The following is a 72089-nucleotide window of genomic DNA, read 5'->3' as shown; positions in this document are numbered from 1 at the left end:
CTGTGGAAGGAGATAATGTCCCTGTAGTACACATGAAAAATATGTTAGGAAAGACAGTCTGGGTTACTCCTGCCTCAGGCAAAGGCAAGCCCATTCGCGGGATTGTTTTTGCTCAGGGACCTGGCAGCACCTGGTGGGTGATGCTTAAGGATGGAGAAGTCCAGTGTGTACCTCAACGGGATTTGAGTTTAGGTGAAAATATTCAATACTGAACTGCATGATGTGAATTGCCATACTAACAGTGTTTGATAAGTGTCTTTCAGATCAAGACAGTGATGATGAAACCAGAGCTAGCTTCTTCGAGTGGCACCTGACAACTTCTTTGAAGTTGATGTCTTTAACCCACAAACAGTGGTCATGAGATGCACTTGTACCATTTTTCCTGCCCTGGGAGACTGTTGTGACAAAATGAACTTAATGAACTTTTGAAAGGATGGTCCACTGATTAAGATGATTTACTCCTGTGTATATATATGTACATATGTGTGTGTGTGTATATATATATATATAGTAGTGATTAATTAGATTGTATTGATAAGGTTTAAGTATTCAGTGAATGACATATTATAAGGGGTGGAATGTCCTGGTTTTGTTAAAAAACAAGTGTCTCTTTTAGTGAATTTTGCCTGTCAGCTAAAGCCTTCATATTAGCTGCATTTTCCTGGAGAACCAGATACATGTTTTGGTAAACATAGCAATGGAATGAAAACTTATTGATAAGCATGAGTGGACATCTCGCGAGAGGGGAAATGAGAAACTGGTGACCAAGAAACTGACCAGCTGTGTATAACATTCAATTCATGTGAATACTTCATATAAAAGTGGGAGATCACGAGGATCTCGTCCCTTTTTTTTTTCGTCCCTTCTGCTTATGTCCGACATTAGGAGAGGATCTTGCTAGTTGTCCCTGCAAACTCAGGCCTAGTGAGAGACTGAATCCAGCTCCGGTTCGCTGCAGAGTCCAATCCAGGACTTCGGGTGCTGGCTCTGCAGTTGCTGAGACTTTCAAGATTGGTTTTGTATATTTTGTATTATTTTCTCTATTCTTATTAGTAGCATTAGTAAAACATTTTTAATTTTGTCCAGCTCTCTTCTCTCTGTCCTTCTTTTCCTTCCGATTGCCTGTCCTTAGTGGGAAGGGGGGAGAGGGAGGAGCAAAAGGGGGAAGGAGGGGGAGAGGAGGTTAACAATACGTCTGCCAGGGTTTTGTTGTCACCCTGCAATCTAAACCCTCGACAGCGTGATACCTAGTCTGTTTTGTGTGTTACAGCAACTGGATATAGAATTTTATAGGTGTGGCTCCTGGGGAGAAAAGAGGAAGAGGAGGGATGCAGACAATTTAGCAGATAAGAGGAGCACTTTTTGCTTTTGTTGCTGAATAGTTGGTGGATCATTTGAAAAAGCATATTTCTTAGCATGATTATCACTAAGTGCCCTGGATCTGCTTAAATATACAAGAGCATATAGCTTGATTACATTCAGATCCATTGGGTGCTGGTGAGTGATTCAGAATGCATGCTCTTGTACTTATGAGATGGGTGGTGTGGGGTGGAAATGACCATTGTGATTAAGTGGAAGATGTGAAGCAAGATCTTACCATCCTCCTTGGGCTGCAGAGCATGTTGTAGAGAAGTTGATCAGTTCACTGTTGTGTCTCATCTAGGTCATTGTTGCCAACATGGTTAGCTGAAGTAGGTAAAAGCATATAGTTAATCTCCCCCAACACTGTTCCAGTGCTAGGTTCTTCATGAAGCTACACCAAACTGGAGTTTGGCCTGCAGTCTTTCCTCACTCTTCCCTTCCCTCTCTTTGCTTCCTGGGTGTTTACCACCTATGTCCTTTTTAAATCCATCAATAAAATGACTTTAGGTAAATAAAATGGAATTATTACTTTGTCAGAGTGTGTACTGTTCTTGTGGTGTAGTAAAATTGTGGAAGTTGTAGTGAAGGCTAAACCAACATGTAGTGAAATAAACTTTTTTTTGAAACAACAACAACAACAACAAAAAAAAATCAATCCTGCAGACTCTTAAAATCACCATCCCTGGTGACAACAGGACAGAAATTCTGGACAAAAGAACATTAAGTATTCTAAACTTAAGTCTCATTAAATGCTACCGTATCTGTATACTTAAGCTTTCTGGTAAGGTGGGGAGATATAGCCATGAAATATTTGGCAAATCTTGCAAATGTCACATCAAACTTATTGTAAAATTCTGCGATGTTGCTAAGAATGTTATATGGGCTTAAAGGGGGGGAAGTGTGCTAAACTTACCTCTGGCAGCGGGTATCACATAGATACAGTGTGCACACACCCCTGTAATCAGAAGCAGAACTGAATGATTAGTTGACCAAAAATTTTATTCAGGTTTGGGGTTTTTTGGTGACTTCTTGGAGCAGAGGGTTGTCAACTGGATCTGGTCATCAGCTGCCAGTTGGGATTCAGGCCAAATGGAGTACAAGCAGCAAGATGACCTGCTCACAATAAGTAGAACAAAGAGCTCTTGATCCTTATGTGGATGTCTTAATCTATTTTATACTGCAGTTTGCCATCAGTGAAATGGGGTAATTGCATTCTGCTGCCCTCAAGGGTGCTGTGAGGGTAGATACTTCACACGTTAGAGAGTGTTCAGATGCAGTGTCCAAGAGAGCTGTAAAAACACTGGGAAAGAGAACAGTTTTCAACGCAAATAGGCAAGTCTGAAGTAGAGACATGAATGTGCTAGTCAGAGAGCTTTGAAATTCTCTTCTAACCCTACACCCTGATTGAGTGCACAACTAACAGTAAGATACATCTAGCACAAAATCAGGGTTTGCTGAAATTATTTTGAGCTGGCTTTGTACTGGCTACTAGAGATGACACTGGCACTTTCCTACCATCAAAACCATTACAGTTGTAAGTACTGACTGTCAGTACCTGAGCTCCCCTGGATTCTGCTACCACACACAACTATTTCCTATTAGTGCCTTGAAGCCGCAGCATGGGTCTTCAGTAGAAATGAATCTTACGCATTGTGTGGTTGAGGCAGATCCTTGGCTGTGTTGGCCTAGGTAGGGGATGCAGTATGGGCTCCTTCAAGTCTTTGTTTCCAAAAGAAAGTGTCAGAAGATGACTAGATATTGAGATACTGTAATGATGTGAAAACATTCTGATTTTCTTGTTGTAACAGACAATTTTAGAAGTTTTAGGGCAAAGAAGTTCTCCCAGATGTAGTGACCTTTAGGGAAGCTCAAAAAAGGTAACATCTTCTGTGAATGGATTTCAGGTGACTGGAAGAATAGATTTCAGGACATGGGAAGAAGCTTTCTCATTGATTTCAGGGAATGTTGCAGTGTGCAAGTGAAAGAAGAGTGCTGCCAGCTTTGCACAGAAAGTGCTGAGTGCTTTTCTGACAGAATTTTGCAACTGCTGCTGTTTTCTTATCTCTAAACCTTGGCTCTATTGGCAGACTCACTGGGGAATACTTCTCATATTAGGTCAAGGTGAAATCAAAATAAGAAATCTTTGCTGTCCCTATTGTGAGACATTCAACCTGCTGCTATTTTTCCTTTTGGCAGAAGCTTGGAACCCTTTGTATCTAACAAATGCAAATGATGTTGCTAATTTAATTAAGCAAGCCACATGAAATTAGGAAAATTAAAGTATGTGGTCAAGAGCGGTTTTTTATTTATTGGAGTTACATCAATTGCTAATTGAAAAGCTTACACAATTGCTTTTGGTTGTGGTTTAACCTCAGTAGACAGCTTTGCCCCACACAGCCACTCACTCACTCTTCGCCTCCAGCGGGATGGAAGAGATTTTCAGCGGGGTAAAAGTGCAAAAACTCATGGGTTGAGATAGAGACAGTTTAATAGGTGAAGCAAATAAGAAATTCCTTTGCTACTTCCCATCAGCTGTCAGATGTTTAGTTATTTTCAGGAAAGCAGGGCTTCACCATGGTTGCTTAGGAAGACAAACACCATAAGGCTGAACGTCCCTCCTTCTTCTCTTGGTCATTTGGGGACAGCCGTCCCAGCTGTGCACTCCCAACCTACTCACTGGTGGGTCAGTGTGAGGAGCAGAAAAAGCTTTGGTGCTGTGTCAGCTCTGCTCAGCAGTAACTTAAGCATCTCAATGGTATCAACATGGTTTTTTCATCACAAATCCAAAACAAGCTACTATGATGAAAATTAACTTTATCCCAGCCAAAACCAGTACCACAGAAGAAGGAATATGACATCTGCAAATGTATTTGCATAAACCTATTTATGGCAGAATCTGAGTATTACTGAACTTCATATGATTATCCTTAGAGTATCTCTGTGACAGAGAAAATAACTCCATTTTACCATTGTAAACCTGAAGGAGGATGAGGACAAGGGTCAGAACCTTTCCAGTTTGATCACAGGGAAATGTGTTGCTTCAAGCTGACTCTGGTTCAAGTCATGACCAGAATACAGGGCTTTTGGACAGCTATCACATTTATTATGCAGGTCAATGTAAGGGCTAATGGAAAAAGTCAAATTGCAAAATCTTGTGACAAAGTGGAAAGTGTATTAACTCTGAATTTCAGGTGTTGGGAATGAGGCTCGTGATTTCTGCAGTACGGTTTGGGCTCTTTCGTTAGTCACTGGCTCCTACTGGCCAGCTGTGTCAAGGGCAAAGATGGGATCAGAAAACCAGAGATGCCTTTTCTCTCTCTTCAGCACTGATATTCTCCAGTTCATGCTACGTTTGTGTCAATTCTCAGTACTTCATAACTAAATGTCTTGTATTCCTCCATCTGTAATGCCACAGTTGTGCTACACATTAACCTGTCAAGTATCCTAGGCTGGAGTTTAACATGTGTTTACTTTGTAATTGGACCTGGGAGAGGATTGCTGATTTATCAGTCTAATATCTCACGACTTTAGAGTGCTGCTGTTTCCACATTAGAAAATAAGTTGTAATACAGTCTGAACAGCTATTTTCTGGCTGTTCTGATGCCTCAGTGCATTACAAATGCTTGCAATGACTGTGGTTGTGGTCAGGCCTTGCTTAGGCAACTGCAGAATCCAGGTTCACATTGTTAGGCCATTATTTGCCCTCACATGTTGATCTGTCATCATGACTATCTGCATTCCTATCTCCTCTGCTGCAACAGATATATAGCAAAAAGAAAGAAAGAAAAAGAAAGAAAAAGAAAGAAAGAAAGAAAGAAAGAAAGAAAGAAAGAAAGAAAGAAAGAAAGAAAGAAAGAAAGAAAGAAAGAAAGAAAGAAAGAAAGAAAGAAAGAAAGAAAGAAAGGAAAAATGTGCTCCAAATGTCCAAACTGTGTTTCTCTTTCAGTGCTTTTATTTGCCGGTGTCACTTCTTCCTCTTTTTCAAATCTTCATCAATACCTTCTCTAGTTGATAACACAACTTCTCAGGCCCTTTATTTTAAAGTAAAGCTATGTACATTTGTCCTGTATCCTCCTTACATGGGTTTGCGGTTTTTCCTTCTCCTACCTTGTATGCATGTGCTTTCTCTGCTTCTGTTTCTGAAACCATGTTTTAGTACCTGCTTGTCAACACTCCACAGGTGCTTTTGTTCCCGATTAAGCTAAGTATTGCCATTGCTTTCTTCATCCTCTAAGGACAAAGACAGGGTTAAAGTGAGAACTCAAAGGTTCTTTTCCCTGTATTATTTATGGTTGTATATAAATAATATTAGTTATACTGATGATTCTGTGAAAAATACATTCTCCCTCCTTTGAATTAATCAGCTAATGCAGAGCTGAAGGTTGTCCAGCAGACACACAAAAAGATGCACCATCCCTCTTGAAATTAAAGAGCTGTGGGGGTAGGTAAACTGAAATTTGTTAACAATAAGTAATCACTCTTATTTTAATATATCAACTGTGAAGCTGTCAATTTCTTTGGAAAACAGCCGAGGTAATTTCAAAGTTAGCAATTAATTTCTTTTGTATTAATTGATGAATTTGTGCCTATTAATTGCTAACAAGATAACATTTTTATTATTTGTTTTTGATCTTTGTGTTCAAAATTATTTAAATTCCCTATTGCAAGCTATGGAGCACCTGTGCTATCTGTTTGCATGCTTAGCTAGAAAAACTATGGTCTTGCTCTATGAAGGTACTCAAGCAGTGAACAAGTTGTATATGCAGTTACACTAAATACTGCTGCTAACCTGGGGCACTTAGCCTTTTGAGGGATCATACTGCTGAATTGCTGACATGGTTGCAATAGAAGTCTTGAAGGATGCAATTTTGAGTCATCGGTGTTCAAGACTGTACTTATAAAGATGGTATGTTTTTAATGGCTTTTGAGATTAATTTTTAGCCAGCCCATGGTTATTGGTTTCATCGTGGCCTGTTGTCATCAGTAGCAGCTTTCCCTTTCATGTGTGATGTAAGAAATACTGAAACTCTCTCAAAGGAAGTAAAAAGATTCCGTGAGACTCTTACAAGCTTTGAATCTAGCCCGGAGAGTGTCCAGAACAGAGCTATGTCTTTGACTTTCCTTGGCAGAGTTCTTGGTAGTCCCTGTGCAGTTGTCAACAATTAGAAGAATGAATCACATCAGCAATTACTAACCTAAGGATGCGTAAATCCTGTCAGCAAATACTAACCTAAGGATGCACAAGCAGTGAACCAGTACTGGGTCACTCTGCTCCTGAAACAAAGAGTGATTTGAGGAACTCATATCAGGAGCCCCTGTCCTTGCAGTTTGAACATCCTGAAACATCTGTAATTGGTTGAGTTTGTTTAACTTACATCTGAAGACTGTCAGAGTGTCCCTTAGATGAACTTTGCTCATTATGATACTGAAAACCACACCCACAGACTAAAAGACTCCTGCCCAGGTAAAGAACCTAACCCATGAACATGGGTAGTACAAGAAAATGATTGTATAACCCTGTGTAACTTCCTAACCAATCCTGGAAAGGGGGTGGAAAACTTGGGGAAATACTAAGCAAAATCTAAAGTATAAATGATGTAAGTATTGTGAGGAGGGTGTGCGAACTTTGTGGTCTTATCACCTAGCATTCCAGCATTGTGCAATCTTGTGATAAAATGATATTTCAACTCTGCATGTATATTTGGCTGCTTGCACACTGGATAAAGAACTCTGCTTTTGGGACAACTCCTGCTTGGAGTACAGTGGAAGACCTGAAGTCCTGTGAAGCTGTAGGGTGCTTCTCATTTTCTGAAGCAGGGAGATCAGTGAGGGAGTGAGGAACATGAGAAGGTTTGTTGGCATCACTTGGGAGCTGTGAAGAAAAAGGCCAGACTAATTTAGTAGTTTCTCTGTTCATAGCTGTTTGGATGGTGAAAATCAAGGAGGGGGACTGGAAAGACAATAGTACTGCAGTACAGTAGATAATGAAAGTTCACGCTGTTATTTTCTAAGAGGTAAGGCTTTTTAATGCAGTTGGCCTTGAATAATGCAAATGTTGGAAGGGGGAGATGGGAGATGAAGGTGTGCCTGAAAACCAGGGAGCCTGGAGGCTGCTCCTGAATTAGATCCAAGCACATAGCCCCCTCCTTCAGAAGCACTCCTAAAAGCATGAACCAACCTTTTTATACGGCTAACAGGACCCTTTAGCAGACCACATCGTCATGTCCCTGTTCACACACTGTGACGCTTCAATCCCTAAGCAATTAACTGAAGTATATGAAATTATTTTAATAAACTTTTTACCTCGTCTTACCAACAGAAGCAAATCTATGGGAAATAATGTGCAAAGTTATCTCTAGTGCAATTTTCTCCCTTAAAAAAAGAGAAGAGCCAGATGGGCCAGGGAATGGGCTGAGGACTTTACTGGGACTACTGAGGAACTGTAGAGCTTAGATAGTGCTGCTGTTATGGGTAATAATATAAAGCTCTAAGACAGACACACAAAAGTAGCAGAAGTGGTCCCTTAAGAGTATGCTGTTTAATCATCAGCTTCCTATCATCATCATCTCATCTTATGGCTCACCAGCAGTCTTGCCAAAGGCTCTATATATTGGTTATTGTGGTGATGTGTATGTCAAACCATCAGCACTGAATTTTTGTAGCTAATTAGAAGGCTGGGTAATTTTTAGGATTTTGGATATTCAGTTGTAGCATATCCTTCATAGGGAGAGCTCACTAGTCATTCACTGTTTAAAGAAAAACATGGCAAAACTCAACCAAAAAAAACAGAATGTCTTTGGTGAGTGAAGCCTCAAAGAGGGAAAAAAGTAGGCATGGAACCCTGATTTATCTGCAAATAGGATTGACAGGAATTAAGTGGTCATTTGGAGACTTGGCACTGATGGGTTTATTGAAGAACAGGTCACTGTGGATGTTTATTTTCTTACATTTTCTTCATGCATATAGTTTAGTTTTCATTGCAAAATGAGTATGTCTCATGCTTCTATTTAAAGTACCTTAGAAGATGAAAAATCAATAACCTAAAACATAAGTGATAAATAAAAATGTTTAAATAAAACACCTGTCAACAAAGACATGTTAACTTAGAGTTAACATAATAAAAGTAAAACTGTTTCCATTTGAATATCACTTTGAAAATAACTTTTTGTCACGTACTCCTGTTGATCAAACTCTAGCTTTACCATAGGGCTTTTCTGAGTTCAAAAACAGGATTACAAATGTAGATAAATATAATTTTTCTTGACATCTCTTGTGTATTTCAATATTGACAGGATTTTTATCTTCTGTGCACTGTAATCTCCAAAGAACAACAGATGGTATATGGTGAGAATGACCAAGTTTAATGAGATAATTTTGTTTATTCTTATGTTGCATCCAAATGGAAACCATTTTGCCACCATGACTCATCACAATTCATGCTTTCCTAAGGAGTCTTCAGACTGGGATAACAAACAAAAAAGGCTTGCCATCCCTTCAGACGTTTAAATAGGTACATTTTCAAAAGTGCCGAGTATTTCCTGGTGGAGTTCTTCCATGTACCTAAACAGACAGATTTTTTTTTTAAAGCCTGGTGCCTGCAGCACCTCTGGTGAATGAAAGAAAACAACTGCTTATTTCAGCAGGACATTTTGAAAACCTGTCACCTTTGGTTTGTTGTTTAAGAATGAGTTGAGCTCCTTGGTGATGTGTCCAATGTGGGTACTGAGCACTTAAGAAAATTTGGCTCTGTTCAAAGTTCTGTTTCATTTGTGGGAAACTGGACAAGTTTTTTGTTGGTTTGTTTGTCAGACTTAAGAACTAATTCTCAAACATAGGTGGATGTTTTCTGTGTTGGTATTTAAAGAGTGAGTAGTAGTAGAGAAGATTATGGGGGACCTTGTTATACACATTAGTATTTAAACCATTGTCAGCAAAGTGACACTAATTCTCAAATTTGCATGTAAATCCATGTTATCCATCATTACAGAGTTTGTGTGAAGCAGTAAGCAGCTGCATTTCCAGATGAAATAAGCAGGCTTCCTAAAGTTCTGTGCTGATGGTGAGATATAAAAGTCTGGTGATGGCAATTGCCATCTGAGAAAAATGCCCCTCGGGAGGATTTCAGGTTTCACTTTCAAGGGTAAATATTGCCCTCTGCAGAAACACCTTTTTGTGATGGTAAAGCATCTACACGTTCCAATAAGCAGACTTTCCAAATTACGTCTTGACTACATGCTTATCCCATTAGCACAGTCACCTTGTCGTTCATATTGCTATAATGATCACTTTGAAACATTTACACCCTGTGTTTGGCTGTCTGTTTGCAGCTTATTCAGTGGGAAGATTATTAATTGCAGGAGCTTATTAAGAAGATATGAAGCAATGAGCTATGAGAGCTGTTGATAATTCAAAAGGCAAAGCTGACAATTATATAGGGATCGGGGGAAATACTATATACAAGGCCTGGGTAAATATGACTGATTGCTGTGGTACTGATGTGATGAATATTTGAATTAAAATGTATCATTATTTATTTTTTTGGTTGTTTTTTTTAAATTTCATTTTAAATCTACATCTTCTTAGTGCAAACAGCCTATTCTACCCTAGAGCTAGAATACACTACTGTAACTTACTGATTTATGAATATATTCCCTCTGTTTTCATCTCTCGGTAGAGGCTCTTTTCTTATTTTTCAATCTGCTGCTACTGTTCAAATGAGACACAAATCATGTACCTGATTTTGAATTTTGCCTCTTCCTTTGTTGCTGCTGTTACATTGCCTTTAAGGAGTTTTCTTCTAATTATGAATAGACAAGACTGTTTGAAGGAATAATTTAAAAAAAAAAAAAAAGACATATTTTGGTCCCTTTCTTCTTTGACTTTTAGAACTCCCATGAATTGAGCCTGATTTGAAATTAAAAAAGCAAAAACAGAAGAATTCATCAAAGCAGGTTACTTTAACATTGAATCAGTTTGTTTCAAGTTGCTTTCTGATAGTTGTTTGAGTTTTCATCAGGGATTACCTACAAGTATTAAATGTGTACCCTTATTTTAGATAATTTTTTCTGCTATGGATAGCACTATCAAGAAGCTAACTGAAGAGAACTGAAAAAGGTTGTGCTTAATAAAAAGGCCCCAACTGTGCTTAATTTAAGGAGGTCTGTGAAGTCTAGGATTCATGTTTGAAACTAACCATTATTTTGGATTAATTTGCTCATTTCAGATTAGCTGCTTAGCAAGGAGCTGCTATTTTGTATATTGGTGAGAATTTGTCTTCCTATTGAGGTGATTTACCCAGTGACTGCATCTTTTTGCAGGCAGGCATATGATTTTTTCCATATTTTGAGTCTGAATCTAGAAGCAGTGTAGCCTGCTTTCAGCAGAGTTACCCGGCTGGTTTCCTAGGTGGAACACGGTGCCAGCACTCACTGTCTGCATGGCTGCTGGCTGGAATTATGAAGCCTTTGGCTGGCATGAAGTTCAGTGAGAGCGCTCTCAGTTGGCTTCAAATAATTACAATGTACCTGCTTCTATTCTAGGGTGCTTCAGTAGTGAACCAGAACATGCTTTGACTAATTTTTTTAAACCGTAACTCAGTGAAAGTGTTTCTTACTGCAAACAGGCTTATAACCTAGGCCAGCCGTAAAGCCTGAGGAGGTTGTTTTTTGCAACAGATACTGTGCATTTTAGCCAATGTTGTGAAAGAATGTCACAAAGGCAAGCCACATTTTTGTGTGCTTAGGTTAACAGTTGGACCTGATGACCTTAGCCTAAATGATTCTATGATCCCTAGTCTCATTCTGTATGATGGAAGTTTTCCCTGGCAAGTAAAGAGGGTTGTGAAATCTTCTTTCTTTGATGTAACCAGTGCTTACATATATCCAGCTCCACCTCTTTGCATTTATTCTGTAGGAGGAAAGTTAATGTGGATGTTTGAAATAATGTGTTTTTCTCACCTCCTCCTTCATACCCCTGTGATCTTCACCAGCATGTTCTTTGCTCTGTGGTGTGTCTTACCAGGACCCTGGGGATTTGCTTGGATGCTCAAAACAAGAATAACAAATCCTGTTTTAGTATTTGGGCCTCTCACTGATTATAGTTAGGATATAGATTCCATAGTAATATTGTGCTGAAAGATTTACTGAGGCCAAATCAGATAGCTGTGCTCCCTTTTCAAATCCACATCCACATTTTCCTTCTCAGGAACAGCTGGTCTGTATGATGAAGGCAGCAGATAAATTTACAAGGCATGTCTGGAAAAGCTGAAAGGCCTATGAATCAGTGAACACCTTCCCTCTCTCAGCCCTCCAGGAACAGATGGACTAGAGGATACAAGGCATCAGTAATTCATGAATGGCTGGAACAGAGCTTCATGTAAATAAAACAACACACAGCATGAAAGACATGGTTTGAGCCTTGGTCCCAGGCCTTCACTCCTGAATTCTTCCATGGAGTGTATAAAGGAGTCACATCTCAGTCTCTTCTTCTGGACTGTGATGAATAATATATTTAAATGCTTTAACTGCCATTGCTGTGAATAAGCAGTGGATCAGGCTAAAGAAACTAGTCTCTTACATGTAATCTCCAATTTAACTTCAGCATGTTGGAGGAGTGTAACATGTAGTACTGTTTTGAATGCTACAGCTTGGCAATTTCAGGGAATTGTTAGTATTTTTAATATTAACTTTGACCCAAATTAGTTTGATATATGCTCTTGCTTTTGATAGTTTTTGATTGTATATAACAAAATGCGTACTTTTATGCTTTATTCAGACGTTTTGGTATCTAATTTGTTGTGATATATCCATTTAGGTGCTGCAATTGAATAGTTTTCTGGCCTGAAGTTTTCAGCAGTGCTGTGATCTTGTTTCCTATTCTTTCTCTGCTTAGGTTTTATTTATAAATGTGTTGTGTAAAAGTGAAATTAAGGCTAAGAAATAATTTTGTTTTGTGGCATTTGAACTTAATTACTTTTAGAAAAATGGTATTCTGACTTGCAGATTATTTTTTCCTGAATTACTTTCACATGCAGCTTGCTCGAAAGTATCAGTGACCTATCAATACATAAATACCAAGTATTGAGAGAGAGTTGCTGAAACTTCGTTGATAGACTGGTAGAGCAAGGTAAAGCAGACTGAGTAAACTTGTGTTCTGATGACTGCTGCTGAACTGCATTGCTGGTTTGGGAAGGTGACTGGGTGGTTTGAGCATTTCCAGGTCTTAAATTACTATATTAGGTAACATCGACCCTAGTGCAAAACATAGAAAGGTTTTCATCTTTTGACAAGAGAAAGAAAAAAATATTCCACTGCCACAGTTTGTTTTTGTCACTTCATGACTGCTCACTCTATCAGAAAGCACAAAATCATCTTGATTCCAAGAGTTTGTGGATCAATGAAGAAGCCAGTGCTTAGAGGGTGGATTTCTGTTTGTGCTGCTCTGCAACAGCACAAACAACCTGATATGTTCTTTTAAAGCAGCATAACAGATAGGCAGGTGTTCTCTCTGTCTGAGGAAATGTTATAATATACTTTTGAATTAAAATTTTTATTCTGGTGGTGTCTGCTCTTAATATTTGCCTGATGAACAAAGTTTTCACCTCCAATGTAGTTCATGTTAATGGTGGAAGGAGGCAGGGATAGTGGCATCAAAATTTTATGCAGGCATGTGACTGAATTCTGTATAAAACTCATAGTATGTGAGACTAAAAGCTACACAAAATATTACAGGCACCCCACTCACTGTGCCTTTTTTTGTATGCAGGGTCTGCTCCTGTTATCACTGGACAAAAAAAAATTCTATTCAGTTGTTATTTGTGTAAGGTTAACTTTTGCTTCTTTTTTAGCCAGATCCAGACTGAGCCCCACAAGCCAGAGGCCTAATCAATACCACACTAACTGCTCCATTAATCCTCTTTTGCTGCTATTTCTCTCTCATCTTTCCAGGAGGCTGTTGTTACCTCAGAGCAGATAATTGATTTTTCTAGGTAATAACTGCAGCAGCTTATCAGTGATATTTCCCACATACCCCTGTACTGCAGGTCCCTATAAGGGTCTGACAGATCAGAGCTGCTTTCTGATTATTCCGCAGCAGTGACTGTATGTTCAGCTAAATGCAAAAAGCCACAGCTAGCGTAACTGTCAACTAAGTCTAACTGGCTTGTACTTAGACCTTTCCACCTCAGATGCTGCAGTAAGACAAGCAAATCTTCATGTTCCCATCTGGCAAGGATTTTTGTACAAATCATCTTGCATATGAAGGCCCTAATTAAAAAACAAACAAACAAAAGCACAAAAACAAAACACACACACAAAACCACAAAAAGAAACACAAACAAAAACCAAACAAAAACCAAATAAAACCCAAACCAAAGCAAACAAACAAACAAACAAAAATAAAAAACAAACCCACCAAAAAACAGGTAAAGTAATTTGGGTCTGGAAGAGCTCTTGGACTTGAGGTTCTTAACTTAGGATCTTGTTGCATTCATTCATATTTGTAAACTTTGGTGGATGAGATGATGTGCAAAGCTTCAGCAGCCTTCTTTCACCGTGCCTGGCTCTTGATGGAGGAATGTGTAAAGTACTGTTCCCTCACAGGAAATAAAACCATCTGCACATTAGAAATGCTGATAACATTCAACATGAGCCATCATGCTACCAGTTTGGAAATTGGTATAATTTTGTGCTTAAACACATACCAGTTTTGATCCCAGACTTTTCACAAGGGCCGTGATGGAGTTTAGGCTGGTGTGCTGGTTAGACTGAAATTGAGTTAATTTTCTTGATGCAGTTAGAAACTCACCCCCATTTTTAAGGCAAAACCCCCCAGTCTTCTCTGCCTGTCTCTTCCACCCTGCTTTTAGGCAGGTTACTGACATGCAGTTACATTCTGTGGACAGTCTTCAGGCAGATTTAGACCGAACTCCAAATTCTCTCATCCCTGAAGAATGACCTTTTTTAGGCATTGGCTCTCAGGTAAGCTAAACTTAGGATGCTCTTTCTGTACAAGTGTGTGAAATGACAGCGTTTAGTGATGACTGTCCACAGGTTTCATGTCTAAGGCATTAATTTCAATTTTGGCAAGTGTCTGATATGTTGTGGGTTGTAGCCTTCACTGGGTGATATGAAAAAGCATTTAAGTGTTTTGCAAATGACAGCCATTTTTACAGTGAAATTGAGTCAGATGTGAGGTCAAAAATCAAAAGATTCGTTCTGCAGCCTAAAAAACAGCTTCTCCCTTGTAAGCTGGGTAGTGAGGCTTTCATGACTTGGGTTGCCTTTTGCTGGTAATAACAAGGACAATGTTGCTATGCCAAGGACAACCCAAAACACAAATAGTAATGATGCTGCAATTAATCTTAAGGACTCTTATTAAAGCACTGCAGTGCAAGTAAGGCTCTTTGATGTAGCTGGAGGCATTACTGGCTTTAAAACAAAGCTGTGGCCAATGGGAGGTATAAAATCCTGATGCACTATAACTGAAATAATTAAAGGCACCTGAAAACATCAAAGATAACATATAAATGCACTGAAAATATTCCCACACTGCCCCTTGGAGAACCTGTAGAGTAATGCAATCACTGAAAATGTGGCCATTCTAAATTCAAAGTAATATTTTAAAATAACATATTTCTTGTTCTAGTATCCTGCTTGCATTAAAAAAGTAGAATAACAAAAGTAGATTAATTCATAAAACAAAGCACTGGGCACTTGATCAGAAAGCAGAGTTATGCCAGTATTTATGCTCTGTGGCAGTATCACTAAGCCACATCCTGCCCAACAGCCAGAATAAATAAATGTATAAATAAATAAGACTAAACTTCAGGTCAAGTACTAATCTGAGATTGGTGCTGTGGACCCAGTGGAGGAGTCTGGCTGAAGATCTGAGTTGGTTAAATTTGTACCACTTTTCAGATTTCCAAATACATCTTCCAGGGCTGTGCAATGAACCTTTTTTTAAGAAATAAATTTGATGACAAAATTGTGATGAGTCAGGACAGCTTCACTCAGACTTATAAATGAAAATTATGCAAGCAACTCAAGAAAATGTTAAAAACCTGAATGATAATAAAGCTCCTACCTTTGATCAGTGCATTTTAACACATGGAGAGGACCAAAAATTTGACTGACTTGTGGTCAGGATTCATTTGAAAAAAGCTCTGCCCCTCCTGAAAAAACAAACAAACCCAAACAAAAAAACCCAAACCAAACGCCACCACCACCACAAAATCTACAATATAAAACATGTCTTTTATGATGTTTTAAATGTGGAGCAAGCAAGCACACACACACCATAGGGACTAGTAGAAGTTTACATTAATTTCACTTGTGGGAGCTCAAAACTAGTCCTTTTTTAATTGTTTGCGAAGCAGTATTTTTCTGCTTTCTCTGGCAAATGATTGTGGCTTTACATTCACATAAGAATATCCCCACAGAAGAGCCTAAAAACGTCTCACAAAGCAGTTGGAATTGCTTTCATCAGAAAGGTGAAGCATGATCTTTAGGTCTTGTCCTGAAGGCTTAATGCTTAGTGCCTCACGAGGCACATAACCAGTCATCTTGAAATTATAATCTTCTGTGCATGCTGAACAATCCATTGTGGGGAAAATCCCCATCTGTTGCTCGGGTGTTTCCTACCAGATGAAGGGCTTCCAGTCAGAGCTGCTTTTCAGGCTTGCAGACGGCCTAGGCCCTTTGTATATATGGGGAGACCTTATTGCAGCCTTTCCGTACTTAAAAGGGGCCGATATGGAAGATGGGGATGGACTTTTTAGCAGGGTCTGTTTGTGATAGGACAAGGGGTGATGGTTTTAAACTAAAGGAGGGGAGATTTAGGCTGAATACGAGGAAGAAATTTTTTACACTGAGGGTGGTAAAATACTGGGACAGGTTGCCTGGTGAGGTGGTGGTAACAGTAACAAAAAGCTAAAGCTAAGTGGTAATATTGTTAATGCTGCATATAATATTGAAAACTGCTCCAGTAGTCTATATTGATTCTCTTTTAACAAAACATTTCTGAATGTTGCTTATATGCTATTCATTTTTTAAAAACTTAAGTAAATGCTTACCAGATTTAATACAGTGTGTCTAAATTAAAGCCCAAAAAATTTCTCTGGTAAAGATCACCTGTTCACAGGTCCATCGTACATAAAATTTATTTACATTGGAAGGAGAGTAATCGTGAGGCAAAGGATATAATTTTTTGTTTCTTCTAGGTCCAAAAAGAGCTTAACTCATGAGCACAAATGTCATGGTCTACAAGATGCACGAATGAAGGTAGGCAAGGTGAATGCAATTCTTTTTCACACTGTTTTCTCATGTATTACATATGTCTTATGAATTATGTATTCTGGTGGAAAACATGCTGCAAAAACAATAGGATGAAAATAGGAAAGAAACAGCGTCTTTGTCCATTGTATTGGTAAACATCAGATAATTATTTCAAAAAAGTTCTGCCCTTGAATCTCATTAAGAGCCATGTGAAAAATAATTGGAGAGTGTTTCTATATTTTCAGTAAATACTTAAGAGGAAGAGGTTAAAATCACTATAAGCATTTGTAATATGACTTCTGACTTCTTAGAGTGTACTTTTGTTATGCTTTTAAAAAAAATCTGCTGACTCTGAAGTCAACAGAAACTTGGTTTTTAATGATAGATGTTGGGTTGTCACTGTAATCAATTACCATGAGGAAATGGAGCTTTAAGTAAAATAGCAAATATCACGGAATGCATGGTAAAAAGGATGAGAACTGACCACACTGGGTTCTTGAGGGTATTGTCTGGTGCCAAAACAGTCTGAATCAAGTATTGTTTTTTTCAGAGAAGCCTCATGTACATGTTCAACATGTTCATGTTGCATGTGGTATTTATGACATTGCCGAAGTATTCATTGTGGTGTACATACTTTTCCTCATGTAGGATAAGGGATAGTACTTTCCAAAAACACTGTTTAGTCCAAGGTAGCACTTCCATAATCAGTATTAAAAGCTCTAGAATAGAGGCAGCAACAGGTTTTGACCCTGTCCAGATTTCAATACCCTGAAAAGACTCATGGTGCCACAGAAAGAGGAAGACATGAAAATTTGTGGAGTCAAGGATTTTCTTCAAAAGTGTTACAGACTGTGAAACCTATATTTGTTTAGTATCTGTATTGTTGTGCATCTAAAATGAAAGGGAAGCTTCATGATGGAAAGATTTGATGTACAGGTCTGTCTGACCCAATTAGCAGATTATGCTTGAGTTTTCTAGGCAGATTATAATTTTTTTATTCATTTGTATTAAAAATGGGGAAAAAAACTGGTCTTGTATGAACTATTAAAGTGATCCTCAAGTTGGTGGACAAGCAGGTCAAAAAGTTCAACTTTTTCCTTCAGTTGCTTTTTATACTTACTGGAGTAGGTGGAAGTAAGTGTATATAGTTCAAAGAAATATTAAATTCACAACACTTCATCTTTAATTGACAAGAAAGTATTCAAGATAAAAACAATAGAAAGATTGTAAATTGATTTGAAAGCACTCTAAATGCACAGGTACAGCAAGTTGTCTGAGAGGAAGTAATTCCTAATCCTTTGGATTAGTCTGGATAATATAATGTGACAATCAATCACAGCACTACATAATTAGCAATGAAAAATCCTGTATAAACTAATTTTACTCGTAATCCTACACACTACAGTGTGGTCAGCAGCACATTGGCAAGTCAATGTATTGCTAATTCATTGCCTGATGAGGTGATGGATGGTTTTGGATCCCAAAGAAATTTTGAACAAGCGAAGTTGCTATCAGAAAATACAAATGGAACCAGTGAATAATAGTAGTTATATCCACAGAGGTGGGTCAGAAATTCCTTTACAGCTGCTTTCCTCTAAGGTGAGGAGCTGGTTTGTGTTCTCCTGCTTTGTAAAGACATGGGCTTTCTTCAGTGTGCCCAGCTACCCCATAGCTGATGTTCCTTCAGTACAAGTTAGCAAATTCTTGTCATTTGTCAAATTATTGAATGGATATGTGGTATACAGTCAGTCAGCTTTAACAATAATTGAACCACAAAAAATATTAATTTAAAAGAAGCTTCATGCAGAGTTCTGTCAGTGTGTTAGTAGAAGTAATAATCACTATATTGAGATTGAAACATGATTTTTTAAAAATGTGATTTCTTTTTAGTTCTTTGGAAAATAAAAATGTTTTACATGGGAAAATTGAAAAAAATCTGTCTCAGTCGCAGATTGAAACATATAAAAATCTAGATATTTAAAACTCTAACATCTTTACATCGGAAATGGAAAATTTCTGAAATTCATCAGCAGCTGTGAATGATGGATTTTAAAATACCTTATTCTGAAGTTTCATTCCAATTAAAATGTTTCCCTTTAGGCTTAACATTTTCCATTTTGTGGAACTTGAGACTTCTATAATAGATGTACACATCAGTTCAAAAATTATTTTGGCTCACACTTAGAAAGATTTTTGTCTTTTTTTTTGGTTGTGAGTGCTGAGGATATACAAGTCTTATGACTTCAAGACAGGATCCCTCTTCAGCTCTTCCACCGCTTCCAAATTGGCCTGCTTCAGCTTAAATTTTCGAGAAAGAGCTTTCAAAGTTTAGGTCTTGCTGGAAAAGAAGAACCTTCTATGACAACACGGAAATAGGCAGTGGTTCCTTAGGGATCTGTACTGTAAGACTTTAGAATATTATTTGTTTTTTAAATGTTTTGAGGCCTCAGCAGATCCTCAGGCTGACCCTTTGTCTCGGGCTGTTCACACAACAGGTGTGGGATGAGGGCTCTGCCTTTTCTCACCTTTCTCACCTTCCTTTCATCTCCATGATATTTCTTTCAGTCTAAATACATTTGCATGCACCAGTGCTCAGAACAGGCACATTTACAGCATTACAAGATATAACTGGACCATATTAGAATTAATTGCCACAAAGTTTTCACACGCACGTTTGATTCATATTTGGATCTTGTAAGCAGCAGGGCCGAAGTTACCAATCTGTCAAGAGGAGAACGTGTAGCTTGATGATAAATTATAGGGTAGAGCTCAAGGCAGCCAACACTGGAATGAGGCTTATGTTACAATATTTTAGAAGTATTTTAATTTCTTATAAAATAAAGAAGCATTGAGAAATGTCCACCTTTGAATTAGAACTTCTAAGCATAATTTTACTTTTGTTTAATGATACAATTCTTAGCCATAAACTACATTTAATGTTTGGCATACTAAATGCCTGGGGTTTTTTTGTGTTTGTGGTGGGTTTTTTGTTTGTTTTGTTTTTTTTTTTTCTTTTTTCCCTTGTTGTTTGTTTTTTTGTTTTTTTTTTTTTTTGTTGTTGTTTTTTTTTTGTTTTTTTCTATTTGGTGTATGGATTTCATATGCTTACATTATTCTGAGATTTGTTTTGATCTGAGAGTATTCACTACAGACAAACAGGAAAAAACACCAACAAAAAACAAAAACAAACAAACAAAAAACACCAAACAACCCCCCCAAATTAAACTACCACAAAGAGTTAGATTTGGATTTAATGAGTTTAACAGAAGAAAATACCTTAAAGATTACTCGGTATTCTGTTTGATTTTTAGCCAACAGAAAATTTTTCACTAGGAGACAAGTCTGAGATTTAACTGTAGAGGATGAGAAAAAAACCCTCTATTAATTTTGTCTCAAGAAATCAATGATTTGAGTTTCAATCTTTTTTAGGGGCATCTTTTTTTCTTTATCTTCCTGTCTGGCCTCAGAAATAAGCTCCCCATATACTCTGTCATATGATTTACAGGTTGTTGGTTTGAGACACACGGACAGTAAGTCAATAGTCTCTCTCTGCAAATTCTGCTGAGCGTTTGGATTGTCTAATATGAGATGTGCAATCAGAGTCAATCTGCTGTCGAGCAGTCGTATTCTCTACTTTGTATAGAAACAGCAACTGGAATAATTTCCCCAGAGCGTTCTGAAGGCTTGTCACTGAAAGGCACAAGGGAACTTGGATGGAGTTCTGGGAAGTCATCAAGGGCATAAGAGTATGACCTTGATAATTTTTCATTTTTAGTTTCATTGCAGAGGCTGGTTGAGTTGATCTTAAAAGGAGAAAAGTGCATTATATTCTTATATGCTCAATGATTATATGACAATATTTACTGTGACTCTTATAAAAACATATAATTCCAGTTGAAAACAGAAGCTTAATATTGTTTTGGTCTGGTTTTGGTAAAAGAAGATACAGAATCTTTTACTCTGCTTTCACGTAGTTGACTTTATTCTCACCTATAGCAAATTATTTTCCAAGTAAAACTATTGAATTTCATTCACAAGGTGATCTTGGGTTAGTCTTCTGAAACTTACAGCAGGGGGAAGGTATAAATAAAACTAAAATTAATGTTACGATGCTTTTTTCAAAAAGATGGCTTTTGACCTGTTGGGTTTTATTGGTTCCCAACCTGAAACACTTTCAATGAAGTGAATAGCTTCATCCTTCCTGAGAAAACAGCTAAATTAGTATGCTGTAAGGTTCTGAAGATGTATAGTGTTTCCTTTTACTTTTTTTTTTTTTCCCTCTTCGGAAGGTTTCTGGACTATGAAAGTCTTCAGCATGTTAAACTAAATGAGTAAGAACAGCATACTCGTTCTTTTTGTAGAAGAGATTTTCTTGTATAGAAGGGAATAATGTATAGGATTCCAAAGGCAGGGAGGTAACTCTGGGCTTTATAAAGAGTTTTAGTTTTGAAAATAAATCACATGGACTTAGAAAAATCGGCAAGAAATGAGGTATGACTGCAAGCAATCTTTGTTTTTCTCTGTGGGAAAAAAATATCAACAGAGGTTTTTTGGGTGTGTGAAAAATCTGATAGACCTGAGATGTGAGAATTTTCCTGCACTCTTGAAGAAGGTAGTATATGAGAAGGAATGACAGACAACTCACAAACTCATGCTACAAGTAGCACTAGCTGTGCTGTATCTTTTATTTCTTGCCAGAGTGAATATTTTTGAGAAAGCTATTTCTCATTCCAGTAAGAAAGTATCAATAATAAAGCCTAAAAATGCAAGCTGCTGATGTGACAGAAGTCTTGAGTTTGTCAGATAAAAAGTGGAGCTTGGTGCCTGGAGTAGGTGGCAAGGCACACGAAGGGATAACTCTGCACTTCCCAGGAATGCAGTGTTGTTTTATGTATAACAATATCATATGATGACTCACAGAAATAAAAATAATAGACTCAAACTCAGCATGAAACATTTGTTAGGAGTTAAAATATTTCTCTTCTGAGGAGACCTGAAGTCGTTATCACAAGGTTTGTTGGCTGTAATTTTATTGATTGGGGCCTCAGAGTCAGTTATATATTGCTGAGGGCCTTAACCCTCCTCTCCACTTGAAAATCTTTGCAAGAGATGCCAAAACTAAAATATCATCTGTAAGCCCTTCAACTAAGTTGTTTTGAAGAAGTTTATTGTGAACAAATAATTAATGGATGTGATTCCCTTGATTAAAAATGATAATACTTTGGAAGTCTTGGTTACACCTTCTTTTTGCTGTGGTAGCAGAGATTTGTAAAGTCAGCTCAACATGACAGTGTAACAGGAGACAATAATTATCCATTGTTTCTTTTAATTTTGCTTTACAGCATGCAATGTAATACTATTTTCAAGTCATTCTGGTAGCCCCATGCCTAATATATAATCACAGGCCTGATCTGGATATCCTTCAGTGAGTTGACTGGCTCTCATAACAACTGAATTAGGATAAATAAAAAGTACTTTGTATTCACAAAAAGGCTTTAAAAAGTTTTATGGAATTAGTAAGATTCTTAGAGGGGTTTTGATAAAAAAACTACAGTGGACATATTCATCTGAGTTCAAGCTGTTCTACCAGCCTCATCCCTGGGAGCTGCCAAAGGTAAATCTCGCCTTCATAGATCAAAAGCAGTGATGGATCCTGCAACAGTTTTCTCTGGATTGCAGTCCAGGGTTAATCTCTCTGCTTTGATATCAGTGAGCTAGCAGAGAGTTTGATCCCTCAGAATCAATGATTCTTTGGCAGCCACTGAGGTGAGCGGTGCTGGCATCAGTTCCAGAGCCAAATGGCAGTTCACACTGTCATTTATTTACTGTTTGCTGAAGGGAACATTTTAATTGATGACCTCATCACCTTTTTGATATTTCATTGACTCATGGCAGTTCTCTTAATTCCTACCTTTTAAATTCCTTATTTATTTTAACCACTGTGCAAATTAAATGAATAAATAATGTTTGGGCAATTCAAACAGTAGGGAAGTGAGGTCTGAAACTAAAGGAGGGGAAATTCAGGTTGGACATAAGGAAGAAATTTTTGACCCTGAGGGTGGTGAAACCCTGGCCCAGGTTGCCCAGAGAGAAGGTGGATGCCCCATCCCTGGAGACATCCCATGCCAGGCTGGGTGGGGCTCTGAGCAACCTGATCTGGGTGAAGATGTCCCTGCTCATGGCAGGGGGTTGGACTGGATGAGCTTGGAAGGTACCTTCCAACCAAAACTGTTCTATAATTCTATAAACCATCTGGTAAAGTCAGTTTGGTTGTATCTCTAGCAATGGCTCACCTGACAGAGTCAACTGTATTGTCATGAAGCAGTGGTAAATAATAATGCGCTTCTACATGACATGCCTCCACTCTTTTGTGATGCTCTGATGCTATGGTTTAACAGAATAAATCCTTAATTTATGTCTCCTTAGCAGCTTTGCCTTTTAAATAAATTGCCCTATGGAATTCTCTACATATTAATGTTAGTTGAGCTTCTCTTCTTATGAAATACGAGATAACTGATCTGGAGAAAATGAATGATATGAAGCACGAGAGAATACTTAATATATTGTCTCCAGCACACCTTGAAATCTTGCTCTGTGTGTTTTGTTAAAACCTGTGTGTTTGTTTGTGGCCTTTAGCCTCCCCTGGATTCAGAAGCACACGTAGCTTTCCTGAGCTGTTCCATTTGCATTTGGAACACCATTTTTGCTGGCAGATGTGTAAAATCCCAGTAACCAGATGATTCCCTGGTGAACATGCATCTGATAATACCGAGCTAAAGCTATCGAAGCAAGTGTTAGCATTTTTTTTATGCTTGTAGCTTTCCCTCTGGATTTAGCTCTTTGTGATGTTGTAATGTATTTTAGGTTTGCGCTTAGAGAGATTATATTTGCATTTCTTGAAATCATAACTTCTAGACAAAGGGGATTTTTCAAGCAGCTCCAGTGGAAGAAGAAAATCAAAAGGTTCTTGGGTAGAGGTGCCTTTATTACCAAATTATATAATTCAGTGGAAAAAAAAATCAGAAAGCCTGACTTCTGTGTCTGTTTAAAACAAAGCAAATAAAACTTTTTCTTTCCCTTTTCTTACAATTCTTATTCCTTGGATTTGTCTGGGTGAAAGGTTTCCAGCTGTAGATGACTTGAGAATAGCCAATGGCACTAGGAATGGTTAGCTCTTACCTCATGTCCTCCTTTCCATATCTCACCACCCCTTACCAAAGCAGGAATACTTTTGTTGTACTTTTGTACTACTCACTTCTTTAATCTCTACAGCACTCCCAACATATTCTCAAACCAGAAACCAAAATGTTGGCTAGTTCAAGATCAAATGTGTTTTGGGACCATCAGATTTATTCTAAAATCTTGTTTTCTTTAGAAAGTCCTGTTATAAAAATACCCACAGTCTCAGTTTTACTTATAAACAATAAAAGCCATGAATTACATTTGCTGGGGTCACTTGGAGAAAAATTTGCAGTATGTTTCAGCAGAGTATTCAATTCTAAACTGAACTGAGTTCCCTATTTGAAACACAGGCCATTTGCTTTTCTACCAAGCACATTCGTTCTTTCAGAATTACCTGACTCTCGTGCTGCCTGTTTAGTTTCTTTTTCCCTGTTACTCTGGCTGCATTTTGAAAATGAATATGACAGGAAATTTAAATAATAAGTGAAGTCCATTTCATAACAACTGCAATCAGACTGTGATTTAAAACTTGGAAGTTGTTTTCAGATTTATGAAAAACAAAAAACAAAAAAAAAAACCCAACCAAAAAACAAAAAACCACCACCAACAAGAAAACACCACCCCCCACCCCAAATAAACCAACCCACCACCGTGAATCGATTCAAAACATGAATGGAAGGAAATGAAGTGCCAGAAGAATATTGTTTTCTTATGAGATGGACTTTAATTACATATATTACTCTGAAAGGAAGGAAATGTGGTAACTTTTATTTCAGTGTGAATGGAAATAGGCTGCTATCCATTGCATATACAACTCCTACCAGAGAACTCCAGACTTTGGAGAGCTTTATGAGCAGCGTATGTGCTATGGTTGTATGTTCGTTGGTGCTTTACCTAAGCCTGTGCTTGAGGATTTGGGCAGTTTTGTATCTGTGGATCATGCATTTTGGTTTTGCTTGGCTGCTTGGGGTGGAGGAGGAGGTCACACACGCCCCAGAGAGAACAGCTTGGTCTGCTCAGATCATGCTCAGTTCAAACAGCTGTTTCTGCCAGGGTTTTCCTTCCTGACAGATCACAGAACAGATTTCTTTTTGCTATTTAACAAAAGCTTTCCAGCAGCTGTACTTAAAAAAGCTTTTCTCATCCATTTGTGAAAATTTCAGCATATTATTGAGCCATTTCATCTGACACATTGAAACCCCTCCATTATATTGCCCATTGTATGTTGTGTAAAGAGGGTGGAAACAGTCTGTCTCTTATTTATGGAATCACATTGTGTTTTAAACTGCCCAAAACTTCCATGAGACCTGTGTGAAGATGTGCATTACCTGGTTGGTTCTGTGTCTGTAGGAAGCTGTAGAAGTTGATTTACACGCTGTGATGCATTACTGTGTGTCTTTTATGGCCAGGGGATCTGCTGGATCTGATTGCATTGCTGAAGTGCTGCCGTGGGACTGCAGCAGTTACTGTTGAGTGCTATTTTAAAGTGTGAATATGCTTCAGAGCCTTGCACTACAGTTTGTTCTTTGATTTAGAAAGGTCAAATAGTGACTGCATAGATCAAAATGTGACTTGTTTTCAATAAGGATCTAGCTTAGTCAATCAATAGGCTACCACCTTTCAGACTACAGCCCTTGGAAAAGCTTTCTTCCACTGCCATCTCACACCCCTATTTGGGGACAGTTTAAAAACATCATAGTTCTTCTTTCTCTGTAACCCAATAAGAAACATCTAGAAATACTTTTATTCTGGAACATAAAAGACGTGAAATCTCCAAAGCTGAAGGCCATTTACATTAACTGGTTTTGTTAGGTTTGTCTAGAGCATCCTACAATTTAATGCATGAGAAAATACTTACTAAGTGTGATTGTAAACCACTCACTGAATATTTCTTTCCTTTCAAATCTTATTCTAAGCATTTTTTTCTGCTTGATAGCCTCAGAGTTGCTCTTGTCCTCTGTTCCTGGCTTTACAGCTGAACAACTTCATCACCTGGTTATACAATGTCAGCTTTCTTTTATGTAGTTGGAACAAAGTTATATGGCTTTAGGAAATGAAGAATTTACATGATATTCATGTCATTTTTATGAAACTTCCAGGAATGGGTGAGAGTTGAGTCCTCTGAATTAAAGAAAGTTACAAATTCAGGGTAGGAAACTATAGGTAATTTTTTTTTCTTTTTATTCACTCAGTTATTCTGCCAAATAAGCTTGCCCTTTCTGCAACATCTGATGCAGAGAATGAAACACCACAATCTGAATTAATTTGTGAGTATGGACCACATGATCCTTGTGGTCCCTTCCAAGTGGTATTCTATGATTCTATAATGGATGCAGTGTTTAACTCGACATTTTGTATATATCTGTTTATTTTTTTCAAGGAATCCCATTTCAATCAGTTACTTAAAAGGTCGTGTTTAATGTCACATCAAAATTATTCCAGAGAGATTTATTTTTGTTCTGGTGCCAGTAATTTTAAGTAAATATCCAGGGTTCTGGTCACTGTCTTCATTCTCTGTTTGAACATTATATTTAAGCTTATTAAGATGTTTCAATCTTGTTTGACAGCTTTATGTTTTAGGAGACCATTCCAGTTTTCTTATCACTGAAAAGGCATTGTAATGCTATGAAGGGGCTTCAGTCACATGTGTGAAGCGCGCGTACTTCAGTAGTAGTGAGGTAGTAGCCACAAAGATTGCGGACAGATGGCGATATTTCCACAGAAGCCTTGGTAAATCCCTCATTCGGTTATTTCTGACTTTCAGTGAGAATTAGTGATTAGATCCTTGAGATTTCTCTCAAAACCCTAAATGCAAGTGACTTCTTTGGTGAGTTGTTCCTCCCGTAGAAATGAGAGCTAACTTTGCCTTCAAATATTGCGGCTTCGGCTTTTTCCCATAAGTAATACTACTCTTTTCATTATTCCATTGATCTTAAAGATTAATAAAGACTAGTAACTGATATGTTAAAGTCTTTAACCACTGAAATCGTGAAGCATAACATTAATTCTTATTCTGGATGGAGGTAGGAAGGCTTGTGTAAATGAATAACCAAAGGAAATGGAAATACAGAATAGAAAGTAGTACATTGTAACACTGTTCTCCTCAGCAGTAAAGGAAGTTTTAAAGGAAGATTTAAACACAGAAAACACAGATAAAGAAGAACTAGGGAAAAGACACAGATAAGACAGCTTCTGCACTGAACTTTAGTTTAAATTATTTGGAAAAGATCATGAAGTTTGTCAGGTTAAATGCAAGCAGATCCTAGCAGCTGGCATAAAATAACCTGAGAAGTAGCTTGTGAAACACATTAAAATTTCTGGTAGATGTATTTATTTTTTAAAATGTTTAACCGAGGGATTGTGTCAGTACTCTGTTCGTAGATTAGATAGGTGACTGATGAACAAAGAGAGGCTAAAAAGAGATAAAGCTATGTTAAAGCAGAAATTATTTTTGTCATTGTTTATTAAGAAGGATTTTACATCAGCCTTTTTATAAGGGCCTGAGGCTGCCTCGAGAGAGGCCTGAGTCAGAGTCATTGCCTCAATTGCAAGTGTCAATGGAAGAGGCATTAGAAAAAAAAATGCTAAAATAGATTGTAATGAATTGCCAGATTCAGGTGGTATTTATTGAAAATTGGAAGGAGAATTTGCCAAAGTATTCATGGTGATATGTAACCTATTGTTTTGATCAGCCTGTGTCCAGGAAAATAGAAAACAGAAAATGCAGTGAAGTTTTGAAGAAGGATGCCAAAGAGTTAATAGTCAAGTCTGACTTCTGTCATTGGTGGCATATATGATGATACAATGAAAAGGGAGAGAACAGCAAATGCTATCAATACATTCAGCAACTGAAGAATCAGTGTGGCCTTTTCAGAGGGAATGATGCCTCTCAAATCTGAGAGGCTTTTCTTCAATTAGTAAACAGTGGGGCAGAGTCATAGGTGTTATGTACTTAGATTTTTCTAAGCATCTGAGACGAATGTTCCTCGCTACATTTTTTTAAAGAATAGGTGTTCTTACAGAAGGGGATGCTGTCTTCTGGATTAACAGTTATTAAAGAGATATGAAATAAATGTTTGATTCTACATCAGGTAGGTCATAGTGTGGGTTGGAAGGGACCTTAAAATCACCCAGTTCCAACCTCCAAATATGCAGTTGTGACTGTTGAGACTTTGCTGTTCATTATTATCATAAGTGATCGGCAAATCAAGGTAATGATGACAAAGTTAATTTATAATTATTCTAAATTAAACTGACTGTAAAGAGTAGGGTGGTGGTTAATGAAATAGATTAATTTCAGCACTGAGAAATGCGAAGGTGTGTATATGGAAAACAGTTTCAGGAGTACACGTGCATAGTAGAATGCTCTAACTGAGCTGCTCAGAAAAGAGATCGCAGAGTTGCTTGTCTAGGATCTTCTCAAACCTCATCTCTATTTGTCATTGTTCAGAAAGATGAATACAATGTTAGGGATTTGGGGGAAAATTAAGGGAAAAATAAAAAACATCATTGTGCCACTTTAATTTGTTGTGCCTGCCTCATGACAGTGTATTTTCTTTGTGTCTTCTAAAAAGGATTTTGTAGAGCTAGGAAAGGCACAAGGAAGAACAAGGGTGACCGAAGGTATGGAGCAGACTTTTTATGAGAACTGATTAAATAGACTTGTTCTCATCCACTTGGAATAGTGAAAGCTGAAAAAGGATATTACTAGAGGTGTATAAATGCATGTTGTGGTCAAAAGGTGAAGAGGGATCTTTGATCTTTTTTTGCTTCTCTTCCATAAAAAGCAGCAGATTTCCAGTAAATGCAGTGAATCCCTTTCTTGTGCAATGCAAAATTAAGCCATGGAATTTTATGCTGCAAGGAACCTAAGTTTTTCATCAATTTTATCCCAAATGGAAGAGAAATGTTATTCTATGACATAGTGATAAAAAAAATCAAGAATGAACTAACAAAGAGTGTTAAAAAATATTTTGAAGCCACCTAAGATGCAGCTTCTGAAATGTATAGCATGCAGTTAGTTGGCTATTAAGAGTATGTACACAGGTAAAGCATCAAAGGCATTTCTATTTAATGTGGCTTATTTATAGCATACAGGAGGAGTTGCAATGTTAGTGAGCTTTCGACAAAATATATTTGAGGTTTCAAAAAGCCTTTGACAAGTTTCCATTTCAAAGCTTATTAAAGGAACAACATTGCCATGGGAGTGGAAGAAAGGTTCATTTATAGACTGAAAGATGGTTCAAGGATAGGTTCATTGATGACATGGTAGTTTGGGGGTCATTGGCTATTTTGGTATTTGAAAGTAGTTTTGAGAGTTTGCTTGTCCTGGATTCAAATCAGTAGTGCTACTTGAGTACCTCTGGGATCCATAGGGAAGATCAGAGTAAACACAGCAGAAAGATTTTCCCTCACTTTTGAAACATAGAACTTTTATAGAGCAAACATAGAGCAATATAGAGCTTTTCTAATTTTCCCTGCCTATCCTGAGGGACAAGTAGTTGAGTGAAAGCACTTGTATTTAGTCCTAATCCCAGATAGGGTAATTATGATCTAATCCAATAATTTAAGTAGGCTCTGCTCATTTTCCAACAGGAAACCCTGTTCTATCATGTTTTTCAGAGGGAACAGCAGTCCCAGCACATGTTGTGATATGTCCTTTTCCTGCTGTGTGGAATCACAGAATCACAGAATGTTAGGGATTGGAAGGGACCTCGAAAGATCATCTAGTCCAATATCCCTGCCAGAGCAGGAACACTTACATGAGATTGCACAGGAATGTGTCCAGGCGGGTTTTGAATGTCCCCAGAGTAGGAGACTCCACAACCCGCCTGGGCAGCCTGTTCCAGTGTTCTGTCACCCTCACTGTGAAGAAGTTTCTTCTCAAATTTAAGTGGAACCTCTTGTGTTCCAGTTTGTACCCATTACCCCTTGTCTTACCATTTGTTGTCACCAAAAAGAGCCTGGCTCCATCCTCGTGACGCTCACTCTTTACATATTTATAAACATTAATAAGGTCACTCCTCAGTCTCCTCCAAGCTCAAGAGACCCAGCTCCCTCAGCCTTTCCTCACAAGGGAGATGCTCCACTCCCTTAATCATCTTTGTTGCCCTGCGCTGGACTCTCTCCAGCAGTTCCCTGTCCTTCTTGAACTGAGGGGCCCAGAACTAGACACAATATTCCAGGTGCGGTAGAGGGGCAGGGCAGAGTAGAGGGGCAGGAGAACCTCTCTCGACCTACTAACCACCCCCCTTCTAATCCACCCCAGGATGCCATTGGCCTTCCTGGCCACAAGGGCACAGTGCTGGCTCATGGTCATCCTGCTGTCCACCAGGAACCCCAGGTCTCTTTCCCCTGCACTGCTCTCTAATAGGTCATTCCCCAACTTCTACTGGAACCTGGGGTTGTTCCTACGCAGATGCAATACTCTGCACTTCCTCTTGTTCTGTTTCATTAATTTTTTCCCCTATAAATAAGAGAATATTTCTGCTGCCTTTTATGAAGAATAAAAGAGGCCTTTTGAAATGCAAGGCCCAGTCTGTGGTTTAACATTAAATCTGGGCTTTTAATTCATCCATTTTTGTTTTGTTTTGTTTTGTTTTGTTTTGTTTTGTTTTGTTTTGTTTTGTTTTGTTTTGTTTTGTTTTGTTTTTAAACACCAAGTGCTGGTAAGGAATTCTGAGAATTGTAAGAATGTCATTCTTAGACATTTTCCAGATTGCCAAGAAATTTTGGTTTGTCATCTCTCCAAGTGTGCTTTGCTAAGAAACAATGAAAATGTTCAGCTACGTAACAGTTCAAACTCAGGTAATTTGCTTGCAAATACATGGAAAGCATTAGAAAGCTGCTTGTTACAGACATTACCTAAAGCACTATCCTTTGCTGAACTTGCCTGACATTTTTCATTTTGAGACCCAGCTTTCACTGGTTTAAATCTAGGAAAAGTTTAACTCTGTGGTATGAAATATCCCTTACTTGGTATCTGCCTGAGGCTTGGCTGCTTTGATTACTGGGAATATGGTTGAGACAGAATTCATTATATCACTCCTGTTAAAAAAACACAAAAGCAAGTTTGCAGCCTTCTCACTGTGAGCCTGCAGTTTAGGAAAAACTGTTTGCAATATTACCTTTGCATGGAATTAATTTCATTATGTTTCTTCATATAGTTATCATGGTATAAAAGAACACACAATAAAAATCTAATTAGTGAAGTGTGAGGGACCTAAAGCAAAACTGACTGGACTTCTTTATTTTGTCATTTTCAAATTGTGAAGTGAGTTGGCCACAGTAACTTAAAAAAATTTAGGGCTTTCAAAAACCCCTTCTGTGCAAAGGTGAAAAAGCAGTCTGTTCTGAGCTGCTGGTTCAAAATACAGAGTAGAAACCTGCAAGTGATATACTAAAACTCCGTCAGCAGCTAAATTGCAGTGATCAGACTCCAGAGTCATCGCATCATTAAACTTGGTTGAATTTTCATCTTCTAAAATTGTTCTTTCTGTTTGTGTAAAGTCAGTGTGAAGGGACTGGATCATAAAGCAGCAGCTGTCTTTTTTTCTTTTTTTTTTTAATCTTTTGCATATTTAGGACTACATTGTGCTGTTTCCATGCAGTATAGCATGTGTTCATAGTTGAAGAATCAGAGCATAGGTGCATTGCCCCAGGGAAGCATTAAGAGGAAGAACAAATCAGATCCCCAAACAGGATGTACTCAGTAAATCAATCTCCATGAAGCACATTCTTATAAATGCTCCCACAGACATGTTGGAATATTTATTTATTTTTTTTTAGTCAGGGTAGTAAAGTGTGTGGAGAAAGTGCACAACAGTCCAGGCAAGCATTTTTTCAATTGGAAGGTAGTAAATGTCTGTGATTGTCTGCATGGCAGGATATCCGAGGGCAAAATAGCAGGGTTGTTCTAACAGCAGGCTGATACTATCCCAAGAGAATGAGATATTTCAGGTTCCCTAGTTTGTACCAAATAGATCTCCTTATCCCTAAATTTCTTATGTTTCTTATCACACTCAACAAAACCACCATTCAACTGCATCTTGCCTGACAGTTAAGATCCATCCAGAGCCCATTTTGTTCAATGAATGGCAGTAACTTTATTCAGAAAAAATAACTGGTCTACCAGGGAAAATGCAGCTTTGTCTCTGCAGTTCCTCTGTGTTAACTCCTCATTGGTTATGGCTTAGCAACAATCACATTTTCCTCCTATTTTGAAAACTCTAGTTCCAGTCTCTAAGTGATCATTGTATGGTTCATTAAGGTTTTTTATGTATAAACGGATATTTTGAGAGTTGTTTTTGAGATCTACAAGCAATGGAATCTGTCCATATTTCTTGCACTGCTTTGCTCAAAGTATATTTCCCCATGACAGCATTGTGGGAAATGACACTATATTGCATGGAAATTCCACATTTAGAAAGCAAAATTCTTTGTTTCTGAATTCTAAAAATGAGGCTGAATGGTTGCAGAAGCTGAAAATTGTGAAGGACAGGATTTTCCAGGGAGGGTGATGTTGATTTACCTCTGCCATCTACAAACTGCATGGGAGTTTTATCATGTGTATACCATAGTGTGTAGAAACAAAATAGGATGAAAATGTATTTATTTCTTCTGAATGTTTTATTGTCTTCAGTTGAACTATAGTTAAAATTAAGGCAACTTCATAGGCAGAAATGTAGGGTAATAAGGGACATGTAATTCAGTAATCTTGGAATCCAAGCAAATATGGACCTTCTACCATGTGTTTAAGTTGAAAGACACAAATGGACTGTCATGAGGAGTGAGCCTCTGAGTACATATTTATAGGACAAAACCATAAGACAACTGTTGAAAAACATTATTTTACCCTTTATGGTAAAGACCACCGGCATGTTCTTTAAGTGTCTTGAAGCATGATGCTGCAGCCGCGGCTGAAGGAACTACTGAATTTCGGACTAAAAGGCACTAACGCTAAGACCACTTATTTAAAAGCACTTCAGTGAACTGAAGGCTCTTGTTCTATTTGCAAGCTTATGGGCAGGAACTAGAATGTTTTAGAAGGTTTATCGCTTTGGTTATTCAAAGCCTACACTATTCCAGGGGAAAAAAAAAAGACCTTGAGTACTGATGCATTTGAAAATTGTGCCTAGTCTGCTGAAAACTTTAATTGATAGTTATTGGGACCCTGCCTACATGTGTTCAGTAAATACATAAACTAACACTTGTTTCTTAAGTTATTGTGTATGAAATATTAATTACTTCTGCCATTCATTAGTGTTGCGGAGTTTTGTGCTACAAAAGAGGCATCATTCGAATACTTATTTATAGTCTATTGTTCAGAGTATTGGAAGTGCACAGAGACAGCCCACTTTCAATTTGGCAGACGGAGTTCATGAGACTAATTCACAGAAAATATTTGATTGAAATAAAGACCCATTTAGGATTAAGCTTTCAACAGATGGAATAGCTTGAATTTCCATGGTCTAAGACCATGGATCTTCTAATTATGTTTAATTTTGCTCAAACGTGTTAACGTGTATGCAAAGTACTGCTTTTATAACTTAGAGTATGATGATAAGTGAGGATTTCTGAAGTGACAGAAAAAAAAGAAGTTGCAGAGAACTCAGAGCTATTCCCTGTGCTTGATGTGTTTGCCTTGTTATCTGTTGGAGCGAATAAGGACTCAGCAAAACAATTCGATTCAATGTGAATCACGCTAAAGCCATTTATTACAGAAACAAGTCTCCTTATATACGCAACTATATTCTAATCACGCGTCCACACTCCAAGCATGGATTCGCTAAATAAGTATCATGGGCTGTCCATGCCCTGGAGTCTCACTGATGATACGTCCGATGATTCACGCCACGCCAGGACCCCGCTGATTGAGGAACGCCCCTCTTTCTCACAGCAGATTCTGTTCTCAGCTTCCCAAAGTGGCCTTGAGATTCCTTTGAGCCAGACTAATTCAGCAACAAAGTCTTTATCTACCAAAACCCCCTCCACAGTTATCTTTACTTAATTCTCCAAGTGGGGAGTCTTTTTGAATTTGTCACCACCTCAGAGAGCTCTAAGGGGATTCCCTTACTTAAGAAATGTCATAATCTTCATTCTACTTCAGTTAAATGCAAGAAAATTTATTCCATGTAATGCCCTGTGCTTATGTTAGTAGACATAAACTGATCAATTTTTCACTTGTGTTAACATCTCCCAAATCTGAATCAGGATAGTGATGCATTTCTGAGATTCCTCAGCACTGTTCTGGAGACCAAAGCAGCTTGAAATGTATCCATCACCTTTGTCCCAAAAAGTTGCAACGTGATGCAAACTGAGAGCCATGAGCAGAGAGCGGTGCTCAGACTGCCTGGCTTCACACCAGGCTGGGATAACTCCGTTCCCAGTCTGTGGACTCCCTGTTGTTCCTGGAGGAGAGCGGACTTCTGTGACTGGGAGAGAAGTTTTTTAGTAACTTCTTGCAGAATCATAGAATCATTTAGGTTGGAAAAGACACTAATGACCATTGAGTCCAACCATTACCTAGCAATACCAAGTCCACCAAGAATTTGCAACACTTTCACAACATCTCTGCATTAGAACTGTGATTTGATCTTTACAGCTGGCTTCTAGAGCCTGGCTTAGGAATTTTTTTTGCTTTGTTTGTTTGCCTTTCTTCCCTTCCAGTCTAAAAAGCCTGAGGTTCATTTTTCTTGACTCGGCAAGCGGAGAACATAATTGCTTCAAAAGGCCAAATGAATTGTCTGGCTATACTGCCCTTTCTTTGCCACATTAAGTTAGGTACTCTGTTTAAAAAAAAAAATTAAATCTTCTGCCATATTTTCTTTTTTTTCTTCCCTTTCCTTCATTCCCTTTATTTTTCGTACTCCAAAAGTTCAAAAAACAAGGTGTCTTCAGCCAAAGATGTGGTAGGAGGCAGTTGTCTGCAAAGAGAGATGCTGAAAGTCTAAGGAATAACCTGCTGTCCTGATAAACCTTTTCACTTTTGCATGTTTCATCAGCATTGTAAATATAGAGCACTTTTTTGCAGCTTAACCTGCCATCTGGGACTGAATTCCAGCAACAGCTCACCATAAGGAGTAAGTAATGAATAAATGTGAATCAGCTCTGTTGTTAAGAAATACAGCTTTGCAAGTTCCTGCTGTAAATTGTACAGATTTTTTCCTCTCTTCTGAATCAGAGATCTGCCAAATTATCACGAAACAATTTGGCTAGTCTGCAAACAGACTTATTTTCTGGATAGTGTAGTGAAATTTCTAATAATTGAGAGCCTTTCTGTCTACAGAAACTTTTGCTTGTTTGTTTATTTTAATAACATGGGAGGCAGGAGATAAGAGCACAAGCTGTCATTAGAGCTTTGCAGATACCAAAATGGCCTCTAGCTGTATGAAGACCAGCATACAGAAGTATTTCCATAACAAGCACAACAAAAATGTATTGCTCTTACCAAGGCACTTCTCAATTGCGAAATATTTCTTGAGCACTAACTACTTGTGTGTATTTCCAAATCAGAACCCTTGAGCTTCTTCCCAGATTTGCTGTTATTGACAGCAAGCTGTCCTTGGCCTTTTTTAGGAGAAATGGATATTTGCACATTTTTCAAACAGTGTCCAGAGGAAGCTTGTGACTTGAATAATGCAGCGCCTCCCGCATAGCCATACATGTGCTGCATATTTGGCAAAATCTCAGTATGTTACATGCCACCAGCAGAGACGAAGGCAAGAGAAAAGCATCTATTCAAATCAAGCAGCGCACCCGTGCAAATGCAAAGTGCAGAGCTCAAGAACCGAGAGCACAAGCAGAAGAGCTGGTGCCATTCCTGTGGACAAGTACTCAACAACCCATTTGTGAATTCCCCTTTGAGACACTGCTTCCTTTCACTTCCCAGTCAGAAGCATTAACACTGTTGCCTGTTGGTATTTTTTTATGCTATTTAACTAGTATTAGTAATTTCTTCATAGGAATGAAAAGCAAGGCTGCTACCTTGATTCCACAAAGGCCATACAATATCCATTAGCAGAAACAGTTTTGTTCACTATGAAGCATGACTGAATTCAAATAGTGATTTAAGATGTCTGGCCTTTCATTTAATTTCCAACCCCAGCTTCAAAACATACGTTTGCCCAAATAAAGTCCAATAATTTCATTTGGACTGTAATGATAACATTTCTTTTCACAACATATTAACGTTTCATGGATTCTGTTTAATATTTGAATATGAATTCAGACTTAATCTAACCAAGGCAGTAAATCAAATCTAATCACTAAATAAGGTGAAACAATTTAACATTTTAAAAACAAATTAGGTCAACATTGTGTAAATTGAATTTTTGCTAATCCCAACTGGAAATGTGTCACAGATTTTATTTTGCAGTGTGTTTTCAGTTGTTTAGGTTTTTCTTCTGATTGAAATACAGGGTTCTGACCTGTTAGAGTGGTATCTTTTCTACTGCCATTACTGCTCAGGATCTTGATCAATGAAGCAATTTGGTTCTGGTGACAGTGGTGTCACAGAGAAGCCAAATGCAGCATGGCAATTAGTGAAGCTGCTGCTTTCTAGATAGAGATACTTGGGTCATCCTTGCAGAGTGCTAAAAGATCTCCCATCTTACATTAATTTCCATACAGCTGCATGTTGGACAAAGAATAAGGTTAGACAGGTGCTTTGTAATATCCATAGGAGTTAGGAAAGCAATGCAGCTCCACTTTTTTAAGAGTAGAAATCATCTGGCAGACAAACACCTAACCTTGTAATCTGGAGACAAAATCTCTGAGACAAATGATGGAATTTCCTTCCCTGTCAGATTATCAGTCCAGTATTGAACTAGTGTAATTCAGCCTGTGCTGCAGTCCTTGTAAAGAGCGATGGTATAGATTAGTCACCATACAGAATCACAGAATGTTTGGGATTGGAAGTGACCTCAAAAGATCATCTAGTCCAATCTCCCTGCAGGAGCAGAAATACCCAGATGAGGCTACACAGGAATGTGTCCAGGCGGGTTTTGAATGTCTCCAGAGTAGGAGACTCCACAACCTCTCTGGACAGCCTGTTCCAGTGTTCTGTTACCCTCACTGAGAAGTTTCTTCTCAAATTTAAGTGGAACCTCCTGTGTTCCAGTTTGTACCCATTGCCCCTTGTCTTATCATTGGTTGTCACCGAGAAGAGCCTGGCTCCATCCTTGTGACATATTTATAAACATTAATGAGGTCACCCCTCAGTCTCCTCCAAGCTCAAGAGACCCAGCTCCCTCAGCCTTTCCTCATAAGGAAGACACTCCACTCCCTTAATCAGCTTCATGGCTCTGTGCTGGACTCTCTCCAGCAGTTCCCCGTCCTTCTTGAACTGAGGGGCCATACATGCATGGTAGTCATGCTGTTTAACAACCCTGAACATTACAGGCTTACTGTTGTGGGGGACAACAGGTTCTCCTCCAAGTGATCTAGTGACAGAACAAGGAGGACCAATCAAGAAAGTACTTTTACCCTGAGGCTGAAGAATAGATGCCTAGAGACAGTAATAAACTTGCCAAGACCATAATCACTCTGTGGCAAAGTCAGAAACTGAGTTTAGAGCCCCAGACTGTCACTGTGTAAAACAAATACATATAAAATGTAATAATTCCATATTTTAGTGTTCAGATCTATTTTCATATGCTATACCTTGACCTGTCATTTACATTTCTGGTTTTTGTTGAACTCAACACGTCCACTCATGTGCACTGCGATATCGGACCTGTTCCCAACTGACCTCTAATAGGCATGTTTTCCTGTAACTCCAGTGAGAACTGCCTTCAGAAAAAATAAACCTGGCTGTTTTCCATCACAGAACAACCTCTGAGGATAGAATCAGGAAACCTTGTGTTTTTTCAACATTATTTAACCATCCCATACCTCACATAACAATGGATGAGTCAGTAGAACAGACAAGAAAATAGAATCTTAAATGGACTTTTGCATTTGAAAAGTTTTATCCAAAATTACTAATAGAGACAGGAACTTAAGAGTAGAAAAACACCTTGAGAGTGTTCATTCTGCTGGAATCTCGAGACTTCTTCCTCTTTTGTTTCTTCATTCACAATACCACTATTTTGCAATTATATTCATTGCCCTACTTGCAAAGGCTCTTAAGTTCAGAGTGAGAACTTTTAATTCCAGTTTATCCAGTTTTACTGAATCTTATATTCAATATTTTATTCATGTATTCAACCATATTTGTCATTTACCTCTTCCCATCTCCAAGCATACTGTGTGACATAGAACATGACAAACACCTGTATGCTAATTAATGCTCCTTTGGCACACCATAAATATGGTATGTTTACTCTATTCCAAACAGGAAAGTGTCATTTGTAGTAACAGGGTGCAAAGAGTCAGAGTTTTGAGTACTTTAAACTTTTAAAACACCCATAAAAAGAACAGCTTTAGTGACTCAGACCATCTCACTGTCTGTGTCTGACCATGGCCAGATGCTCAGGAGCACATGAAACAGGGTGAAGCCTACAGTGATGCTTCTCCCTTTACATGTCCCATCTTCCCACAGGCTTAGGAACCTCATAGAGCATTGTTCCCAGCATGTGGTTTTTATTAGTGCTCAGTAACATTTTTTTTCCATTAATTTTTCTTGAATTCTTCTTTGTATTGAGTCTCAACAGCTTCCTGTGAGAGGGAGTTTCCTGCTTTAACTATAGACTGTATGAAACAGTGTTCCCTGAAAATCTCTTACGCTTCACCATAGCTCTTGTATTGCAAGACACAATGAATGATTGTTCCCAATTTACATTCTTTATATTGCTCATAATTTTAGGCATCTCTGTCATATACCTGCTCAATTACTTTCCAAACTGCAGTGTTCTGTCTATTTAATTTTCCCTCAGAGAGGAGCTGTTCCATTCATTAGATAATTTTTTTTTCTGTGTCTTTTCTACAAAGAGTTAGGGTAACAAATATTAATTACAATAGATATAAGAAGAGTGAAGCAGAAAAAAAATGTTGCTGCATATATAGTGTGTGATTTGAAAGTAGCTGGGGGGTAGCTAACAGGTCAGCAAAGTAACCAGATGAGATTTCAAGGAGGGTGAATAAAATGTCCATGAATTACAGTACTGAAAATAACATGTTATCGGTATTCAAAACATGATTTGGCCTTGATTTAGTCCTGAACTCAGGAGGAGCAACTTTTTCCAAACAAAGAAAATCTAAGCCCACAGACTGTTATATGTTTTTAGGAAAAAACTGAGTTCTAAAAATGGAACAAAACAAAACTAAACAGTCTAAAGATCACCTGAAAAGTCAGTCAAAAAGGGTGTCTAATGTACTCAGGTGTACAAGGTCATCAGCTGCTTGAATTCATTCAGCCTCCAGCTCATTTCCCTCCCAGCAGCCACTGAGGTGCTTAGAAACACAGAAATTGTCAGTAACCAAATTACTTCTATGCTATGTTTTGAAAAAGGTCCTATAACTGCAGCTGACTAAAAATTTGGGACTTTTTTTTTGCATGGACTATTTTTCTATTTTCTTTAACTTATGGCCATACATATTTGCACACACATGCTTCTCTTTCATTAGCTGTTGCTTCTCCCTTTTGTCTCTTCTCATTTCTCCCCTACCAGTAAAGAAGGGGGAGTGGAGGACAAAAGAGAGAGAAAGCGTATTCCTGTGTGTTGTTGAAGTCAAAACTGCAGTAATAGTTTTGTATATTTTGCTCAGAAATTCCTCCTACAAACACAAATGACATTAAAGTGATTTTTTTTCTCCCCTAACAGTTTAGATTTAGTACAAACACTGTTGGCAAGACCTGACTTTAGTTTGAGTGCTGCACTTTGAGGGGGCCAATATCACTGTGGGCCAGAGGAGGCTGACCCAGAAAAGAGAAATTAAGAACATGGCAAGCAGTTAATGGCAGCTGTGACTGAAACAGGACATAAAACTTTTTACGATGGTATGACAGGAAAAAAAAACTAAGTGGAGGGAAGATGGCTTTGCTAATAAAAGAGGAATGGTGTATCTCTGGAAATTTTACAGATCTGGCATCATTTTATGGAAGTAACTACTAAAGCAGCCTATGAAAGGAACTGTTTGCAAAACAGAAGCATAAGCAGCTCTAACCTCATGACGAGACATACGGCCAGGTTTCATATGTAAAAAAACAGGATGCAATACCAGCTGGTGCTCTCACAATGGAGAATGGGTGCTACTCACCCTTTCATTATGAATTTGCTCTCAGTTACCTGTGGGATTGCTCCAGGACTTGTGCCCTGACACTGAACCTTGGTGTAGGGAAGCAAGCAGTAAACCCCAGGATAAGCTCCCCTCCATGCAGTCGGGGCTGCTCCTTAGCACTGACTGTGATTCAGTGAAGTGTCACCGCAGGGGATGTAATAACAGGAACTTCTCAAAGGCATCTGCGAACTGTAAAACCCAAATAATTATTTAAAAAAAAAAAAAGGCTAGTTGATTTCAGTGTGGTGCACATTTAACTCACTGGAATGTCAAGTCTCTGAGAAGTCTTAGAAATGTAACGAGAGAAAATATACCTCAGGGAAGAAATCTTGTGCTTTCAGAGAGGCTGGAAGTCAGCTGCTTGTGCTTGAGTCAGGATTTCAATTCTGCTTTTCTAATATAAGGAGAGATGTTTGTAATGCAAATCACCCACAAAGGAAACTAGATGATCCACTTTCATGAAGCAACAAATCCTGTCATAATCTTGCAAACACCATAAAACCTAGTTTACTCAAGCATTTGATGCATTTTTGTGCCCATGTGTTAAACAAGTCATAAGGCAGGATTTACAAAGTGTTCCTTGTGAGATGGAACAAAAGGGAAAGAAAAATTATAAAAGCATGTAGTGCTTTAATTAGGACTTTATGTGGCACTTAGTAATGAGGTCATTGCCTTTTTCCCTACCTTATCCAGTCTTCCTTTAGCTGTGGTGGGAGTCACGGGGCAAGCGGTGTTCTTACATACTGGATTAGCGACTCTGCTCCATACCACGCAGTCGGTGGAAGAATTTTGTTAGGAATTTAGTGCCTTTATTCACTTCTCAGGAGCCATTCCAAAGAGGACAGTTTGCGGCTGGCCGTTGGATCTTTCCATTTGTGATTCCCTTGGGCAGCCCATCACCTTTCTCTGTTTTTCTTCTTGCTCTTAGGTGGGCCTGTTGTAACCTGATCATAGATGCTGGCAATGGATTTTTTTTCACTTGTTGAAAAGGTTTGGGATGAAAAATAATAAAATCACATGCCAAATCAGGATAAAAGGCTAAAGTGTTGTCAACATCTGTAACTCAAACAGTTGAAGAGGAGCAAACAAAACTGCTGAAAGAGCAAAATTACCGTGGCAATTATCGTCTTACTATGCAATCATTTAAATTTCTAAACAAAATACTTCCAAATGAAAAATATTACTTGTTTTAAGAAGTGTTTAAATGTGATATTTCTGAAGATATTTTTTTAAGATAAAACATTGATAGAAAATTTCATAGAAAAACATTCATGGAAAACTTCAAAGAACTGACAGCATCCAGTAAAATCATAGAATGTCCTGAGTTGGAAGGGCCCACAAGGATCATCAAGTCCAGCTCCTGGGGTGTTTTGTTTTGGTAAAAATTCCCTATTACCTGTGTGTGTGGGCACTTCAGAAAAATAACAAGCTCTTATGGTCCCTGGGTGATGAAGCCTCTACACTATAACTCAAATAAAATAATGATGCATCAAGGTTCTTTCAAAAACAACAGCCCTTACATCTCATACGCAAAACATTGCATCACAAATACTTCTCTCATTAAAAATAAACTTGCGGGCAGTCAGAGCTGTAATGAAAGACAAAGATTTTGCCCATTTTACAGAGTATTGATTATTTTGCCAGATCTATAAAGCAAAAATAACTTATCTAGAAAACAATAGCATACGAACAAAAGAAGGTTTTGTTTCTAGCAGGGATGCACAAGTAGAAGGAACACATAGCATCTTCCTGGGCATGTGGATAATAATAGCCTCAGAATGGAGGACATACCTAAAGGCAACAGAAGGATGATTAATTATTATTGAAGAAAGTCCAACAAGTATCTAAGAACACGATTTGTGATTTGTCACAAGCTGTGACTGGAAAACAATAAAAATCTGGAGCAAAGAGGAACACTATATGCAGTATATTGGATATAAGACATGCATCCTTTTTTTCACTACATCTTTATCTAGGCCTGTAAAAACTAGCACAGATAGGAAAATCACAGTATCACAGTATGTTTGGGATTGGAAGGGACCTCAGAAGATCATCTAGTCCAATCCCCCTGCCAGAGCAGGAACGCCTAGATGAGGTCACACAGGAACATGTCCAGGTGGGTTTTGAATGTCTCCAGCGAAGGAGACTCCACAACCCCCCTGGGCAGCCTGTTCCAGTGCTCCGTCACCCTCATTGAGAAGAAGTTTCTTCTCAAATTTAAGTAGAAACTCTTGTGTTCCAGCTTGATCCCATTACCCCTCGTCCTATCATTGTTTGCCACCAAGAAGAGCCTGGCTCCATCTTCATGGCACTCACCTTTTATATACTTATAGACATTAATAAGGTCCCCCCTTAGCCTCCTCTTCTACAAACTAAAGAGACCTAGCTCCCTCAGCCTTTCTTCATAAGGGAGATGCTCCACTCCCTTAATCATCTTTGTTGCCCTGCGCTGGACTCTCTCCAGCAGTTCCCTGTACTTCTTGAACTGAGGGGCCCAGAACTGGACACGATACTCCAGATGGGGTCTCACCAGGACAGAGTAGAGGGGAAGGAGGACCTCTCTCGATCTACTAACCAACCCCCTTCTAATACACCCCAGGATGCCATTGGCCTTCCTGGCCACAAGGGCACAGTGCTGGCTCATGGTCTTCCTGTTGTCCACCAGGACCGCCAGGTCCCTTTCCCCTACACTGCTTTCTAATAGGTCATTCCCCAGCCTACACTGGAACCTGGGGTTGTTCCTGCCCAGATGCAGGACTCTACACTTTCCCTTGTTAAATTTCATCAGGTTATTCCCTGCCCAACTCTCCAGCCTGTCCAGGTCCCACTGGATGGCAGCACAGCCTTCTGGCGTGTCAGCCACTCCTCCCAGCTTAGTGTCATCAGCAAACTTGCTGATAGTACACTCTATTCCCTCGTCTAAATTGTTAATGAATATATTGAATAATATTGGCGCCAGTACTGACCCCTGAGGCACTCCACTAGATACTGGCGTCCAACTAGACTCCGCACCATTGACTACCACTCTCTGGCTTCTCTCCTTAAGCCAGTTTGCAACCCACCTCACTACTCTATTGTCAAGACCCCACCTCCTCAACTTAGCAACTAGGATGCTATGGGAGACTGTGTCAAACGCTTTGCTGAAGTCAAGGCAGACCACATCCACCGCTCTGCTATCATCCATTCACCTTGTTACATTCTCATAAAAGGCTATGAGGCTGGTCAAGCACGACTTACCCTTAGTAAAGCCATGCTGACTGCCCCTAATAACCCTCTTATCCTTGATATGCCTTGAGATGGCACCAAGGACAAGCCGTTCCATTACTTTCCCAGGGACAGAGGTGAAGCTGACCGGTCTATAATTACCCGAGTCCTCCTTCTTGCCCTTTTTGAAGACTGGAGTGACATTTGCTTTCCTCCAGTCCTCGGGCACCTCTCCCGTTTCCCAAGACTTGGCAAGGATGATGGAGAGCGGTCTAGCAATAACTTCAGCAAGCTCCCTCAGCACCCGCGGATGCATCCCATCTGGACCCATGGATTTATGGATGTCCAGACTACTTAATTGCTCCCTAACCCAGTCCTCATCGACTAAAGCAAACTCCTCCATTGACCTGGCTTCATCCAGGGCCTCAGGGGTACAGGGCTCCCCAGGACAGCCTACGGCAGAGTAGACAGAGACAAAGAAGGCATTCAGTAATTTTGCCTTGTCTGTATCTTCTGTCACCAGGGCACCCACCCCATTCATCAGTGGGCCTACATTGCCTCTGGTGTTAATTTTATCTGCTATGTATTTGAAAAAGCTCTTTTTGCTGTCCTTGACCCCTTTCGCCAGCTTTAATTCTAAGGAGGCCTTGGCTATCCTAGCTGCCTTAATACATCCTCTAACAGGAGCCTTATATTCCTCCCAAGTGGCCAGCCCCTGCTTCCATGACCTGTAAACTAACTCGCCTGTTCTGCTTGAGCATACCCAACAGATCCCTATTTAACCACGCAGGCCTCCTGGCTCCCTTCCTTGACTTCCTGCATGTGGGGATGCTCTGATCCTGAGCTTGGAAGAAGCAATCCCTGAACGCCACCCAGCTGTCTTGGGCCCCTTTTCCTTCAAGCAGTCTTGCCCATGGGATTTCCCCCAGCAATTGCTTGAAAAGGCCAAAGTTAGCCTTGCTAAAGTCCAGGGTTGCAATTCTACTTATTGCCCTGGTCCTACCACACAAGATACCGAACTCCACCATCTCGTGGTCACTGCAACCCAGGCAGCCCTCAACCTTTACCGCTTCGACCATACCCTCCTTGTTAGTGAGGATGAGATCAAGCAGCGCTTCTCTCCTGGTTGGCTCCTCCACCATTTGCATGAGAAAGTTATCGTCCATGCACTGGAGGAACCTCCTGGACTGTGGCTGGCTGGCTGAGTAGTCCTTCCAACAAACATCAGGGAAGTTAAAATCACCCACAACAACCAGGGCCTGAGACTGTGAGGCCACTCTCAGCTGCCCATCGAAGGCCTCAACTTCCTCCTGCCTGATCCGGTGACCTGTAACAGATGCCCACAACAGTGTCAGCCCTGCCAGCCTGCCCCTTGATCCTGACCCATACATTCTCAACTCACTCCTCATCCGCTCCTGGGCAGAATTAGTACATTGTAGCTGCTCCCTCACATAGAGAGCAACTCCACCACCATGCCTGGCTGGCCTGTCTTTCCTGGAAAGGACATAGCCATCCATGACCACATTCCAGTCATGTCAGCTGTCCCACCATGTTTCTGTAATTGCCACTAGATCGTAACCTTCTGATCGAACACAGGATTCTAACTCCTCCTGCTTATTCCCCATGCTGTGTGCATTGGTGTACAGGCATTTCAGAGAGCATGCCGAGCACACCGATTTCTCCCTAGGGGTACAGGAGGCCACCTTGTCCTCATCGGTTTTAGAAGGCTGCCCCACTGGGACAAGCCCAGCTTCAACCCCATCCCCCTTTGAACCTAGTTTAAAGCTCTCCAAATGAGCCCAGCTAATTCCTGTCCCAGCCTCCTTTTGCCCCCGCGAGATAAGCCTTTCCCGCGTATCACTGTCTGGACTGGAGTCTTATAAAACCAGCCATTATCAAAAAATCCAAAGCCCTGCCTGTAGCACCAGCCTTGGAGACAATCATTTACAGTCTGAATTTTCCTGTTCCATCCCATAAGCTTGTATTTTCTTGAGATCCTGGTGTAAAATTGATAATTCCTCCTATGATGTGAAAGTATTATTTTTGATAACCTGTTACTTTATTATTTTAATAGCTTTTCTCTGAGGATTTTTATCAGCAAGTATAATCAGAAAAAAATAAGCATAGGTTTACAGGAGTGTCCTTATGTAACAAGAGTATTCTTATTTTGTTGCTTTCCTGTATATGCTATGAAAGGCAAAAACTCCCAAATATCCCCCACTCCAGTCCATGTTCTGTCTAGGAAAAGGATTACCAAGAGATTCATTTATGCATTGTTTGATATCTTTCTCGGAAAGGTCAGCTCCCTGGAGAACTGATATTAGCAATTTATTCAGAAGCATAACTAGCTGTTTGCATCATGTTTCGCCTAGTTGTGCAAGTTCTTGGTCTAAATTAGCCTGAAATTGAAGTGTTTGAGTTGATGTCTTTGTTCAAAACATTTTCATTTAGAAAGGAACGGGGGACAATTGCCCCCTCTTTGCTCAGTACAGCAATCTAGAAAGTTTTGTATGCACGTGCAAGGAAGTATCTCCTGCTTTTGCACCAACTATGAGTTTTTCTTTTGTCAGTTCAAGTTTAAATTGGCATTTTTTAAAGAGCTTGTTAGTTAGTCCCCTCTGGCAGCTGCCATCCTCTGAGTGGAATTGCATTTGCGATCACATCTGAAACTCTCTGCAGGGGTCCTTGTCAGTGTGTCCTGGCTGTGTGATACCTTCATGCTAACATACTAATTGTATGGAGAACTTAATGTTTTAGAGAACATTACAAAAATATGTGTATAGTCCTTACATTTGGGGTGATGTAAAAGCTGCAGAGTAAGATGCACATGGATAAAAAAAAAAAAATAAAAAAGGCTTTATGAATGCAAAGCTATCAACTCCCCACTGGAGCTGTGTGGTTTGATTAGCATAGGCAGGACTACGCTCAGGGAGGAATGCCAAGGAGATTCACATGTCCCTTGCACCACCTTAAATTTGGTACATTTCTGACAGTGTTGCTAAAGCTTAGTCTAGTATTATGGTGTATTATGGTGTGTGTGTATATATTTTTTCCTTTTTTTTTTTTTTTTTTTTTTTACTTTCCTGAGTTGGAAGTGATCCACAAGCATCATGGAGTCCATCTCCTGTCCCTGCGTAGGAGAACCCCAGTATGTGGTAGGTGCAACATGTTCCTGGGTCAGCTGCTCCAGCCTTTGCTGTGGAGACAAGATACTTACATGAAATCTGTGAACCTTTGTGAGGGAAGGATATTGTTCCATGTCCAGCACACCAGTGCTGATACAAGCCAGGAGGCTGGTGGTCTTTTTGGCCACCTGAGCACATGCTGGCTCATGTGAAGCTGGCTGTTGACCAGATAGTTGATAAACAGTGAGACTTCCAAAAATTGCACAATTAGGCCTTCAAGATTTACAGCATTTTGACAGAGTTTAGACTGAGGAGCCTACTTTTATATTTTTAAAGCTATCTACTCTTAGACATTGAGGTTTCTTTAAAGAAGTATCTCTAAACGTAAGTTCCAAATGCTTTTAAAAACCTCTCTTAGTGCATAATTCTCTCATTTAAATATATGTATAATTAGCGAATGTGATACTTATGTCTTTAACATTTTATATGTTGTGCTGTTAATCTACTTGTATTCATTGAACCCTGTTTTAATCAGGATGCAAGAAACATGTTATAAAAATGATTGCATTAATAATCCATTCTTAAATGGCTCATTCACAGAGGCAGGAGATCTTAGCCTGTTCAAATGCAAATGTGCTTTTTCCTTGGTGAAAAATTCTATGGTATGGAGGAAGACTATTTATAGCTATGTTGTTCAGACAAAAAGTAGATGTGGCTGAATAATTTATTGCAAGGAGTATTAGCTGTGAATTTTGTTTTATTTTCTGTTTGCAAATCATTCAAGAAATAACCTAGTTCTTTCTGTGAATGAAAAGTGTCAGCCTATGGGTTATTCTGTCGAGCTGTTTGCCTGATTCCTTCTGAGTATGAGAAATTTTCCATCTGTAGGTAGTTTAATCCAACAGCTTGTTTTCCATGGATTTTATTTGGTGTCAAAACCTGCTTCACTTCTTTTACTGCAGTAGACAAATGAAGTTTGGCAAAAGCAGGTGACAGTACATAGAAAATTTTTCACTAAAGGATTGTCTGGTTTTGATAGATATGCTTAATTTTCAATGAATGCACTTTGTTCATTTTCCTCCTATGTCTGTCAAGAAGTCTTTTGCCTTATGCAAATAACGTTGAATGAGGAATTCTGAAATATGGCTACAAACAGCTTAGGCATGTCACCTGAACTCATCTAAGTGCCTTTATGAAAAACTCATAGGAATGCAAGTTGAAAGCAATGGGAAAAAAACATAAAGTGCCAGTTTTACCTTGGGCATCTGAATCCTGTTACTAGAGGTAACATAGGCACTTAACACTTAAATCCTCAAAGATTTTTATTTGCTGAATTCAGTAGGAAGTACACAATGCCTTTAAGGATCTGAGCCTTAGTTTACCTAAGTCTATACAAGTGAAAGATTCCTAAGTGTTAGACCTCAGTTAGAGGCTTATGTATCATTATGCATTAGCTGAGAGCCAAAACAAAGCCGAAGCCCATGGAGGAAGGGATGTTTCTTGCCTTTTAAAGTTTTCATGTAGGAAAAGCAGTACAAAAAACCAAAAAACAACAAGCCCAAACTGTATTTTCTGAGGATTGAGTGATGCTGACACAGAATAGAGTTGCTTTGTTTTCTTAAAGTCTGTGAATAATTATTTAGTTTAATTATTTGGGGTTTTTTATGGTCTTTTCTTAGAATCTGGTTATTTGCAGCAACGTTAACAACAGGTTCAGTTCTCTCCAAAGTATACTGAGATGATTAAAATTGAAAAGCAATCTGTGAATAGTTCTAAGGATAAAGTTAATGCTACATTGTGATTTACATGGTGCTCTATGTTCCCAAGCTCTTAGCAAGATCTCTTTAGATATTTTGCCCTAAACCAACTATAAAGCAAATATTTTCATGCTAGTAATTAAGTCCATTTCCATGTCATAACATGGGTCCCCGAAGTTGCATTTGCTTCTTTGAAAATACTCAAGTTAGAAAACTGATAATAACCCCATAATGCATGGTGAATCTCAATGCTGTGCAATTAACGTTGCGGTTTAAACCTTAATTAGATTTTGCCTTTGAAGGCAGCGGATTTCAATGCAATTTAATGGTTTGTTTGTTCAGTGGCTCTCTGCTTCCATTTAATTATAGCAATTTAAAAAATAATTTTCCTTACTAAAACAGCAAGAAGAAGCTGAAAAGGTATTACTACTGATTGGTATGGGAAAAAGCAGGTGGGAAGATTCTTAAAAAGGATGTTGACATGCTTGAGTGGACTGGTGTGGATATACACAGTCCTACAATGTAGCAGGAGTTAAACTAGGAGGCATCCCTTTGACTGCTTTGTGGATAGACTGGAAAGCATCAGCTTTTGTAGTCCCTTAAACCCCTGGCCATGAAATAAACTCCAGTTCCTCTCTAAGCAGGTTTTAGTTCAAATCCCACTATTAAGAAAAAAAAAAGTATATATCTTTATATATATTAGTTTTGCATGTGTTAGATCAGAAATGCTTTAAGAGCATCATCTATTGGGACCTTCTCTTTGGTAAATGCTGGTAATTAGACTGTCCCTGCCCAGCCGGCCTGCTAATTGTGAACTCCTGGGAAGAGGTGGAATGCTGAAATAACCCTTCCTCACTCATCACTGGCTCAGACGCACAAGCAAGTTATCACAGATTAGCAAATAGCTCTTCAGGCAGTGGGAACTGTCTGTGTGCGTGCTTTTAGCCCACAGCAAACACAAATTAATTCAGCTCAGTGTTGTCTGCAATGAAAGATGCAGAAATGCAGCTGCACAACTTCACGTTTATCTAAAGCAAAGGGTGTGACCATAGCTGGTTACCACTGTTCATCTGGTGTCCTCTAACTTCAGAGGCAGCGTTTGGCCACATGTCTATCCTCAGATTAAAACATTAAGCTGCATTTTTAAGACAGGAAGGTGTTGCTCTTTGCTTCTTTTTGTCTGCCTGTGTGCCAGGCCTTATGAGCATGGTGTTAGATGCTCATAAGATGCTTTCTGATTTGAAATAGCCATGTTCCTCTAGGTGATTAGCAGAGATGTGTGAAAGAGGACATTGCAGATAAGCTTTTGATGTGTAAATTCCATTCACTGAGATTTTTCGCTTTGAGGGATATGAAGCTGAAAACTCATCAAATAGACCAGTCAGTACGTACCAACTTTGACATGAAGAACTTACCTGTCTTTGAGAATCCCAGCAATTGTGATTCTGTGCAGAAATCTGAACATGAGTTTAGTCATAGAAGGCAAAAATGTTGGAAAAGGTACCTGTTTTTCCTACTTAAAGAAATACCTTATCAGAGGAAGAAGATACCTGCAACATGGTTGTAGGCATTACATTGCTATACTGGTTCTATTGATCCTGAAAGGTGCCTCTCCTAAATGTGAAGAACACTCTCTGCAAGTGCTGTGTTAACAAGATGACTTGTAGAAATGAACTGATAAAGAGATGCCAGCTTCAGAAGAGAAGCAGAGGCATTTTGCAGCTAGGAACAGAGAATTTCAGAAGGTAGTAGTGGGAATCCCAGCAGCCCAGCCAATCTGTAACCGTAACATCCTGAAGTAGGATCAGAAGTGTGATGTAAAATACACATAGCCTTCCCCTTGACCTGCTCATACAGTCCTCAGACACAGGATGTAGGGAGGACCATGATCACTTGTTTCTTAATCGTAGAATCGTAGAATCATAGAATGCTAGGGATTGGAAGGGACCTCAAAAGATCATCTAGTCCAATCCCCCCGCTGGAGCAGGAACGCCTAGGTGAGGTCACACAGGAACGTGTCCGGGCGGGTTTTGAATGTCTCCAGAGAAGGAGACTCCACAACCTCCCTGGGCAGCCTGTTCCAGTGCTCTGTCACCCTTACTGAGAAGAAGTTTCTTCTCAAATTTAAGTGGAACCTCTTGTGTTCCAGCTTGATCCCATTACCCCTTGTCCTATCATTGTTTGCTACCGAGAAGAGCCTGGCTCCATCCTCATGGCACTCACCCTTTATATATTTATAAACATTAATAAGGTCACCCCTCAGTCTCCTCTTCTCCAAACTAAAGAGACCCAGCTCCCTCAGCCTTTCTTCATAAGGGAGGTGTTCCACTCCCTTAATCATCTTTGTTGCCCTACGCTGGACTCTCTCCAGCAGTTCCCTGTCCTTGAACTGAGGGGCCCAGAATTGGACACACTATTCCAGATGGAGTCTCACCAGGGCGGGGTAGAGGGGAAGGAGGACCTCTCTCGATCTACTAACCACCCCCTTTGTAATACACCCCAGGATGCCATTGGCCTTCCTGGCCACAAGGGCACAGTGCTGGCTCATGGTCTTCCTGTTGTCCACCAGGACCGCCAGGTCCCTTTCCCCTACACTGCTCTCTAATGAATCATTTCCCAACTTATACTGGAACCTGGGGTTGTTCCTGCCCAGATGCAGGACTCTACACTTTCCCTTGTTAAATTTCATTAAATTTTTCCCTGCCCAACTCTCCAGCCTGTCCAGGTCTCGCTGGATGGCAGCACAGCCTTCTGGCGTGTCAGCCACTCCTCCCAGCTTGGTGTCATCAGCAAACTTGCTCATAGTGCACTCTATTCCCTCGTCTAAATCGTTAATGAATATATTGAATAATATTGGCGCCAGTACTGACCCCTGAGGCACTCCACTAGATACTGGCGTCCAACTAGACTCCGCACCATTGACTACCACTCTCTGGCTTCTCTCCTTAAGCCAGTTTGCAACCCACCTCACTATTGTCAAGACCCCACCTCCTCAACTTAGCAACTAGGATGCTATGGGAGACTGTGTCAAAGGCTTTACTGAAATCAAGATAGACCACATCCACCGCTCTGCCATCATCCATCCACCTTGTTACATTCTCATAAAAGGCTATGAGGTTGGTCAAGCACGACTTCCCCTTGGTGAAGCCATGTTGACTGCTCCTAATGACCTTCTAATCCCTGATATCCATCCTAACTTCCTCTGGGGCCCTAGCTGTACGGGGCTCCTCAGGACAGCCTTTGGCAGAGTAGACAGAAACAAAGAAGGCTTTCAGTAACTCCGCCTTCTCTGTATCTTCTGTCACCAGGGCACCCACCTTGTTCATCAGTGGGCCTACTTTGCATCTGGTGTTACTTTTATCTGCTATGTATTTGAAAAAGCTCTTTCTGTTGTCCTTGACCCCTTGTGCCAGCTTTAATTCTAACGAGGCCTTAGCTTTCCTAGTTGCCTCCCTACACCCTCTGACAACAGCCTTATATTCTTCCCAAGTGGCCAGCCCCTCCTTCCATGATCTGTAAACTCTCCTCTTCCACCTGAGCTTACCCAGCAGTTCCCTGTTTAGCCACGCAGGTCTCCTGGCTCCCTTCCTTGACTTCCTACATGTCGGGATGCTCTGATCTTGTGCCCGGTAGAAACAGTCCCTGAACACTAACCAACTATCTTGGGCCCCTTTACCTTCAAGCAGCCTTGCCCATGGGATTTCCCCAGCAATTGCCTGAAAAGGCCAAAGTTTGCCCTGCTGAAATCCAGGGTTGCAATTCTATCTTGTGGATTAGAAGCACAGTCACTCAGATGGGTGAATAAGTACTCTGCATTTCCCTAGAGTGTTTGCTTCCATGTGCTTTTGGTTAGGATAAGTTCTTTATAAAGTTGGAAATTTCTACTAGCTAGAAGGTACGTACAACTCAAATTGTAGACCTGTTCTCCGATCTCAAGAAGCATAATATGCTGAGGAATATTTGATGGGCTTGCTAAGACATGTCAGAAAGTCATTGAGAGTGAGAAATGTTGACACTCAACAGCCCTGGGAACAGACAATGGCTTTTGGTGTCTGGGAATGTGATGGAAGGATAACTATGAATATATGCATTCAAATACATTTGTGAATTGAAAAAAAGATGCAGGACAATGAGGAGTTGCAACTGTTTACCCAAAGTGGTAAATCCAGTTGTGCTGTATGTATTAAATAGGGACTGGTCGTCAATTCACAAGACATCATGTTTTCCCCATTTGGAAGGTGAATTTAGGCTGTTGGGCAGCTGGACAAAGTCACCTGAGATGAACTGACCACTCCAAGAAATAGAGGAACAAACACAATGATGCTTCAGACTAGAGATAGTGTCTGTGATGTGCTGCTTGTCATCTCTGATGTGCTGCCAAAAGGGTCCGATGGGAGTTAAGATTCACTTTGCAGAGGCAGGTGATAGTACCTATTCTACTGGAATGGCAGCACTAGGGACCTTGCATATAGCGGTGCAAGGTGTGTTCTGAAAATACTGGAGGAGGGTTGGAACTAGATGACCTTTGAAGATCTCTTCCAACTGAAACCATTCTCTGGTTTTATGGTGCTATGATTTGTATAGAAATAACTTACTATGACTGCAGCCATGTGTAAGAACTGATGTACAAAAACTAAAAATATATGTGGTTAACGAGTTATGGTGAAGTCAATTCCATTCTTCAGGATTGTCCTGGTGGGGCCCTAAGCCAAGCTGTTGGCAGAGGTAAACAACCACAGCACAGAGTTCTGGTATAAAATACTTTTCTCTATTTTGTCTAGCTACTCACCTGGCATAGATTTGAATTACTCTGAAAATTTGGAGTCTAAATCACTGGCTTGCTCTGAGAGGGGAAACAAGCCTTAATCGTTAATGGAATGGTGCCAGAGATGTTCTCCGTTCCTGTCCTGCTTCCTTCTGTTATTGTTTAATATTTCATGGATTTACAGATGCAAAAACTACACAAGACCTTTATGATCTTGTAATTTGTTTTCCAGCATCTGGTTCATGCATTTTCACCCAGAGACTGATCTGTCAGGAGCTGTGTTCCAAACCCCAGGCAAACCTCAGAGGAGCTTAGGATAGGTTAAGAACGGAGACACAGATGGGATGAGTGAAGGGGAGAGAAATGCAGTCCAGAGTCATTATTTTTTTTCTGAATGTATTTATATTTTTTTTTCTGGATTTTTACTGGAAAACTACCTCTGCAGTTGCTTTTCTCACTGTTCCTTGGGCCTTGATAAAAGCTGCCAATAAATGTTGTGTTGAGGCGAACAGATTGGAGAAGTGTTTTCATCTGTATACGCTTGTAGCTGTGTTTTCTTCTCTGTACTGGTTTAAATGCTATTACCTAGGGAAGGTATAGTTTAGTGGGAGCAGTGCTTCTGGAAGCAATGCAGCCTGGCTGAAAGAAAATGCCTTGCAGACTTATTTAGGAAAGCTACAAGTAGAAGTGTGGTATGTGTGATCTTTTTGGTTTGCTGCTGCCCCTGTTGCTTGTTGTTTTGGTATTGGGACAGAAATAACAGGTTGCTCTTTGAACTGGACAAGGTATGTGTGTAATCCCAGCATTGCTGCATGTACAGATGCTGCAAAACCTTTCTGATCAGGGTCCGTCCATGGCTTCTCATTGCCAAAAAGAAGAAATGCTAAGTGGAATACTTTCTTCTAAATGAAGGAAAAAAAAAATCTACTTCAAGATGTAGCTTTTCCTTTCTTCTCAATTATGTTTCTATATCAGAGGTATCAGTGGGAAATCCTGTGATCTTTGTTTTGCAGTCCTGGTGACTCAAGTTGTCAAGTTCCAGTTTCAAAACCTGCTGAAAAGGTACATGTAAGGAGAGACACGTGATACTAATTGTATGTAGCAGTGGCATTAAAACAGGCATTAAAGGAATGCATTGACCTGTCCATGTGGCTTTCATCTAGACTAAAAACATTTAATTTTCTAAACTAATCCTTCACAAATGAGTTCTGATTTTATAAATTCATTTCCCAAAAAAGATGATTACATTAAAAAAAAAGATAGAGGAAGGAATTAAAATATGAGACCACAGCATACTCCAGGAGAACCCGTGGTGAAATGAAATGTGAAGAGGTGAATGAAAATATGGGCACAAGCAGCTGGAACATCAGGGACATCAGGAAGTCAGGGACATCAGTCAGAAGTTGTTTTTTTGGCAATATGTTTGCACAGGAAGAACATTTTTGTATCAATGTAAATGCTCTCGGAGACCACTGAAGTTCAGACTCCAGGGCTTTCAGGAAAAGAAAGATGAGGGAACTAGTCTTTCTGATCTTAAACAGTAGAAGCAACCTGATTGGGGAGATAATTTACTGAATGTAGTCTAAAACATCTAAGACTCGGTGGGAGTCATTCCGATGTTTTGCATGGCTTTGGAATGTCAGCTTGGATGCTGTAGTGGTATGTAAGGCGTTCTAGCGAGATACAGGGAATGTAGCTGTCATGATTTTCAGGTTGCCTCTGGCTGAAAAATTACTTGTGCTGCATCCTGTTGGAATTGCATGAAATGTGAAATAGAAGCAGAATACAGATGAAATGGTAATCGGGTGAAAGATGAAAAGAAGGGTGAGGGAGATGGAAAACAATAGAAAGTACGAAAGCAAAGGAAATCCTTACCATGCAGCAAGTGGGTCTAATAAGCTGGGGAAAGGGGTTGCTCTGCTTTTGCATCAGTAGGATTTTGTTCCAAAGCCAATGCACAAGCAAATTAAGAGTAGCAGCGTAATCTGGAGATTCTGCTGCCATTTTGCTTTGCTCCTTAGAAATAAATGAACAAGCATTTAGGTAGCTCTGCAACTACTGCTCCTGAATACAAAGGGGATATGATTCAAAACAGACTTAAAGGTACATTTAGTCTTTTAACAAGTCTTGAGGTAGTTTGTCTGCCATCTCATTATTTCCCATATGGCTTGGGTGCAAAACGAGGTAGTTCTAGTGATCAATATGAAGGACCTCTGGTGAGTTGCATGTAACTCAGAGGAAAAAAGAGAACAGAAGGAGAGCATAGCTTTCATAGCTATTAACTTATACAGCTTAAAAAAAAATCCCAAACCAACCAACAACAACAACAACAATACCAAAAAAAACCACAAACAAACAAACAAACAAAAAAAATAATCAAAAACCAAGAACCGAATCAAATAAAAGAGCAGAAAAATAGACATGAGAAGTATCATAAGAGTGGACTGTTCTTCAGGTGTTGTACTGGTGAGTCTAACTTGTGATGTCCATAAATTTGTTTGTTTGCTTGTTTACCACTTTGGGTCATTTAATAATGTAGTCCAATATTTTTGTGTTTAGTTTTTAAAAATACATTTGAAGCAATTTGGAAGCACAGCAGGAATGAAAGGTTGCCAAATGCGTGTTTGTCATGTGCACATGCGTAGGAAAATGAATGAACCAGCAAAGTGCACATACACTATGGGAAGACAAATTGATTGCTTCCTCCAAATGAAGTAAAATTAAGTGATGTCATCGATCCCTAACATCTTGGTGATAAATAAGTGCTGAATTTGTTTTAGGTGGTTGCCCTCACCAACTCTAGTCTAAGGAAGTCATTGATTATTCATGGCACCTCCCTCAAGCATCCCAATACAATTTGTGACAGTTAATGTACATATGGAATAATATGGGGTTCATATTTGTTTTCCAGTCATTTTAAAAAAAATCACAGTTGCCTTTTTTTTTTTTTTTGAGTTCCTGTTTTTGTGTTGCTGAAGGACAGATGATTCTTTTCCATCTTTCCACTCATTCTTCTGAATATCTTTGTTTCTTTGTGTTCATATCCTTGCCGAAATCTAAATAGCACGTGTGGCGTGGCAGTTATAGACCCGCTCGAGTAGATCTGGGGCTGTCAATGGGGCCACTCATGGCTCTTCAGCACCTCTTGTCCCCACTGTCCCTGTCCCCCCGGGCACAGCGACTGCTCACGGTCACCTCCCAGGATGGGGGGCAGGAGGGGCGGGACCCCCGGTAAAGACAGGGGCCTCAGCCAATGAGGTGCCCAGGCCCAGGGGCGCTTCTGGAGCAGCTCATAATGGCCACAGCCGGCCCGACCGGGCTGTGAAATGGGGCTCCTTTCCAGCATCGGGACTGTGAGCAGAGCCCTGAGACCAGGGAGCCTCTGAGGAGACTTCCCAGGACTAAGTCCTCACCTTCTCTTTGGTGAGTGATTATTTTTTCTGGAAATATTATTGAGTGAGCCCTTGCCCCCACCCCAGGCAAGTGATTATTTCTGCTGGGTACCCTCGAGTGAGAAAGGCATCTTTTTTTTTTTTTGGTGAGTGAATGCATGCATACTGTGGGTCATCATTATTCTTTTGTGGTTGTACAGTAATAATAATACCTCAACTGGTTTCTGAACCTGTGTTTTCTAGGGTTGCTGAAGTGCTAAATAATTTTGATAAACCCTGTTTCTGGGTGGTTTCTTATCTTAACTGTTTGGGCTACAACAAGGTCTGTTTGGAGCTTGTTGCCTGCCTGTAGCGACTTCTGAGGTGCTTCTGTGACAGGATCGTGAGATTTAAAAGGGTATTGGTAATTGAATGTCCTTTCAAAGTCTTTGGAAGATTATCACACAGAAAAGTTTGTTTGTCCAGTCTGAATATAAGTGCATTCTGACATATGCACTTCTGGCGCTGTAAATTTCTATTTATTAGCACTCTGGTAGGGCTGTAAACATACGCTTAATGTGGCTCGTTTTGAGCCCAAGCAATTTACAAATAACCACTCCCAGGCAGTTAATGAGGCTCACACAGGCTAAAAAGCAGGTTTAGGTTCTTCCTTCCCACCCCTTTCCTTGATCATTGTGTCCAAGGGGGTTTGGGTGCATCAATGTGAATAATATGATTTTAAAACAAGCCATAAAAATAAGATTGTGGCACACCTACTGGATAATTTCTTGTCTATGTGACATAACCACATAGATGAATTTTGGAGAAACTAAAGCAGCAGTCCTACAGACTTGAAACTTGGAGCAACAAGACCAGCTTAGGGAATCCTTGTTTCCTTGTATTTTCTCCCCATTGCCCTTCATTTTGTCCACCTTTCCCCCATAGCTTACCTGGGCCTCTGCAAAGGAAAGGATTATATTTAACTTTGAGCAGTTCATTGAACTGGTTTACAGTATGGTCTTGTAAAATGGTAGCGCCAGCAGTTTAGAGGAGATGACACACCGCAGCAGGGACCAAGAACAGCTAAGAACAGCTTCGAGAGAGAAGGGAGTTGTTTTAGCTGGTTTCACTGCTGCAGTCCCTGCACTGTGCCTGGGGGTCTCTGCAGCTATTGAAAATATTCCCTGAATCTTCTGGATTCTTGAAACTGAGATGCAGAGACTTTCAAGGGAGCTGCCCTTCATGAAGCGTTAACTTCCTCACAATTGGCAAGTCACTGTGAGAAGGGACAGATACTAACATACACATTTCCAGGTAAAAGAAAGAGCAGTTTTCTCGATCTGTTACAGAAAATTACAGCTGCTACTTAAACATAAAAAAAGGCACTAAAAAAAAGCCATAATCAGTCTTGAAAGCATACGCTAACCGTAGGCGTTCTACCAGTGAAGGCCATTCTGGATTTGATGTTTCATTGGCATTCAAAACCACTACCAAGGAAACTTTGAAATACACAAAAAACCAAAACAAACAACTGAACCAAACAAAAAAACCAAACAAAACCAAAACACCGCTCTTTGTCTTGTGCTTTATTACTGTTTTCATTACAGACCTTAACTTTGTTGGATTGACTAACCTTAAGTTTTTTCAGTAAACCACAACATTTTGCTGACAATTTGCTGCAACTGCTCAACTACATTTGTTAGGAAGACAGATCCATTATTAAATTCAAAAGTATCACCCAAAGAGGCACAAAACATGACATGTTGCAGATAACAGAGGAAAGAATACAGTGATAAATAGAACAGGTGTAGAAGATAAAAGAATGGTATCTCAAATGGTGAGAATATGTGTTAGTAGAGAGAGAGCTTTTCAAAACAGGTATTGATGACCATAAAATGACTACAAATGACAAATTAAGATGAAGTGGTGCTCTGCAAACAAGCAGAAGATATGGCATAAAGATGGGATAGACAGAAAACACAATGAAAGCAAGACAGCAGTAGAATGCAGAAAAAAATTAAAATTCACCAAAGATATTTGATTATTAAGGATCTTGATCCCACTATCAAGTATTTGTGTATTAGGTTTCTGAATGGTAAAAAGGAGATTGTAATGCTTGCCCTTAAAGAAATCTAGAGGTGCTGATGTGATTTAACACCCTGAAACATTTTTTCTTAGTTGACTTTTCGGGAATAATGAATTAATCAAACAAGTACACTGGACGTTTGAAATCTAGAGCATTGAGCACACCAAATGTCTTTAACATTCAGCTGAATTTTTTGATGCAGGAACGAGCGTGTCACTAAGATTCTTAGACTTGTGTTTAATCCCTTGAAGAAAAGTTGTTCTTCTAGAAGGTTAAAAGTTCAAACAGAGGAGATTGCTGGGAGTCTTTGAGGGCTTAAAACTAACCTAATCTTACTTGGAATATAGGTTCCACACTTCTGAAAATCCTGGTCTAGTTTCACACACATTTTTAAATCAATGAGTTTAGTCTCACTGAAAGGATGTAACTTCTGTATGCTTCTGTGAAGGAGGCCGTGTTCTTGTACAAGGAGCATTTTATTTTATCTAGCACAGACCTACTGTGTCTTCTACGAAAAGATTCCAGTGGCACTTGCAGCCTGAAGCAGAGCTGCACACTAATGAAGCTGGGTTTCCCTGTAAACGTACTAACTGAAAATATTTAAATAAATGCTTGCTTTGTAAATTTTATCTTCCACAATAAGGACAATTACGTGTATATGGATTTCATGTAAAATGGGTGTAAAATTGTGTGGAAGACTATCTCATTAACTATATATTACTAATAGTAGAAGTGTGTAGTGATATTTGCGTTATTGAGTGGCTGGATTGGTCATCTCAGAAACTTGGATCCTAAGTCCCTGAAAGCAGGAGATGTCTTTCAATATCTGCACGGTGTATAATTAGCATATTGTGTCTGCTTTTTCTCATTTTCTGTCTTACTGTAAGTTAAAATTTATTTTTTAAGTACATTGAAAATAAGAGATTGAAAATATAAGGAGGAAAAGAAGAACAGTCTCAGCAGATCATTTGTATTGTAAATAACTTGTCATTGAAATTACTGTCTCTGAGCTCTGCTTTCTCTAAAGATGATAAAGGTATCTTTGATTTTCTTGTAGTTTGTTTTAGTGTATATATATATCTCAGAGTCCTGCCTTCCCTTTCTTTTTATCAAAAATAAGCACAGAGTCCTGTGGGCAAAGTCATCCTTTGCCGATAAAAAGCTGTAGTGGCCTTAAATGGAAGAACCCACCAACCTATTCCTACTTCTTAAGGGGCCCGTATATATCCCCCTGTTAACCTGCATGAAGACTCAGAATTTGGCCATCCTGAAAAGGTAGCTTAAACTGCAAGGAAGCATTGAGATCTCTAAAAATTCTAGTAAGAAGAGAGATACAGAGAGTGACAGCTTTGCTCCACTAGAAACAGGAGCCAGGGTGAGCACTAGATAAGAGCCTCTTCATAAAACAGATTCTGATCTCTGTAAGGGATAGTTTTTTGCAGCAATAATGAGATCTTAAAGATTTTAAGTCAATAACATGAGAGAACACTTTTTTCAGCAAAGACTATTAGTCTGGTTCCTCCATGATATGGTTAATACTTGATTAGTATTCCACTTTTAAATGCCAGCAAAGAAAACTGGCAGAGTTTTACTCCTTAATTAGCTTCTTGCTTTCCATTTGCAAAGATTATATGTCATCTAATGTGCTAGGTTTTGTCTCACCAGAGAAATTGAACACTTACAAGCAGAATATACTTTCAAGCTGTTTGTAGCTGGAATAATTGATTCTAAGGCAACTTAAACTGTAACAGAGCCAAAATGTCATTTATTAAAAAAAAAAAAAAAGGCAAGCACTTTTCTGGTTTAAAGCCCTAGGAGGAAAAGTTTATATTTATTACAAAGAAATTGTGTGAAATATGGGACCTTTATATATAAGCTTTACTATAGGAAGCACGTTAATAATATAAAAGGATGAAAGACTGGGAAGAGAAGAGCTGTTCCCAAGTGTTACTGTGAAAGAGTGCCACAAGAGCTGAGAGAAGAATAAAAACGGCAATAAATGATGAGACAAATTACAGAGTTTAGTATAAGTATATGGGAGTATAATAGGAATATCATAAACTAATTTAAACTTGTCCCTCATCCCACATGTATAAACTTTAATGGATTGTTAGAAGCTTATGACCTTTTATTGTCTCACCAACAGTACATCAATATTTGCTTCTGAAAAAAAGCCCAGTAAGAATCCAGTGTTTCATGGAGCACTCAGATACATTAATTTAAAGAGAGATTGGGCATGGCTATACAAACATTATTTGCAGCAGTGACTGTAGTGGGAACAAAGCCTTGGGATGCTCGTTTTAGCTCTCACATCTTAGGCGTGCCACTGAACAAGACTGGTGGCTTTCTGGTTTGCCTTGTGTCTACCCGTGCCATCCCAGACAAAGGTGTGTAATCTAATGATGCGGCACCAAACTCTGAATGGAGATCTCGTCTGCCAGAAGGTGCTTGCCAGAGAACTGAGATAGCAGGAGAACTCGCAGGAATTCAGTTTTAAAACCTGTTTAAAAGAACAGTTAGAAATCATAGAGATTAACTGAGCTGTACCAAGCCTGCTGAGGAGTACAGAAATCATGAAGAGCAATTTCACATCCATACAGAATGAAATATCTGTGTTGGTATTAAATCCACACACGGAATGGGATGAATAAGCAAACTTTAGTGCAAAAGAGTCACAGGAACTCTTACGAAGAAAATTACAGCTCGAGAGCAAAGTGCATTTGGTCATGGAGCAAGACAGCAGATGTGAAGGAGGTAAACAAAGTTTACCCAGCATATGCTGAATGTGATTAACTGAGCAGAACATGTAAATCAGGAGGGAAAAGAAATGGGATATGTGTGAAAGCTGTGGGAAGGCCTCATTTCCTACATCTGTGATAGTATTTTTCTGGCAGTGAACTCATAGTAGTTGTAGTCGTCCTCGTCGTCGTCCTCGTCGTCGTCCTCGTCGTCGTCCTCGTCGTCGTCCTCGTCGTCGTCCTCGTCGTCGTCCTCGTCGTCGTCGTCACTTTGTCTTTCCATGGTTTGTTGCCCTGAAACATCCACAACTCTAGAGAGAGTTCTTAAATAAAGAAGCGGCTATATTAGATCTGCCATGTATTTCTTACTCTCATGTTTCAGAAATGCTGTAGTTGTCTTTTCCTAGTTATTATAGCTGCCATGTCATCCTAATTTCTGAACCATTTTAATTAAAAAAAAGAATCAACAGTAGTTCTACCTCATGGAGTCACTGATGCTTTTCTAGAGTGTAAATATACTTTGGATTAGGTGATTTTGTTTAGGAGATTTCAGTCAAGGAAATGTGGGTGTTAGGAGAAATTGTCCCGTAAATTCTGAGATCCTTTTCTGAGACTTCTTTTTTTGACAGTTGCCCAAGTGTACCATCCAAAAAGGTAAATGTCACTGGCTTGTGCCCATAGAAATCTGAGAGATTCAAATAAAATTGATCAGCTGTTCTCCAGTGCATTGAGCTGCAGCAGGAAAACACCTCTTTCACCACATACTACGGTTTATTTTTAATGGGAGTTCCTGTGCACAAAATTTTTGCAGGAGTCTAGACTAAAAATGGTCTGATCTTCTGTACTGTGCACTCTTCTGGTTATATGTGAATGCTTCCTTTGGCTATATTGGATTTCTAACAGATTTATTTCCAAACTCTAAATGATGAGTGAAAAAAAGTTGGGGGTCACTTGTTCGAAAGGAGTTAGAATCTGGATTGCAGTGTCCACAATCTCAGATAAAGCACGTTAAATAGGGATCTTGCCTGCGTAGTGGGAGCAGTTGTCCCATTGCATGGTCAGAGCAAGTGCTCCTATTCTGGAGACATAAAAGAAACAATGTTATTTTTCTGATATAAATAACAGAAAATCTTTTGTCTATGTGGCCTTTTAGTACTTCAGACGAAATTTGCACAGGCACAAAATATCCATTGAAATGTATTAGGAACCTGACATCCAGGTATTTCCAGACACTTTTAAAAATCCCTCACTTGTTTCTTGCCACACTTCGCTCCAAAGTACCTACTGGTTGAGATGAATGGTTGTTCAGAAAAGAGATACAGGAATGTGGGTTAAGTCTGCAGCAGCAGTAGGCTGAGACAAATTCAGCTGGTGGCTTACTAGGATAGTAAATTCAGTATACATGGAAATAATGTGGTGCCTATTTTGAAAAGGAGATGTTTTCGAACAGGAGGTAGCAAGGAAAAAAAATGGTATTTTCTCTGCTGCTCTGAGCAGTCTTCTGTGCTGTTTTTTAAAAAATCTCAGGTAATCAGGAAGAAGCAGACTTTCATAGCTGGTAATAAGGTTGAATGAAAAGAAGAGCTACGGTACACTTTTGTGACTCAGCACACTCTAATATGTAATAATAATGAGGTGGATGAAAAGACTTTTTAGTCAGGCTCTGCAGCAGGTTTTAATTTTCTTTTTCTTTTTTTTTTTTCATGGGCTATATTTTGTGTATTATGTATGACTCTTCTTCTAACACATAACCATTATATGCCCCTAATTCCTGCAAGATACAAGTCTATGACCTGTAGAGCTTTAACTGTTCCTCAATCCTTCTCCATATCATAAAGCTTAGAGAACAATACTATCTATATTTCTCTTTGGATGATAGTGCTTGTTAAACACTGTTAAGCTCAGATGTGGCTGGTTGGAGACTCAACACAATCAGTATAGATGGCTCAGGATGCATTGTTGGTGAACTGCCTCAGTTCAGTTGAAAAAAATGATGAAAATAAATGAAAAATAGTTTGAGTGAAGTTGTTTAGCTAGTGTTACGCAGGATGTCAGTCTGTCTGTCTAATAAGTTCAGGTTGGTGTAAAGGTGCAGAAGAAGTCTCACAATGTTTTGATGTGAGAGAATAAATTTACATTCAAAGGACCCCAGCATCTTAGCTGGGTGCTCATGTAGCTTAGAGCAGGCAGTCTTAATTCTGAATTTTGTTGTAAGCACAGATGGGCTAGAAGTAAATGTTGTTTCAGGCATTTTGCAAGTGGGAAATGAAGGCACGAAAAGAACATTATACTATAGTAGTATATATAATACCCTACTATGGTGCTACAGTACTGTACTGCACTACAGTTCATGGTTTATAATGAAATGATTACTTTGTTTCTCCAAGTTTAAGAACTCTGTCAAAAAATGCACAACAGAGATTGTCTTACAGTATTTGCTCTTAATAAAAAGTAGTTGTGCGGTTGTCAGTGCTGATATCCTGTAGGTCTGCTGTGATTTGATTTCTTCAGTGTGAGTGCCATTAACATATTCAGGACAAAACTCAAAATTACAAGAGTGTAGCAGCAATGCTTTTTCTTTTTTCTCCTTCATTGTTGGTTTCAAGTCTTGGAACACTTAGAAGGCACAGAAAAGACAAGTCATGACATTAATTGCAATTGTAATTTTAAAATGTAGGTTTTTTGGTTGTGAATTCATGGATATATTACCAAAAATAAGAGAATGACAGCCCTATTTCAGTCTGGGATGTAGGGATGAGCAGTTTATAATCCTCCTTTGGTAGTAATTTCTCTTAGTTTTTTGAAGGAATGCCTAATCTTCTACTGGCCTTATACACTCAATGCTTCATAAACTCTGTAAGGACTTGCATTTGAACAGAGAGTTAACTACCTGGAAGAAAATGTCAAATGTATTGGTTACACTTTTGCATTCTATATAGTTGCAGGGAGTAAAAGACATTATTTCCTAGGTTTAAAATTAAAATAAATGAGGTGGTATAAACCAAGATGCATGCTGCAGGATGAGAAGTGCTAGGTTATGTCTGGTTTTATGTATGTATATAGATTAAAATGAATCCACTAGATTACTTCTACAGTCATGTTATTAATGGTTTTTCTGCTTTCCTTGGCATTTTAAACTCACTGAATGGATTTGGTGACTTGAAGAGACCATACACTAATTCCTGAGGAAGGAGGAATCAATATTTTGCCTCCCATTTAATTGAAAATAAAGTCAAAGCTCATGGATCATAACTTTGAGGGTACCCTTGTAAAATCCTGATGCAGATTTTATCTTCATTTAGGGCTTGTCTGTTCAGGAAGCTACCATGCAAGGAGTTGAGTGAATTTGCAGCATGTTCGCTGCTTCCTGTGAACATCCTCTGGACACAACCCTGAGCCGCAGCACCTCTGCAATTGCTCACTATCTGCCAGGCAGATTTGGTTGCATACCCAGGGTGAAGGCAAGGCAGGTAGTGTGCTAGCACCTCTTATTCTGTTTTGCTGTGAGCTGACTGATCACTATCTGTGTATATCTTTTAGCAAAGTTTCTATAAAGTATCATGTGGTTTCATTCATTGGTGACGCTGGGTGCTTTAGCCTGGTTTTAAAAGAAAAACATGGCAACAGTTGAAATAAGCTTTAAAAGGTCCCCAGATCATCAGCAGGCCTTGTCCTTCCCTCAGTTAAAGGCCTTTTAGAGTATGTCTTAAATTTGTCTTGGGCAATAATACAGAGTTGCAGAAGTAATATCTATTGCTTCAGTGGCATTAGGGTTGCTTTTCTGAAACAGGAGCTCATGTGTTAAGTAAAATGAAAAAAGATAGAACCTCTCCAGATGTAAAATAGTTTGAAATTAATGAAAACAGGGTAGTGCAGTGTCATACATGGCAAAGGGAAGGAAGCCCTGTGTTTGTAGCATCCTGTATTTTAACTACTTCCACAATTGTATTACAGAAGGCTAACTGGCAGTCCTTTGTAATTGCTGTATTAAATTATGTCTGAAATATAAATGGCTCCTGCTAAGATTTGTTAATATCCATAGTGCTAGAGTGTTTAAGTATTAATATATGGGAATTAAAACCAAAAATTTTGTTTTAATTTATCATATTTCATAGTAACTCCTACCATTTATCTCCTGTTCCTGATCATATGAGTAGAATGATCTTGAAAAGCACAGTAGCATGATATTAAATGATCTTTTTTTCCCCATTTTCTGCAGCTCTCTTTCTTTTGTTTCATAACGCGTTTTCTACTAGCAGACACCAAAATAATTTTTATTTTCATAAAGGAAAACTAAATCTTTGACAAGAGTTTATAAATATGTAGGGTGACTGACTTGTAGCAAACTGATCAGTCATAACACAGCTCATACTATAGTTACTTGTATAAATTGTTCTTCTTTTTTCACAGAGAAGTAGGAAAACATTATTAGCATTCCAGTGAGTTCCGTCTTTGCTGTGATGTTAGTCAGGATGTTTACAGCAATGAGGAGGAACATTGTTATATTGTCACGTTGGATTTGATTGTGATCATATTTACAGAGATATGAAAAATTGAATTATGCCTATCAGTGGATGGGAGATGAGCATCTTGCCTGTGAGTGTAAGTCAGTAGTTGAATATAAAAAACCACTATTACTTGAAATTGTCAAAACTGGCTTGAAGTATACAACCACCAGATTATGTTTCTACTCTGTAGATAGCAAAGCTGAAGTTCTTAGTTCAAAGTAAAGCTTTGCAAGGCACAGAGAAATTGAACTTGGTTCCCTGCAGTGCCACATCAATTCAAAAAGCATCATTTACAAATAAAATGTTAGATAACACTTAGTGCCAGAGTAAGTGCAGAAAGGCACCATCTTATGATTTTAGTGACAATAATAATTTAATTCTTGATTATGCCATGATGGAATACCAGTCCCTTGAATGGACACTGGGAAACTGTAAAATAAGGCTGTGTACCAGTCATTTTCACAGAAAGTTATGCTTTGTTTTATTTTGACAAACCACTAATTCTGTTCATCATCATTACAAGGGTTTACTTAAGATAGACGTTAGGTGTGCTTCTTTTTCACTTCATATTTGCTGCATATGCTGTCTTCAGTGTTTAAGCTGAGCAGTGAATGTGAGGTGGGACATCTAAAAATATGTCTGAAATTTTTAATGCTACTTAGCAATTGATTCACTAAGGATTTTCTCATAGAATTGAACATGTGGGGCATGTTCAGCTTCTGTAGGTGGATGATATGTTAAGCACACATATAATGAGGAATGCAGTTCCACAGTTACTATAACAAAGCGTATCTACCCCCTTGCCACTGAGAGCAGCAACTCCATCTGTCTCTGGTCCTGGGCTGCCCATTCCCACAGCTCTCAATGCTGGCAGTACTGAGGGTTGGTTTCCAGCTGGATGGGCTCCCATTAGCCCTGGTATATGCCTGAGGGACAGGGATGTAGGGAAGCAACTAGAAAAGCTAAGGCCTCCTTAAAATTAAACCTTCCAAGACAGGTCAAGGACAACAGAAAGAGTTTCTTCAAATACATGGCAGATAAAACTAACACTAGAGGCAATGTAGGCCCATTGATGAACGAGGTGGGTGCCCTGGTGACAGAAGATACAGGGAAGACAGAATGACTGAATGCCTTCTTTGTCTCTGTCTACACTGCCAGAGGCTGTCCGGAGGAGCCCCATACCCCTGAGGCCCCAGAGGAAGTCAGGACAATGGAGGAGTTTGCCTTGATTGATGAGGACTGGGTTAGGGAGCAGTTAAGCAATCTGGACATCCAAAATCCATGGGTCCAGATGGGATACACCCGTGGGTGCTGAGGGAGCTGGCTGAACTTATTGTTAGACCAGTCTCCATCATCTTTGCCAAGTCTTGGGAAATGGGAGAGGTGACTGAGGACTGGAGGAAAGCAAATGTCACCTCACTCTTCAAAAAGTGCAAGAAGGAGAATCCGGGTAACTATAGACCGGTCAGTCTCACCTCCATCCCTGGGAAGGTGATGGAACAACTTATCCTTGGTGCCATCTCAAAGCTTATCATGGATAAGAGAGTCATTAGGGGCAGTCACCATGGCTTCACCAAGGGGAAGTCATGTTTGACCAACTTCATAGACTTTTATGAGGACATAACCAGGTGGATAGATGATAGTAAAGCAATGAATGTGGTCTGTCTTGATTTCAGTAAAACATTTAACACAGTCTCCCACAGCATCCTCGCAGCTAAACTGAGGAAGTATGGACTGAAGGATTGGGTAGTGAGGTAGACTGTGAACTGGCTGAAGGAAAGAAGCCAAAGAGTCCTGGTCAATGGGGCAGAGTCCAGTTGGAGGCCTGTATCTAGTGGAGTGCCTCAAGGGTCAGTACTGGGACCAGTACTATTTAATATATTCATCAGTTATTTGGATGAGGGCCTAGAGTGTATTATCAGCAAGTTTGCTGATGACACCAAGCTGGGAGGAGGGACTGACATGCCAGAAGGCTGTGCCGCCATCCAGCGAGACCTGGACAGGCTGGAGAGTTGGGCAGGGAAAAATACAATGAAATAGAACAAGAGCAAGTGTAGAGTCTTGCATCTGGACAGGAATAACCCCAGGTTCCAGTATAAGTTGGGAAATGACCTATTAGAGAGCAGTGTAGGGGAAAGGGACCTGGGGGTCCTGGTGGACAGCAGGATGGCCATGAGCCAGCACTGTGCCCTTGTAGCCAGGAAGGCCAATGGCATCCTGGGGTGGATTAGAAGCGGGGTGGTTAGTAGGTTGAGAGAGGTTCTCCTTCCCCTCTGGGGAAGACCTGGTGAGACCACATCTGGAATACTGTGTCCAGTTCTGGGCCCCTCAGTTCAAGAAGGACAGGGAACTGCTGGAGAGAGTCTAGCGTAGGGCAACAAAGATGATTAAGGGAGTGGAGCATCTCCCATATGAGGAAAGGCTGAGGGAGCTGGGTCTCTTGAGCTTGGAGAAGAGGAGACTGAGGGGTGACCTTATTAATGTTTATAAATATATAAAGGATGAGTGTCATGAGGATGGAGCCAGGCTGTTCTCTGTGACAACCAATGATGAGACAAGGGGCAGTGGGATCAAGCTGGAACACAGGAGTTTCCACTTAAATTTGAGAAGAAACTTCTTTCAGTGAGGGTGACAGAACACTGGAACAGGCTGCCCAGGTGGGTTGTGGAGTCTCCTTCTCTAGAGACATTCAAGACCTGCCTGGACGCCTTCCTGTGTAACCTCATCTAAGTGTTCCTGCTCCAGCGGGAGGATTGGACTAGATGACCTTTCGAGGTCCCTTCCAATCCCTAACATTCTGTGATTCTGTGATTAGCACCTACGTTCTTCATAGTAGCAGAGTGAACTTGTGCCAGGATAAAGTGAGCATTTAACCATAGCTTTGATAAAGCTTCCTGTGCTGTTCATGCTTATCACAGGCAACTTTCTAGGTCTTGCATCAATTTGACGTTATTACTGCTTTTACAAAAATTACCTCTACACTCTAACCTTTGAGCACTGAGAAGTGAACAGGGTTAGTAAGATGGGAAGCAATCATTTCAGTTTGGGAATTAGTTTCAAACCTCTAAATTAAGCTTCAGTTTAATATTCCCAGTCATTTGATCCGCAAACTAACTGGAAGAGTTAAGATATACATCAAGTGAGACTTTTAAAGGATATTTCAGCTGGTTCTTGATATATGGTATGAGAGACTTACTGTGCAAGAATGTCAGCAGTACCTGAAAGGTTAATGGAAGTTGGATTTGCAGAGACATGACTGATTCTTCTAGAACAGTTGAGGCAAAAAAGACGATTTGGACAAAGACCTCTTAAAGTCCTTTTGCATTTTTCCATACGAAGGGAGGAAAAGCACTAATATTTATCTTAAATCGCTCTCTTTATCTTGGGGCTGTTCAGGATTTCAGACCACAGACCCAGGTTTTCATTAGCAATGGAGTAACTGGGCCTCACTAATTGCATCTTTGTTCTTAATGTCAGTTGTCAGATATTTTCCATGCTAATTGCAGTGGGTCAAAAAGCTGAGAAAATCCTTACAGCATAACATTTAGGAAGGTTTTCAGTCTCAAAATGGGCCTAACCTTTTGCAGGCATTTGCCACATACCTGTGGGCCAAGGAAACACAATGAAATGTTAGGAAATGTGGTTTGAGGTTGCCAGTGTAAGGAATATTGAATATTGCATCCATAAGCTTCTTGTATGTTTTCATTTTTAAAATCTCATTTAAATGCAAATTCTGCTCATTAAATAGTAGCTGCATGTACATTATTACACTGTAATTACTGCTTTCCATCTCACCAGACCTGGCATAAAAGGCCAGGGGTCATTTTGCTAGAAAGTTAAGTTGAAATCAAGGACTCAACTTCTGCTGTATTTGTGAGTGACACACATATTTTAGGAAAGATCTGAGGATGGAGTTAAGCAAATGCTTTAAAGAACATTGTGTCACTGTACTTGAAAGAACATTTCCACTGAAAAAACAGAAACTCAGCGTAACCCTCTAACATAGGATAATGTATCCCTTTAACATAGGATAATTATTGAGACCTTCTGTGTTGTTTGTGGAGGAATGTTTGTCCTGCATTGGGTTGTCTTTCCACTACTAAGAGAAGTGTCCAAGACGAGGGGAAAAGTCCCTTCCTTTCTTCCCAATTGTTGTAGCAGAAAGGATGGTAACTAGCATAGATGAGAAGCTCTGAACACTGAGATATTAGGTGGGTTGAATCCCACCTTTGTTGTCTGTTGTTCCTTCCTGAAAAAGAAAAATAGAAGAACAAATTGTAGAGCAATACTCATTTTTAGATGACTGGTTTTCTCATTTGCAATATAGAGATAATTGTGTTAATCCCCAAGGAAAGAGAAATCAGCAGAATGATAACAGATATAATTTTATTGAGAGGAAATTGATAAGCACCTAGTAAAAATGCACTTAATCTCTTCTGACTAACATAATGGCAATGATTTGTGGATAAAAAAGGAGGAAGGTTTAGTAATATGTAGATACTCTCATCAGTATCTGTGCTGTGTGACTTGATGGCTCTTCGAATATATGTTGGGACTTCCCAGGCAGGTAAAACAAGAAGGAAGAAAGCCAGTGTTTTGCGTTGTTTAGGATTTGCAGGTTTTCATGTGCAGCAGCACTACCCCTAGGAACTATAAACAATGCATGTCTGTTCCACTCCTGTCTTGTTTCTGTATTTAAAGAAGAGGTATTAGAAACCTAATCTTGTGACAAGCAACAGTAATAACTTATTTTTTAGTGAGTGGCACTGTATTCTGTACAAGTCCTTTCAGAAGGAGAAAAAGATTGAAAGTGGGGGGGCTGTGAAGCAGGAGTGGCTGCTCACAGTGGTCTTTATTTTGTTTACTGCACACTGTCAGCAGGAATATGAAATTTTCTGGACTAACTAGAAATATTTTTTATTATTTGTATTTTTTGGCAGTTAACCTTGTAACCCTTGGATTCAAATACAGTTCCACCACTGTGACTTAAAAAGTTGTCCTGGGTCATGAAGCTGATCTGGCTATCTAGCAGCATACATGTTCCTTGCTCAGAGCAAATACAAGATACTGCACTGAAGGCTAAATCTGATGCCCTTACTTTTTCTGGAGACCAAGGATGCACACATAACCAGTTACTATCAGGCTTTGTGGGGCTTGGTAGCATGAACTTCATTGGAATCCTTCCTTTCATATGACTTTTATCACATTACACTGTGCATATGCATCTCTGGTTAGATTTTTGGCTGTATGTGTTTGTAATATGTGGATACAGAAATGCTATATAAGTTTATGGTTGTGTATATTTAGGTATATCCAAAGAGTCAGGACTGTCAAAAGTATGATCTATAGGTTTGCAATAGAAAGTGGAAGGCAACGTACATTTTTGACATATCACCCTTTAGCATGTTAAAATAATGTTTTGCAGCCTTGAGACTTTCTTTGTCCTTTTGTTGCAATTAGTCTTGACCTCTTTGCAAATGTGGCCATTGTAATGGTAGGTGACGCTTCCTGAATGACCTTTCTTGTTTCAGAAGTAAGTAAATCTGTTGACAGTGTGTGTTGCCCAGCTCTCAGTCATTGAATCCATGTGCTACGCTGTGTAACAGCATCTTTGTATTACTTTTCACCCTCGATTTTTATTGTCCTTTTTCAAGTACAGTAAAAACAGAAGGCTGCTCCTGAAATTTGGTCTCTACTGCTAATTTAAAAAGCTACGTACTCTGCACATAAAGCACTTAACTCTGGTCTGTTGAATATGCTGTTATGACTTAAGCAATTGGAAGCAGCTACCTGTGCTAGAAATTATCCACACAGTAAAGGTGTGCTAATTTAATTAAAACTGATGTATAAACTAAGCTGATTAGGCCAGTACAATCCCCAGTGTAGATACGATTTGTCCGTTCACACTTCATTCCTTTTAGTTAAGCTAACTGTGTTAGATTAATTTATACATTGGTCTTAATTAAGGCTGAACAACTTTTGGGTGTATCTCAGCACCAAGTTTATTGTCTCTTTGGTCTGAATTTGTATGAGATTTGACCTGAAAGAAAGGTTGGCACCATGGGCTTCTTAGTATGTGTTCTGTCCCACATACACAACCCTTGAAAAACACTCCCACTCTTTTCTGGAAACATGTAAATGGCAAAGTTCTTTGCTGTTAATTTGGATTAAGATGAACCAGATAACAAGAATATTCCTGTCCATCTCTGACAGGCATGATTTTTAAAATAGTTATTCTGTAAGAAGGGAGGATATTGAGGAAACATTTCTGTCAATATAACTAAGTTCAGTGGCAATGAAGAAAGAAAGTGAAAGTAATGTTGGGAATTACTAGGAAAGAAATAGAACAGAAAAATGGAAACCATCATTATGCCACTATGAATGATCGATTTACATTGTAAATACGGTGTGTGGTTCTTTCCCCTTCTCCCTTTCCACAAATGATATAGTGGAATTGGAAAATACACATTTTGAAAATGATCAGAAGTCTGGAAGAGT

This window comes from Streptopelia decaocto, assembly GCF_964273445.1.
Source record: "Streptopelia decaocto genome assembly, chromosome: 4".
Taxonomy (NCBI): domain Eukaryota; kingdom Metazoa; phylum Chordata; class Aves; order Columbiformes; family Columbidae; genus Streptopelia; species Streptopelia decaocto.
Note: the sequence above shows the minus strand (reverse complement) of the source record.